This window comes from Danio aesculapii, chromosome 21, assembly GCF_903798145.1.
Source record: "Danio aesculapii chromosome 21, fDanAes4.1, whole genome shotgun sequence".
NCBI lineage: Eukaryota > Metazoa > Chordata > Actinopteri > Cypriniformes > Danionidae > Danio > Danio aesculapii.
Genome location: NC_079455.1, coordinates 12,511,055 through 12,583,143, shown reverse-complemented (window position 1 = coordinate 12,583,143; position 72,089 = coordinate 12,511,055). Strand labels below are relative to the sequence as shown.

Below are 72,089 nucleotides of genomic sequence, written 5' to 3'. Positions count from 1 at the left end.
CACAGATCTTGTGCGCGCTCAAATGAACACCGCTGAAGTGCGATTTAGTGTGTGTATGTAATTAGAATGTCTCCAGCATTTATTAGATTTGCTAGGAATATTTATGAATGCGTCCTGAAATAAAGTAAAACAGCTATGTCATGTTTGCTGGCCTCACGCATCACGCACTTGTCAAAATCAGCCAGTCAGTCAGCACGTAACCTTAAAGGGTTAAACGACGCACAGCACTACTACGGTTACAGAAAAGTTTGCGCTGTTATAATTCACTTACCTTTTAATATATTTTGGTGCGATTATCACCCGCTATTCGAAAAATAGAATGTTTTGAATGAGAAGCTGTAATGTAGCCGTGGCGGGATGAATCTTGGCTTGGCGCCCCACCATGGAAGAATGAATGTAGCCGAAACAATGACATAGTACCTTTTTGTTACACAACCAAAATCAGGTGGAGATGAGACTGTAATATGAGACAAAGATAATTTCAAACAGATCAACATACAGAAATGATTAAACACCATTTATAACACAAAATACAAGGAATGCAATAAACAATTTTATTAAAATTGCATGTAAAATAAAACTCTAATATACATCACTGATGAGAAAAGTGTCATGCAGGGAATTTTGGGGTAGTCAATTTATGGTTATTCGCTGTAAATACTGAGGAAATGTAACCAGGCTACAGATTTTTACTGTATCATAGCTATTTTTTTTTTATGTGTAAATGTTTGTTAAGTTTGACAGTCATTTCCATTATATGGAATAATGTAGCTTTGACATTCTTATAAATATCTTCTATTGGGTTCCTCAGATTAAATTGATTATGCATTTGAGAAGACATAGGCTGAGTAAATAATGTCAGAATAATCTTTTTTTTTTTTGGTAAACTCTTTAAGCTGCGGATGTGAGAACGAAACATTTGAGTCATGCGTTACGTTCGTACGGTTTATCGTGATTGTTTTGTGCATCATAGATGACAGTATGTCTGAATTGTGCTCTGAAGGCTTTACCTTGTCCTGTGGCCTCCACCGCGTGCCTGCTGATTCATGTGTGCGTGTCTGCGCTGGCCTGCAGGATGGGGGAGGGAGAACGAATGAGGGACATGGAGTACTCAGAAAGAAGGGTAGATGATTACCAAATGCTGCACAGCGAGGAAATCAAGACGGAAAGTGCGAGCAGTCTGATCCTGTGTCGTAGAGTTAGCATGATTCAGCATGTGTGATTTATTTTGGGATAAATGGGAAATAGCGATAAAACACAAGCAGGAATGTTCTGGAAGTCTTATAAACATGTCTGAGGTTTAAGGAATGACAGACATTCTTTGGCCTTACTTAAACTCCAATGTCATGACTGACTAAATTGTTTCATTTAATTGAATTTATTTGGTAACAGTTTGCAGATGTGAAACCATTTATGTGTAAAGGATGAATAATTATTCAGATACACATCCAAGAGCTGTTTTCTGAAGTGAATTAGATTTGATGTCCACTGAAATACAAGATATATGAGAATCTTATTTTAGAGAAATAGTGTAGTGAGGAAGAAATGGTTATACATTTCTAAATTATAGTAATACTATTGTAAGTTTAGATTAGAAGAAATATACGCTACCTTCTAGTTTATCATTTGGTATCAGAAGTGGCTTACTTGAGGCAAAGGCCTCTAGATTATGCTTATTTTACCAAAATAAAATATGATCATGCCTTTTTATTTTTTATTTTTATTTTTTATTTAATTCTTTTATGAGGACAGTAAGGTCTGACTTTGCTTCAACATAAGTCTTGTCACTTAACCAAAATGATGTACAGTATAGAATATAAAGTCATGTAGCAATGGAAAAATAATTAATATTGTACAGTTTCCTCTAGGATTTTTTTCAGCTGTGGCGGCAGGCCTTTTTTTACACAGATCTACCAACAACCTGTGGCGTTATTTCAATGACAAATGTCGTTAGTGAGTTATCACAAGATCGCATTCATGTAATAGCCTACAAGAATGAGATCCTCTTTGCTTGCGCGCCAATTTCCTCTGCTCATGCACAAAACTTCTTGCCCCTCAAACATACGCTGCTCAAGTGCAGATCTTCTTGTGCGCTCTTAAATAAACGCTGCTGAAGTGCGATTTAGTGCGTTTATGTAACGAGTATGTCTCTAATATTTATTAGATTTGCTAGGAATATTTATGAATGTCTCCAATAGACCTACAGAGCGGCATTAATACGTCCTGAAGTGAAACGGCTATACGTCTTGTTTGCTGGCCTCATGTACCTGTCAGTCAGTCAGCACGTAACTTTAAAGAGTAAACAAATAACGCACAGCACTACTACTGTTACAGAGAAGTTTGCGCTGTTATAATTCACTTACCTTTTAATAAGCTTTGGTGCGATTATCACCTGCTATTAAAAAAAACACGACTGAATGTGTTGAATGAGAAGCTGTAATGTAGCCGTGACGGGATCAATTTTGGTGTGGGCCCTCCATGGAAGAATGAATGTAGCGGAAACCATGTTGTGTATGACTCCAATGAGCGTGGATGACTGCATCCATACATTTCTACAATGACTCAAAAAACTTTTTAATAAAGTCATCTGGAATGGCAAAGAAAGTGTTCTTGCAGGACTCCCAGAGTTCATCAAGATTCTTTGGATTCATCTTCAATCCCTCCTCCATCTTACCCCAGACAAGCGCAGTAATGTTCATATAGGCAATGTGAAAATGAAATTACAAATATGTAGGGCGTAGACTAAGAATTTTGAAATGTTAAGAGGCTATAAGAAGGTGCTACAAATGTTCGAACATGTAACTGAGTTGGATTGTCTTCAGAAACCATTTTTGTTCTGCTGAATGAATGTCTTTTTATGTCCTGATCGCAACCATTAAGGGGTCCAAATGCATTTATATGTATTTTAATAGTCTGTGGAAGGTGTAGGACTAAGGAAGGTTCATTTAATCAAAACGTTTGGTCCAAACATTATAATAGACTGTCTTTCCTGCCTGTCAAAATATGTAATTTCATACATCACTCCGTGAATCCTGTTCGCCGTGTTCATGGTTGCGGTTCAGGCAAACATCAACAATCACACATCAAAGTTTGGTTTTGTACTTATTTATTGTACTATAAAGTTTTGTTTAAGGTAAATGTTACGTGATGTTGTCTAGTGACCCTTCAGGTGCCTTTAGATAGCAATTTGTAGGGTGGGGCATTGGCTTTCAGGGCTATTTAGCACTTTCCAATATCTCCTATTGCAGTTTTAAAAAAGACATTTGTGGGCTTGAAAAGGTGTTTATGAAGGTCTTTTTGGTTTTCATGGGAATGTTTTTGCATAGAAAATCTGAAGAGCGTAACTGTTACATGCACTTACATTTACATTTAATCATTTAGCCAAAGGCTTTTATCCAAAGAAATTTACAAATGGGGACAGTTGAGGAATTTAAAAGCAACATAAAAGTGACTTTTGCTACTAATCCAGTGACTTTTCAGCTCTATTGCTTGCTGAATGTCAGTAAATAAGGTGTAGTTACTAGTCAATTGTAAAATGAAGAACCTAATCTTGCTGGCACTGTACACTAAAAAATGAAAGTTAAATTTCTACATGCACGTTAGTAGCTCCAGAGCAGGTTATGTACAAATCCTAAGTTACTACTTTGTTACCGTGTTTAAACTACACTCATCAGTCATTTAATTAGGTACACCTGTCCAACTGCTTGTTAATGCAAATTTCTAATCAGCCAATCACATGGCTGCAACTCAATGCATTTAGACATGTAGACAAGACGATTTGCTGCAGTTAAAACTGAGCATCAGAATGGGGAAGAAAGGGGGTTTAAGTGAGTTTGAATGTGGCATGGTTGATGATACCAAATGGGCTGGTCTACTGGGATTTTCACGCACAACCATCTCTAGGGTTTACAGAGAATGGTCCAAAAAAGAGAAAATATCTAGTGAGCAGCAGTTCTGTGGGTGCATATGCCTTGTTGATATCAGAGGAGAATGGTTCAAGCCGACAAGAAAGGCAACAGTAACTCAAATAACCACTCGTTACATCTGAGGTATGCAGAAGAGCATCTCTGAATGTAAACCTTGAGGCGGATGGGCTACAGCAACAGAAGACCACACTGGGTACCTCTCCTATCAGCTAAGAACAGGAAATTGATGCTACAATTCATACAGGCTCATCAAAATTGAACAATGGGAGATTGGAAAAACATTGCCTGGTCTGATGAGTCTCTTTCGGCCGCAACATTCGTATGGTGGGGTTGGAATTTGCCGTCAACAACATGAAAGCATGGATCCATCCTACCTTGTATCAACGGTGGTAGTGTAATGGTGTGGGGGATATTTTCTTGGCACACTTTGGGCCCATAAGTAACAATTGAGCATTGTCAACTCCACACCCTAACTGAGTATTGTTCCTGACCATATCCATCCCTTTATGACCACAGTGTACCCATCTTCTGATGGCTACTTCCAGCAGGATAACATGCCATGTCATAAAGCGAAAATCATCTCAGACTGCTTTCTTGCACATGACAATATGTTTACTGTACTCAAATGACCTCCACAATCACCAGATCTCAGTCCAATAGAGCACCTTTGGGATGTGGTGGAACGGGAGATTTGCATCATGGATGTGCAGCCGACAAATCTGCAGCAACTGCTTGATGCTATCATGTCAATATGAACCAAAATCTCTGAGGAATATTTCCAGTACCTTGTTGAATCTACGCCACGAAGGATTAAGGTAGTTCTAAATGTAAAAGGGAGTCCAACCTGGTACTGATAATAATAAAGTGGCCGATGAGTGTATATTGGCTAACTTGCATTACCTCAGGTTATGTCACATAACCTGTTGTCTGTAATAACCCCAGGCCATTCTTTGGATACATGATGTTTTAAATGTGTTATTTTTTTTTAAAAATTTGTATTTGATGGTTTCAGTTCTGTCTACAGAAATGTAAACATTTGCATATGTAGCAAAATATGGAAAACCTTTGTAATTACTGTGAGAAAATGAAGGGAAGCATCTTCCTGTCAATGTGTTTATACAAGTATTAATGTACCTTTCATTATTTGTGAAAGTAATCTTGTGTCTTGGTTTTTGTCTTCCAGGTTTGTAGTGGATGCTGAAATTGAATATTGGCTGACCTACCGTAGTTCTTCTCTGGCAAACTTTATGACTCTGTCTTTACGCTAAAGCTGCCAGCTGAAGAACTGTTGTGGTCAGCTTTACCCAGCATGCACCATTTTCATTCCAGAGTCCCGTGGATCTCTTTCACACTGGATGATTCTTTGTTGTAGATCTTTAATGACGTGTTAAAGTATATATTTTGTAAAATGTCTCAATGTTACCAGTTTAGCAGGTTTTTAAATTGTTTCTTGAAATTAAATTGTAAATCCTATTCGTGGGGGTTCTCTTTCAAATGCAGGGTACAGATTTATAGTACATTTGAATTGCGTTTTGTAGCATTAAAATATTTTACCTTCCTGCCCTGGCATAAAACTAAAGAGAAAACCATGTCCAGTCAAGTTTATGGCATTAAATTGCCTGTATATCAGCTCAAGTTTTTGAATATGATTGTACATCAAAAAGGGAACAGCACTTCTACATCATTTGAATGATTGATGGATTATACAGCAGTATTAGTAGTGCATTATGAGTACACATCAGTTTAATGTGGTTTGGTAACGAAAAAGTTTTCGATAAGAACTTTTACTTAAAGAGATATCCTTGAAATGAACATTTACAATGGCTTATAGAGATCAAAACTAAACCTTCAATCAACCTCCATCGCTCCTGATGATTCACTAAGGTCTTTTGAAAAAAAGATTGGTCTCTACAAGAAATTGAACATTTATTTACAACATTAGCTGGGCAGACTGTATGGTGCAAGTAAGTAATGTGGATTTATATAGCGCATTTATTGTGTAAGGCCATACACCCAAAGCACTTCAAAATCATGAGGGGGTTTCTCCATAGCACCACCAGTGTGCAGCATCCACTTGGATGGTATAACGGCAGCCACAGGACAACGATGCCAGTGCGCTCAACACACACCAGTTATAGGTGGGGTGTAGAGAAAGTGATAGAACCAATTCAGTGGTGTGGGGATGATTGGGAGGCCAGGACACCAGGGTTACACCCCTACTTTTTACGATCAGTGCAAGGGTATTTTTAATGACCACAGAGAGTAAGGACCTCAGATTAACATCTCATCTGAAAGACGGCACCCACTGACAGTTTTGGTGTCTCCTTCACTTTTACTGGAGTATTAGGACTCACACAGACCACAGGTTGAGCGCCCCCTCCTGGCCTCACTAACAGCACTTCAACAGCAACCTAGTTTTCCCATGTGGTCTCTCATTTAGGTACTGACCAGGCTCAGCCCTGCTTGGCTTTAGTGAGTAACCGGTCTTGGGCTGCAGGGTGATATGGCTGTGGCGCAAGCTTCCAGTCACTTTATGGCCAATGCATGAGTGTGCACTCAGACGCAAGTTCATTATCAGAAAGTCGTCCTGCCTACAAGTGCAATATCTTGGACAATGACCGGAAGTTGCAGAGACTTATCTAAATATGGTGATATACCTCAAAATCTACAAGTCACTGGGTTCCATTCTGAAAAGTTCAAATATATGCCCTAATACAGGGGTGTCAAACTCAGTTTCTGGAGGGCCTCAACACTGCAGCGTTTAGTTCCAACCCTGCTTCAACGCACTTGCCTAAGGTCTTAATTAGTTTGATGAGGTGTATTTAATTAAGGTTAAAGTCTTTTCATTTTTTTTTGGTTTCTTTTTTTCATATTCTAATCCAGAGAATTTGTCATGCACACAAACCTTGCACACACAATTTGAATTAATTTAACCCTGCTGATTCAAAGTTTACTTCAGGATGTCCATGCCTCAGTTTGATACCTTGCTAGTGATACTGGAACCACATGTAAAAAGACCACCAATTTCCTTAAACCAATTGATTCTGAATGTCCTCACTCGTAATTTGGCATTTTGCTTGTACAGCGGCCCTGAATTGTCAAAACACCTCTCAAACATTATGACTGACGAAAGTGTGGAAAGCTGTGTGTCAATACGATTGAAACAACGTGAGGTTGAATTTATTTTTTAATGTGTAAAAATTAGGGACACCAATTTTCTGGTCCACTGTGCAATAACATTTAAATAACATTTGGTGTCAAATAACATTTAAAGGTAAACTGGAGAGTTTGACACCTGTGCCCTAATCCTTTTGGAGGGTCCCTCTGTATGGATTAGAGCAGGGGTCACCAGTCTTGCTCCTAGAAGGCTGGTGTCCTTGCAGAGTTTAGCTCAAACTTGTCTCAACACACCTACCTGGAAGTTTTCAGAAGGGTATAAACAAAGGTCAGAGTCAGTTCCATGTGGGTGGGAATTGAGCTCCAAGTGGGCTGTACAAAACTGAAGTTTTTATTTATTTAATGTCTTGTACATGACACAGAGTCTAATATCATACTTTATGAATTGTGCTTTCTACACCTACCCTGACCCTAATTCCAATCTCATAGTAACCTGTGTTTTAACATCTACACCTACTCCAACCCTAATTCAAACCTCATAGTAACCTGATGTGTTTTATTAATCTCTACTCCATTTTCACCACCTAAACCCAGCCCACCTGTGACGTAAGTCCCTCCAACTTGGAGGTGTTCGGGCTACATAGCTACTTGGAAGTTTCAACTACACCTTGTAAGAGGCTTGTTTCAGGTGTGTTCTATTAGGATTGAGCTAAACTCTGTAGGACACCGGCCTTCCAAGTTTGGTTACCTCTGGATAAGAGCATAGAGATGAGCCCTTCTGGACTGAATGCAGTCAACAATCATGACACAAAGGCTGCATTCCAGTCCAATTATTTATGCCCTACACTCCCTAACTTCCCTCTGTCTTGTTTCCTCGGATGTGTCATTGATTACGCTACACAAGTGTCCATTACTGGCATTACATCTGAATAGGTTTAAAACACAGGTCTCAAACTCAGTTCCTGGAGGAACTCTATTTAAACACAACTGATCAGACTAATTCAGTCTTTAAAGCCAGTTTGAAGCGGATGCATCAGACCAGAAACGCAAGCTCATGGGGGAAGTTTCGCAGTTCGCTGCATTGGAAAGTTCAAGCTTAGTAAACTGACCTGCGAAATCGCATCATGTGATTGCGTGAGACCAATCGAAGATCAAAACATGACCTCTCTGTACAGAAATTTAATCATGGCTGCGGCCCTCCAGAAACTGAGTTTGACACCCCTAGTTTAAATTGAATGCCCTAAACCAGGAGTGCCCAAACTCGGTTCTGAAGGGCCGGTGTCCTGCTAAGTTTAGCTCCAACTCTAATCAGACACACCTGAACCAGGTAAGCAAGCTCTTAGATATTCTAGAAAATTCCAGGCAGGTGTGAATTGAACCAAGTTGAAGCCAAACTTTACAAGACATCGGCCCTCCAGGACCAAGTTTGGGCACCCCTGCCCTAAACCTTTAAGCACTTGAAAACTATGCTGTTACATCATAATTGCATTGCATTTTGGGACATATAGGGGCTTGAGTGGACATATATAGCCGACTCGGTCAAATCCGGTCAAAATTGATGGTATATCCATGTAAGCAACCCTCATTCACTTGATGAAGTGGAACACACTTTAAAATGGTGGCAGGGATTCCCCCAAGGGAAGGGAAGTTTGTGAGTGCATATCTAAAATAGGAGTGGAACGCAGCCAATGTGTCTATTGGTTGTATATTTCAAAACAACTCATTCCAAAGGGCCCTTCATAGTGGAAACAACACTTCACTATGTTTTTACTTCTGAGTGCCCTTCAGAGGGTGTAATGCGCCATTTGGAAGCAGCGCCTACATTGAGTAGTGGGCGGTGCTTTTCAAGGGGGTGTGGTTAAAGCGAGAAACCATTAAGGTGTGGTCACACTTGACTTTTCTCCCTAAAGACTTCCATTCATACGCACGCGAATGCGTCAGACCGGAAACACAGGGTCATGCGTCAAGTTTCGCAGGTTGCTGTGGTGCAAAGTTCAAGCTTGGTGAACTCTGACCTGCAAAATCGCATCACTTGACTGTGTGAGACCAATCGAGGATTAAAACACGAACTCTCTGGATAGAAATTTTAAATATGGAGCAATTGCTGGCTTTTTAAAATCTCTAATTATCTTGTTTAATCCCGCCCCTTTTGGCAGCGCCGTAAGACACAATTTTGCATGCTCAAACTCTAGTGTGACCGCAGCTTAAGAATGAGTGACTTTTGTCCATATGCTACATTTTTTTCCATTGGATTGCGACCTTTGGGGTCCTATTGTGTTAAAGACAGCAATAGGATCAGATGCAGCGGATCATGGCACCAGGTTAAACTTTCTGACACCCTTACGGCAAAATTAAATACAGGCCACACCTGAACATGGAGAATGACCTCTGAGTGGCATTCTCCAAAATAAACAAAGAGAATTGGGCCTATTAGTGTGTGTGTGAGCTGTTTTGCGTTTGCAAGGTTTGTATATTTATAACCAACTCAGAGGATATTGGGGTTCGTGAGTCACTGGCATTATTATTTTGGGGGTCACTGGCTAAAAAGTTTGGGAACCCCTGCCCTAAACAGTAGAGTGAGTGGTCTTCCTGCAATAAACGTTTAAAGTGTGATGCAAAAGTCTGACCAACAGAGGGCGAAAGTGACAAAGTTGATCCACAGCTTGTTAATCAGACAGATATACATTTACTCAGACATTTTCCGCTCTTGGCCTCAGATGTGTGACGAAGATGACGTTGCATTTCATTAATGATATGGATAATGTAATATAAATAAATAAAATATATGTATAAATATATAAAGTATATATTTTGAAGAATGTTAGAAACTTGTAACCATTGACTTTCATAGCAGGAAAAACAAATACTGTGAATGTCAATGGTTATAAGTTTTCATTTTATATTAAATGTCTACTTTTGTGTTTAACAGAAAAAAATGAAAGTTTATCAAGATTAATATACTGCAGTATCCATGTATCAATAATGTTGTAAATCATTTTTAATTTCTTGTACAGATCAATCATTTCACTTCATAAGACCTCAACGTATAATCAAGAGCCACAGGTATTCATTTAGTTTTGCTTTTATGTTTTTATTGACTCAAAATGTCGACAGAAGTTGACTTTCATTTTGTGAAGCACTGCAGTTTTAGCTACAAAAAAAAAATCTTCTACTGAAGATTAAATGTTTTAATGAAGAAAAAAAAAATCACCTGTACCTTTTGTAACAAATTATTTATTTATTTTTGGCCAATCTATCCCTTTAAAGCTACTTCAGAAATTTGAAGATACTGGTATACTAGCAACTGACATTTGATTAACTTTTGCAACTAGCTTGCATTAATGCTGAAGTTCATGTTCCATGCATATTGTCAATTTAAAAAAAGCCATTATGATACCCAAAGGAAAATCTCAAAGGAATCAGTGGTCAATTAGTCTGAAATTTGACATCATGCTTCAACTTTAATTACCACTAAAGGGAACCTAAAATGAAAATCATCTTTCGTAAGCTGTTTGGACAGAACTGTGGGTAGGTATGTGTCCACTGTCATATTGGAGTGATAGAAACAACAAATCTCTTTTTTAAAATTTCCTGACGTTAAAATAGTTCCACCGCAACGTAATGTAGGAGTGCGGTTTTCCCCGCCCACCGAAATGATTGACAGGTGCCATGTTTTTATAATAATATGTACACACATGTCCACAGAATATTATTGCAAGTAAACTGGGATTAAAACATATGTTACAAATCTCTGTGATTTTTATACATTTAAAATGTTTTAAAAACAGAGCATGTTTGTAATAAAGACAGTAAAATCTCTATCTAATTCTTAACCGCTATAATCACCACGGCCGCATGGTGTCAGTAAACGTTTATATGTGTGTGTCTGTGTAATGCAAATAGCATTTGTGTGAAACTCATTGTTCAGAAAGACTTGAATAAACTCCACCACAAATACATGAAATAAAGTTTCTTGGTATTTTTGACTAATGAGCTGTATTTCAGCTTCTTCTGAGTCTGTCTCTATCACTGACTGCTGTTTATCTGGAGAAGCAGACTACAAAACAGCTACACTGTACAACCGTATTGGAAATTATTTACATTTCCTGATGTTAAACTAGCAGTTTAGTTTCCCCTGCCCACCAATAATGACTGACGGGCATGTATTATCATGTCTACGAAGCAGGATTTGCAAAGAAACTGGGATAAAAAATCTGTTTCAGCTCTCTGTGATCAAACTGCCCTTCAAGAAGCAGTAAGTGGTACACTTTGTTTTGTTTATAGCATTTTAAACTAAACTTTTTGAGCTACGTAATTCATAATTTTTGGAAACAGCACAGCTGAATAGTGTACACATCTATAAACGAGGACTCTTAAATCACACAACAAAAGTTCAGGTTAAATCAAGCATATTTTGTACAGCAACTTCGACTCTTTTTCGGATCACTTTACAGCAGCATATATTCACCTGTTGGGTGGGCACCCTGTCACATTTACTGCAAGCAGATGAGCAAAAACAGCAATGTTTGTGTGTGTGTGCATGCACACACACAAAACGATCGGTCAGTGTAAGGAATTGAACATTATTTATAAAATTTTTACCTTTACACAGTCATTAGGAGCCTATTGATTTTGACTAATTTGGGTTTACTTTTAGTCTTAAAACACTGTCACCAACACTAAAGAGCATGGATCCAGTTAAAAATCTTCTTTAATGTTCTGCTAAAGAAAGGCAACTACATCTTGGATGACCTGGTTGAGTAAATTAACAGGACATTTTATTGCATAATTAAGGCAAAAACTGGGTAAAATGTATGTCCCAATTTATCTGTATATTAGAAAGAGAGAGAGAGAGAGAGAGAGAGAGAGAGAGAGAGAGAGAGAGAGAGAGAGAGAGAGAGAGAGAGAGAGAGAGAGAGAGAGAGAGAGAGAGAGAAAAGTTATACAAGAGCAGTGTTGGGCTAACACACAGCAAAACCTAACAGTGAAAATCACTAAATGAAATAAGTTAGTTTAACTTAAATAAGATATTTTTTTAAAAGTTACTTTTTGACTCAATGAAAAAAGTTATGGTAACTCATGAATTAATTATAGAACTCTAATTGAATGAGTTATGAATTAATTAATTATATTTTTGTGTTAACTCAAATGCTAGAAGGAATACCAAACCATTTGAGTAGCTATATACACTGTAAAACCCAACAGTCAACTTTATCAAATGAAATGAGTGTAGTTAACTCAAAATTTACTGAAAGTTAATTCTACTCATTTGAAAAGAGTTTTGAACTCAGAGTTGAAGGTAATGAGTTAATCAAATAGCTCATTACTTCAATTTAAATAAGTTAGTAAGTTCACAGTACTCATATAGATTAGATTTTTTTTAACTCAAATTGTTTGTAGCAATCGGTTTCCTCAAACGGTTTGAGTTGCCTTAACTTTTTTACAGTACTTAGCTGGTTTGAGTTCACTTCATTTATTAGATTTTACTGTGCTCAAATTACCTCATTTACTCAAATGGAGTAAGTTCACAGTACTCATTAGGATTAGTCTTTGAACTTAAATGCTTTGTTGCAATCGGTTTCCTCAGATGGTTTGACCTACCTTAACTTTTTGGGTTTTACAGTGCAGTTGTAGTGATGTAATCAGTAATTAATTGCATTATTGAAGAAGATTCAGGTTTAAAAATATGAACAGTGTTAGAATATATTTATTATAGTGTCCCAACTCTGCGGACTTAACCCTATGGTCAAACTGTTTCTGAAGATAAACTGTGGTTCTGTTCATTAATTCACAAGATTTGCTACACAGTGAAGAAAAACAGCAGGTGTACGCGCGAATCCTCAATTGCGCGTGCGTCTGTAGAGTCTGACAGAAAAGTTTTTTTTCTGAAATTAGTCTTTTATGTCAGAACAAGTTGAGAAAATAATATTTAAACACCACTGATACTGGTTTGCAAAATCAAGCAGTACGACTGACTGTATGATACGTGTTGCTTCATCTAAAAAAATCTGGAAGCAGAGACAACGGGAAACGTCCCCTAGCTCAGCCTAACAGATATAATAGACAAAACATCATATAACCAGATAACGAGTGCGCAGGGAGTAATTTATTCGCGAATGAGATTAATCTGCTCTGCACATTAAGGAATTGAGATTCTTTTCGATTAAACATCTTGATCCACAAATAATGGATGCACGCGCTTGCGTCAATTAACACGCGCGCCTCCGCCAATCAGATGCCTCTTTGGAGCGCCCTCGCGACGCAAACCCATTGATTTTTACACAAAGTATCCTGATCCACTTCTCTGATGTAAGAGGGTGGTAAATATTGATGAAGTGAACGGATGTCCAATAGCTATCCGAATTCCTCGCCAGAGCTGCTCTTGGATAACAAAAAGTCGTTTTATAGTCGCACGCAGAGCGATATAACCGCACAAGAGTGTAAGTTTTATGTTGTTCTCATATAAAGGATTTATTCTGTAAAAAATGGCTATTAACACGGACGCGCCTCACGCGACAGACGCCGCGCTTCAGTCCACCGATTTTGGAGATACACAGAAACTTCTGGACATCTCGGACAAACAGCTGAAGAGAGAATTAAACCACACAGATTCTGACACACACCTCGCCGGTTCTCTGGAAGAGGAGCCCACTGAGCATAGTGTGGTCATATCTGCTTCTGTCCCGCGGTCTCTGTCACGGGCGAGCTTCAGATGCGCGTCGCCGCCCACGCCCGAGCAACGCGAACCCTGCAGCTTCATGTGGGTCGCCGTGATGTCCTGCTTCTGCCCGGCCGTCCCAATCAACCTGTTCGCCCTTTATTTCGCGCATATGGTGAGCAACTCTACAAGTTTGCAATTAAACGTAGAGTCTGATAATTAAAGGGTTCGCCCAAAAGAGGAAATTCACTCTCCCTCAAGTTGCTTCTAATCTTTATTGTTACTTACACTAATGAAGATATTTTGAATAAAGCTGAAAACCTGTTACAATTGACATCCCTTATCATACAACACAAATACTGGAAGTCAATGGTTCCAGGTTTCTGACTTTATTTAGATATCTTCAACAGAAGATAGAAACTCATAAAAGGTTGAAACAAGTGAAGGGTAAGTGATGACAATGTTTATTATTTTAATTTTTTTTTGCGAGAACTATCCCATTAAGTCTAACGAAAAAGAAATGTCATTCATTTTTCATTTCGATATGTTGTTCCTGGGCTGGGCTCCTAATAGTTTATATTGTGACTCAGGGGGGCATAATTTGCAAGGATTCTAACACTATTATTTTATAAAGACTGCTTTAAGCAGTCTAATAGTTCACCTAAAAGTGTAAACTTTGTCAATTTACTCATCCCCCACTTCTACTTTTTTTTGTTCCTGCTGTTAAGGTCAATGTATGCTTTTCCCCCACATTGTTTAGAATGTTTTTTTTTTTCAAAAATATTTTATTTTTGTGTTCAATGGAAGAAAAAAATCATACAAGTTCAGAACCACTTGAGGTTGCGTGAGGTTTTTTGTTTTTGAGTGAACTATACCATTAAAAAAAGATTTTGATGTGTCGGTTCAGTTGCGATCCACAATACAAGCAAAAGTTTGATTTAAATGTTATTTTAATTTGACTAGAGCCTCAGATATAATCACTGTTTTTTGATGTTATTCATGTTTTTATATGAACACAGGATTTCCACAAAATATTTACTTTGAGTTTCTGTACTTCATGCATTGTATATCTATTTTTCATTAATTTTTTTCATTTAACTTCTGTTATAGTTTATTAAAAAGAGATAATTCACCCAAAAGTAAATAAATACTAATCATCCACCCTCAAGTGGTTTCTTTCCTTTGTTGAACATAAAAGAACATATTTGATATTTTGAAGGCTGTTGTAACCCTATAGGCACTAACTTCCATCATAGTAGTAAAAACATCCATATAAGTCAGTGGTTACTGGTTTTCAATCTTCTTCAAAATGTGTACTTTGTGTTCAACAGAGAAACAAAACTCAAAAAGGTGTATAAGTGAAGGGTGAGTAAATGATGACAGAATTTTTAGTTTTGGGTGAATTGTCCCTTTAATTCTCTGAGCGTAGTGTATATACACTCACCAGCCACTTTATTAGGTACACTGTAATAGTACCGGGTTGGACCCCCTTTTGCTTTTAGAGTTTCCTTAATCGTTCTTGACACAGATTCAACAAGGTACTGGAAATATTCCTCAGAGATTTTGGTGCATATTGACATGATAGCATCACGCAGTTGCTGCAGATTTGTCGGCTGCAGATACATGATGTGAATCTCATGTTCCATCACATCCCAAAGGTGCTCTATTGGATTGATATCTGGTGACTGAAGGCCATTAGAGTACAGTGAACTCATTGTCATGTTCAAAAAACCAGTATGAGATAATTCATGCTTTATGATATGGCGCATTATCCTGCTGGAAGTAGCCATCAGAAGTTGGTCATAAAGGAATGGACATGGTCAGCAACAATACTCAGGTAGGCTGAGGAGTTGACCCGATGCACAATTGGTATGGCCCCAAAGTGTGCCAAGAAAATATCCCCCACACCATTACACCACCACCACCAGCCTGACAGGATGGATCTATGCTTTCATGTTGTTAATGTCAAATTCTGACCCTACCATTCGAATGTTGCAGCAGAAATCGAGACTCATCAGACCAGGCAACATTTTTCTAATATTCTATTGTCCAATTTTGGAGCCTGAGCGAATTGCAGCCTCAGTTTCCTGTTCTTAGCTGACAGAAGTGGCACCCGGTGTGGTCTTCTGCTGCTGTAGCCCATCCGCCTTAAGGTTCAATGTGTTGTATGTTCAAAGATGCTCTTCTGCAGACCTCGGTTGTAACGAGTGGTTATTTGAGTTACTGTTGCCTTTCTATCAGCTCCTCTGACCTCTGGCATCAACAAGGCATGAGTTGCTGCCATGTGATTGGCTGATTTGAAATTTGCGTTAACAAGCAGTTGAAAAGGTATACCTATTAAAGTGGCCGGTGAGCGTATATTCCAGATTTGCTGACTTCATCATGTTATCAACTCACAGTGTATTTTTCAAACCCACAGAATGTATTTTCTTCTTGTTCATAAATGACCTAAAGCTTCTTCACTAATGGCTAATGGTGCATTCACATGAGGATAGAATGATAAAAGCATTGATGAGGAAGCATCACATATAAAACCTTATGTCATAACTAACATTTTTTAATGGATTTTATTTATTTTTGACACGGTTTATTGTTTTAATCATAAAAATGATGTACATTCTGCAGGTATTTCTTAGAGTGCTTTTTGTTAAGATTATTCTCAATCTATAAAAATTATCACTCTGTAAAAAAACAGTAAAACAAATCAGAAAGTTTCTAGTATATTTTACATAAAAAATTTAAGTTGATTTAAAGAATGTTCTTGATTGAGTACTTGCTTCAAGGCATAAATATTAAATTTATTAACAGTATGTTAGCACGTGCTTGTAAGCTATTGCTAGCTGGTCAATTGAGAAACATACAGAATAACACTGTCTTTAAAGCAATTAGCCTGGATCACTTTAACAAGTAAATCACATTATTCCTTTATTCAAGTTCTGAATTGCACTAAATGTTTCATTTGTTTGCTCAACTTCTGCTTTTATAATTGATTTACATGTTTTTTTTCAATGATGTTAACCACTTTTTTTGGGCACTATATGTCAACTATAGCTAATTTTACAGCCATTTCCTTTAAACATATACTACATTTAATAATATTTGCTCTCAGAATAGACGTAAACAATTTATTGTGCAATAATGCTGCCATCTCTCTCTCTATTGATATATCTTTTAAAAACCTAATGGGCATAATATGACTCATGGGGTATCTAGCTGTTAGAAATCAACTACCCATAAAGCTGACTTATGCATGATTTCCTTCCTGTTTCACTTCAGTCTCGCTCTATGATACAAGCAAAAGATTATGATGGGGCCAGAAGACTCGGACGTCTAGCTTTGTTGCTCAGTGTGATTGCCATTGTTGTGGGTCTGGCTATAATCATCTATCTTCTAATGACAGGTAAACGCCCCTCTCTATTGTCTTTACATGTTTTTTATTAATCACCATTTTGTATTTACTGTAACATTGAGATACACACATGGTCTTCATGTTGTCAGATTTGGAATTGTGCAACATTAATCAATGTTACTACAATGGCTACAGCATGTTGCCGTCCAAAAATGTGAATATGACCTATGCACAAAACTGGAACATCGTGTTAAGCATTTGCGAATAAAGCTCCATTTCCATCCAAAGTGAATAAAATAGTTACTTCATGATAAACTGCCACCAAATATCAAAATGGAAAATGGAATTTGTTGGTTAGGAGAAGCCACTGTTGGCCTTTTTTCTTATATAATAAATGACTTGAGCCTCAGAAAATGAAGACGAAATTATATGCATGCATGTTTGTATTTGTACGCATGAGACACTCTTTGAAATGCGGTTATTGGAGGTAGAATACTGATACACTTTGATGACAAATTTTGGTGAAGGGATTTTAGAATGACCAAAACAACAGTTCAATCATTTTTATTTCAGCCTGCTGGTTTGTCCATTAACGCCATCAAATCAAGGTTATTTTTATCATCACATGACCTGTTAAATCAAAGATGCCAAAAAAAAAAAAAAAAAAAAAAAGCAACTTTGATGCACATGCTGGAATTTATTTGGTAAATTGTTTCCATTAAAGTTTATACAAATTATTTAGTATTATTTCTTAGTTGTGCGCATACGTTTTTTTAACGCACATTTAAAAAAATTATTAGCATCCTGGCTTTTCCATTAAAGGTGCTATATGTACGTTTTTCACTCTTCTTCACCCAATGCCAGTTTAGCAAATTATATTTCAGCACCCTGGGTTGTCTTAGTGTGATTCATTTAGTCATGAAGGCTCTCAATGCATGTGACTGTGACCAAAAATGTGACCTCACGCCCCATTCACACGGGGCTTCAGCGTCAACGCTTGACAGAGGGCGTGTCTGAAGTTGAGGCTGACGCGATCGTCATAGCAGCGTCAGCCAATGAAATTAGTCAGCAATAGGCTACTGTCTGAGCTGGTGTATTTGTATACAGCGATCTGATTGGCTGATATTTCCGTCGGTGCTTGTTGAGCAAGTCCCAACTTCTGCAGCAAGCAACGCCTCTGAAGCGGTGCCGACGGATCCACAATGCAGTTCGGCAACGCCTGACGTCACCCATTCAAAGTGAATGGGAAGCATTAAAGCTGATGCCCCATGTGAATGGGGCGTAAATGTGGACAGCAGCAGCCTCCGAAATGAGAAGCAGATTCAGAGTTCTACGGAGTCCCGGAAGGGACATGATGGTGGGGTGGAAGAAAAAAAAAAAAAACTGGGTGGAAAAAAAAAAAAAACCTGAGTGATAGGACAGGAAAACATATTTTTAAAGTTTTTGCGTTCCCTCGCAAAAATGTTTTGCGTTCCCTCGCAAGATGTTTTGCATTATCTCGCAAAACTGTTTCTCCACAAACGCTTCCTGTTTACTTGATGTAAACCTCCCGTTTTTGCCAAAATTCTCCCGTATTTTACCATTCTATCCCACTTTCTTCATATTAAAGCTGTGTGTCGATTGTCGCATTTCATATGCAACCTCTTAACCAGTGAATGCATGTATAAGCGCTGACAGATGAGCTCCGTACAATAAACTGATCCCAGATCAGCTTCAGTACATGCCATTTACAGAGAAGCAAAAGTGCAGGACACTTTTGTATTCGGGTGTTTAAACAGACAAATACACTGAATAATATGTAAACATCTCCGTCCTGCATGTTTTATTTTAAACAGCTAGTTTTCTCTTAAATGAGCACAAACAGTTTCTAAAGTAATGGAATGCTTTCATTATAGATCTGTGCATTCTTACAGTGACACCTGTTATCAAACTAAACAAAACGAGAGATTAATTTGCTGCTCACTTGTTTGATAACAGAGGTGTCACTTTAAATGGCATGTACAGAAGCTGATCTGGGATCAGTTTATTGTACAGAGCGCGTCTGTCAGTCAGCGCTTGTACATGCATTCAGTGGTGCAGAGGTTGCATATGAAAGGTGACGATCGATGGAGAAAGGGTTTTGCGAGGGAACACAAAACATCTTCGCGAGATAACAAAATCTTTGTGAGGGAACGCAAAAACCTTAAAAATATGTTTTCCTATCACTCAGTTTTTTTTTCTTCCACTAATTTTTTTCCCCACCACCACGTGCCTTTCGGGTCTCCGTAGAGTTCCACATGAGGTGGTTATTAATTAGCATTAGGTGCAGTGGTGTAGTCCTTGCTATACGCACGTATACTCAGTATGCCTACTTTTTTCTCTCGGTATACTCCCTTGTTTTGGTGATTGGACTTCCCTAATTTTTGTGTATTGAGTATTTGAGTTTTTCGAAGATCACAACAAATCAGCTGAATGATGTCTCGCTGAAACGTTCAAGTAAAATGATAAAACAGCATGGGCGTCGCTTTAGCCCTCCTATATTTCCATTCAGTCCCCCTAACACTTTTGCGATTACCTGTACAACTACTAAATGATCGCCTCAGTCCCCTTTAAATTTGATGTGAAAACGGCGGCAGAACCTCGCTTCTGAATTTGTTTTTTAGTTAGTCAGCAAACCACAGCTGTGCAGTGTGTGTGTGCGCGTGTGTGTGTGTGTATGTGTATGTGTATGTGTATGTGTATGTGTATGTGTGTATGTATGTATGTATATATATATATATATATATATATATATATATATATATATATATATTTAAATCAAATGAATCAAAGATACACTGACTTTCGTCGTTTCTTTACCTACTTTTAAAATTTGGATTGGGTGGATATTAGTACACCACCTATTTTTTTAGGACTACACCACTGATTAGGTGAGCAGGTTACATTGTAACCCTGTGTCCTAACAACATGCTACATGACGATATTTGCAGTGATAAGCAATTGGGCTGTTTGCACCAGACCCAACATGACAGAAATTTAAATACAGCCATTCAGAAGCACAGAATAGTGCACTTACTGCACTCCAATGAAATGGTAAGGTACATACTAAACCTCTTTAACATTATTAAATGTACATGCTGAATCACTGATGTGTATTGGCTTGCATTGAGTCACAGTTCTCAAGTTCAATTTCAAACTATTTATTTTCAAGATCTGAGGTGAACTATCTTTTGTAATGTAATGTGTGTATTTATATAGTGTATTTATCCTGTATGGCCATTCACCCAAAGCACTTCACAACCACACCACCACCAGTGTGCAGCATCCACGGCAGCCACAGGACAATGGCGCCGGTGCGCTCACCACACACCAGCTATTGGTGGAGTGGAGAGACGGTAATACAGCCAATTCAAAGGATAGGGATGACTGGGAGGTAATGATGGGTAAGGGCCAATGGAGGGAATTTGACCAGGACACTCCTACTCTTTTCGAGAAGTGCCATGGGATTTAATGACCACAGAGAGTCAGGACCTCGGTTTAACACCTCATCTAAAAGACAGCACCCACTGACAGTATGATGCTCCCTTCACTATACTGGGGCGTTAGGACTCACACAGACCACAGATTGAGCGCCCCCTGCAGGCCTCACTAACCCCACTGCCAAGAGCCACCTTGTTTTCCCATGTGGTCTCCCATTCAGGTACTGACCAGGCTCAGCTGTGTCTAGCTTCAGTAAGTAACCAGTCTTGGGCTGCAGGGTGATATGGCTGTGGGTATATCTGCTGCTGCTTACAGTAGTATGGCAATAAATATATTGTAAAATGGCATTCAAAAATCACATTATTAGCATTTGACACCGAATAAAGCACACAGGGTGTTCCTGAGGTGATTATTGTCAGTATACTGTTGTTCAGCTGCAAGAAATGAAAGTCATTTCTAAAATATACATTTCAGGTGTTGGTTAGGACATAAACTCCTATTAATAAGAAAATATTCCCTCTATCGTGTACCGTTGCTTTTATTTAGAACAATTTAAATCAGCCTTTGATAGTGTCGTCAATCTAGCAACCTGCTCTTGCGTGTATTTTGAACCAGGGGTGCAATACGTAGTTCAATCACTGGATGTCAAACTGACATACTGCATCTTTAAGCGTTTTTTACATGCTATATTGTAAAACTGACCATGCAATTAGTTGGATGGAAACAGAACTAATGCCTAAATAATTCTAAAAGTTCTTGGAAAATACCTCCACTTTACAAGATGTAATAAAGTTTTTGCTATTTTGACTAGTCTGAATCTTACAATAAGGGTAATTCCAATATATGTCAAAACATCTAAAATACAGAGATGTAGAAATTGATACGTTCTGCATGAATCAACTTTGAAAATGTAAAATTGTTAATATTACACAATCAGTACTATTACAACAACAATAATGATTGTGTTTGCAGTCATTTTAAAGGTCTCTTATTTGCTTTTCTGTCCCCCAGAGTTGAAGTAGTTGTGGATGTCGTACTGAATGCACTGATGTAAATGGGTATCGGAAGTGAAACCAAAGAAGATGGATAATGAATGCCGTGTGAAAACTTCAGAAAATTAATTTAGAATGTCTGTTATTTTGTGTTTTACACTTTTTGACAAGGACTCCTGTTCATCGAAATGTTTTTTTAGCACTGAACTAATTTTGCACAAACTCTTACATTACAATCAGGTGTTCTTAGCTTAGAATTTTGAAGTATATTTGAATTCTTTCAAGGAATTGCATTATATTATGAAGATGTGATGCATGTTGCAATAAGAATATATGACTTCTGTTGATTTTCCAACTTTACTTTACTATTGACCTTATTCTTCACCTACGAGTGGGCGCAGCCATTGGAGTATTTATGGCTTAAGACCTCCGGTCTGATTTACTTCCATTGATTTTTAGACGTTAAAAACAGTCTAAAAATTATTATGCAGCTGCAAACTGTTCTTTTCTAACTATATTCTTCTTTTTAGGCGTAGTCATGAACACACTTGTTTGTTGAACAAGTAGTTTGACTATTTTCTGCCATTTATTATTCCTAGTCACTTCTCCCATAGGCAACTGAATCGGAAGATTTTAAACGATCACAGAAATGAGCGCATTTCCACATTACAGATTAAGGTCAATAGTGCTCAAAATAATGTCAATTATGTAAATCTGGTACATACAGAAAAGCACAGTTTGTATTATTAGTTCTTATTCTTAAATTGTATTTTTAAAGTAATATATCTTGTATTTTGTGTTCCAAGTTAAAAGGATATTTCACCTGAAAAAGAAAATTCAGTCATTGTTTACTCTTGCTTATGCCGTTCCATGACTTCATTTCTTCTGATTAACACAAAAGAAAATATTTTGAATGTGTTCATTTGGTCATATATAATGTGAAATTTAAATGCATAGATTAAATTCTATTGTGAGAAATACAAATTTAAGTACATTGACTTTAAATTTAAGTATGTAAACTAAAGAATTCATTACCATTTTTTTAGTGGGAGGGGGGGGGGGGGGCTCTCAAAACTGAGGGATAATTCTGTAAAAAAATGTAATTGTAAGATGTTAATGTACCATTCTTGTTAATGTACCATTCTTGAGACTTGTTAAAAAGAACACTGCAATTACCATTAATGTTAATGTTTTATTCCATGTTGGACTTCCATATATTGGGTTCAATTTGTGTCATGCAGAAGAAGAAAAAATAAGTTTTGAAGGGAAATGTCCCGAAACAATTATACATTATTTATGTTTATTTCCTGTCATTTTGATGTATATCCTTATGGATTTGTAGAGTGGTCACAAGCTTGCAAGATGGAGGAATGCAGTCAGAGCTTTGTAGCAAACTAATGTATATGAATATGTAATATATAAAACTCTTGAGAGATTGAACAAAGGCGAATCAAGGGCTACATTCAACGAAAAGCACATGCATGTTTGGGAAAAAAAAAAGGCAACAACTGCAGTATTAAATTTCAATTGTGCAAACTTGTCTTTTGCTAAAACTGTGCCATATTTTTGCATGTTCTAAATTAAACATGGTCTAATTTAAGTCTGTTTTTGTTGCGTTTATTAGAGCTTCATTAGCACAAGATGCCTAAATCACTTGCATGTATCTACTAGCATACAAAATAATCCTTTGGTTTTCACAGGAGGATGAAATCAGGTGTGGTTATTTCATTAAAAAGCTGCAGTACATCCTGTTCTGCTCTAAGCCTTCAGAGCAGTGGAGATCAGAGGAAACATGTCCGATAATTGATATCCAGTTCACATAAGTGCATTCCTTTCAGTTTTACACTGAGCCATTACCAGCTCAAATGGAGGCAGAAATCTCATGCATAAAAAAATAGGAGACCACTGCTTTAACTTTGAGCTTTATCTTACTTTGTTTCAGCAGCGCTTCAGACATAATCAATGAGAATCAGTCTTTTGCTTGGCTATTCAGTTTTTGACAGATACAGAATCTGGACCTGCAGATATAGCAGGCATCTATTTTTATTGTGTTCTTCCTGCTCATAAAAAAGCTAAAGCTTTACTAATGGCAGTGTTCACATGAGGATACATAGAATAATTAACAATGATATAGTGTATATTGTGACATTTACTACAGCATTTATTATACTCTCTTCTCCAGTCTATTCAAAATGGAAGAAATGATCAATAACATTCACCCACTGTCTAGTTTTCTGAGTACACCCGTTTAATGGTTTATGCCCACTTGACCAATGTCTTGACAGCAACTCAATGCATTTTGGCAGGTAGATGTGATCAACTTCTGCTGTTCAAATTGAGCATCAGAATGTTCCCCATTTGACTGAAAGATGATTTAGGTGACTCTGAATGAGGTGCTGTTGCCAGACAAGCTGGTCTGAGTATTTCAGAAACTGCTGGTCAAAGAATGGTCAGAAAAAAGAAAAAATATACAGCAGGGAGCACTAATATAAAGACAAAGTAGCTCAAACAACCACGCATTAGGTCAGAGGTCAGCAGAAGAGCATTTTGAACACGACACTGAACCTTGAAGCAGATGAGCTACAACAGCAGTAGACAAAGAGCAACCAGTGAAACTCCTGTCAGATAAACTTGAGGAATAGCTTAATTGGGCTACAATTTACACAGGCTCAACAAAACTGGATGCATTTTTGAAACAAAATGCAGAAAAACTTTATTTAATTCCATCTTAACACAACCCCAATATATGGCTATATTCATGGCGAGAAACAATTAATCCACACATTTCTTTTACACAAAATGACGGACAATTTAGGGTGTATTCGCACTTGTATTCGCATTCATATTCATCGTGTTTGACTTGACCGAAACAATAACAAGTTTGTTTCCCCCTGTGGTGTGGATCTATTGGGAAGGTGTGAATACTGCAATCATGCTCTGGTGCACAAATAGACTTCGTTTTCGTTTTAAAACGCATACGTTTTGCTACAGTTACGCCATCCGTCCACACTACGCCGGAGTTTGAGCGCCGAAAACGGAGCGAGGCCGTTTTCATTCTAAAACACTGCTGCTCCGTCTCAGTGTGGATGGGGGAAAACAGAGACGTCTGAAAACGGAGGCGGGGCTGCAGACATTCGTCTCTCTGATTGGGGCTTTTCCTCAATATTAAGTAGGCTACACACACAGTTCAGTCTTGCATCCTCTCCTTGTAAGTTTAGACTTCACATCTTATTTACATCACCCTGAATACTTTGTTTCACTATCTTAACAATAAAATGAAAACATGATATAAGGAACTGATTATTGATTTAATAATCAATAATGGCCATTATTAAAGTATAACATACAATAAGTTTATACATTATAGGAAATAACGGCAAGCAATCATTCAATATACAGAATGTACGAGGTTACATTAATTATTAACTTATCTTTGCGCTCAACCAAAACACGTTACCTGAGGACAAGTAATAGATTCAAAAGACCAAAGTCGGGGAATATATCGTTAGATATAGACAACAAGATGAATCAAATATCACGTTTAACAAATATAGTGAGATTGGATCCAGCGGTAAATCCTAGATAAACACTCAGACGAGCACAGCTCTCATCTGGCTAGATATGCTGCAGCGCATGCCAGTGTGTGTGTACTGTATGTGTGTGTGTGTGGTCACGTGATGTGCGTTTTCAGTGTTTTGGTGTAGACGGAGAGCTGTTTAGAAACGCTGGGTGAAATGCTAGTGTGGACGCGGATCGTTTTCTTTCTAAAATGCCATTTTAAAACTAAAAACGCACTAGTGTAAACGGGGCCCAAGACCCAGCTGAAGTGGTGTTTTTGGCCTGGATCCAAATGAACTCTGGTACAGTTAGTTTAAGGTGTGAATATGATCTGATCTTGACCACAGATTTGCAGAAATTCCTGCACCTTTTCAGTTATCAGGATACTGTAGTTTGAGTTGTGCACCCATTAAGCAACCATTGCTATACCCAGGCACCTGCAAGGCTTGGGTGCTTGAGCACCTGCCCTTTTTATCTCTTTGAGAGAAAGTGCCCCCTCCTTCGCACAGATTTCCTGGTATGAACGTATGAATCTTCAATTGACTTAACTTGCTTGTCTTTGGGCTGTGGGAAGAAACCGCAGTTCCTACAGTACAGTAAACCCACATTGACAGAAGGAGAACATGCAGACTTCCCATCAAAAGGCCTCCTGGTCCCTTTCAGGGCTTGAACCAGAGACCTTACTTACTGTGAGACAAACTGAGATTTTATTTGGCACATTTTGGGCCTTCGTGCCATTTGGGCACCATTTAAACACCATAGCCTAGCCTAGAGTACTGTTGCTGACGATGTCCATCCCATAAAGACCATGGTTTACTATCTTGTAGAGGCTTCGTCCAGCAGGATAATCCACTCATGTCACAGTTCAGATCTCCTCAAACTGATTTCTTAAACAATGCAGTGAGTTCACCAAACTAAATTTGCCTCCACAGTTACCAGGGCCCTCATGTACGAAGACTTGCATTGAATTCATACTAAAACATTGCGTACGGACAAAGCTGTAAATGTGCGTACGCAGTGAAAAAAAAAATCAGATGTATGAAACGGTGTACGAAACATGCCTCCTCCCCCTAATAGATATGGTAATGACTCTACTTTGGCAAAATCAAACGAAAAAGCAATGGCAAAAGCGAGCAAAAAGAGAAACTTTACAGAATGTGAACTGGAGGTGCTCCTATCGGAGGTAGACTGGAGAAAAACTGTTATTTGCAAGTTTGTCCTCCGGAATTAATAACAAAAGAAAAAAAAATAGAGTGGGAGAGTTTAGCTGACGCGGTTAATACAGTGGGGTCTGAACATTGCACTGAGTGAATTAAAAAAAGCGGAGAACAGCAGCGCACCGTCAAAGTGTGGACCGAACAGGCTGGGGAACAGGGGATGCTGAACTAACACCCTTTGAGGAGAGAGTTGCCTCAATTGTGGGCGACTCTCTCCTCAAGGAGAGGAACACTTTGTTAGGGCGGTATAGCAGCACCCCTCCGCTCTTATCAAGACAGCACCACCGGCATTTCAGCTGCCTAATCTCCTGCTCTACAACTGGACCAAGTGTGAGAATGGGCATCATTGTCTCTGCGCTTTTGGTCAGTTCGTGGGTTGTTGAGGGGGGTTAACAGCCATGTCTTTAATGGAACCGCAGTCTCCTGATATGCAAGTAAATAATTACACTCAATAAATTAAATTAAAATAAAATAAAACTTGGCTGGCATAATATCTTTAAATACATCACTCCATCACACCAAGAAGCCACCCAATCCGCACCCTGCCACCTTGGAGCTTTATCCCAACCATGCTGTTTGTGAGGATAAATGAATCATGGGTTGACCAAGGCCACTTTGCCGCAATATTTGTTAAGCGTATTTGAGCATCACATATTATTTGCACATTTATTGAATGGAAATGTTTCCGATTCACGTATGCAAATTCATCTTCAGATGGCACCTTTATAGCAATGTGTGTGCAGTCGATCACTCTGATTGCATTGGGAAAGCCAGCGATCGCTGCAAATTGCGCTTTAATGTTTGGCTGGTCAACTGCATGGTATGGAAACCTTATATTCCTGCTAGACATGCGGATGATCCCGTCCCATACAGCTGGCATTGCAGGGTTCAAAGATACTTTGTAGTGTGCAATTTAACATAATTGCCTCTAGGAGTAGCCAATGGAAATAAAACAAACACACAAGAAATGCACGTATGCCAGACATGAAGTTGGCATGGACCAACGCACATTCTCACGTTCATTTCATCGTTAGTAAATCCAAATTTGAGCGTGAAATCTGGCGTACACAAAGTTTGCGCGTACGCAGCGTTGATACATGAGGCTCCAGGTCTCCATCCAGTAGAGCACCTCTGGAGTGTGTTGGAAATAAAGGTTTGCATCATGGAAGTGCAGCTGGAAAGTCTGCAGCCACTGCATGATGCTGTCAAGTCAACATGGTGAAAAATCTTCCAGGAATGTTTTCAGTGCTTGGTTGAATCAATGCCACAAAAACTTAAGGTATATATAAAGGTAAAAGTGAGTCCAACCTGGTGCTACAAAGGTGTACTAAGTTTTCAGTTGAGAAGTCTTGATTATATTGATGAAAACAGCAACAATCAAATCGCAGTCAAGAGATCATTCAAACTGTCAATCCCCAAACATTCTTTCCTCTTTAAAAGATTTATATTTTCTTATTTTATACTACTTGAACCAAGTGCCCACAGCATTGAACTCTTCACCCATGGAGAAAGTGTTTAAGCCGATGGTGGGATGCTCAAATGAAGTTTAGAAAATCAATAGCACTTATCTGTCGTCTTCTCTGGCAGACAGACAGGCTCATTTTGCCGAGCGGGAGGAGTAATGCACAAGTTGTAAGATTCACTTAAATATAAATGGAGAGTGGATTCCTCAGCTCACATATCCTGCGAGCAAAAGTATGAAAGCTTTGAGGATTTATTAAAAACAAAAATGTGTTTAATGGAGCCAGAGGAACCCAAAGAGCCAACGAAGAGTTCTGCCATGTTTAAACGAGCTGAAAAAAAGTTTAATGTCAGCGTTGCAGTGACATCTCTGAGCATGTTCCTGCAAATGTTGCTAAAAAGAGACAAGGGTATTGTTGAGGTAAACCACAGCAGTTATGCCAATTCCAGGAAACTTCTAATGGACTTTCCCACTCAGAATCCTCTCTCAGAGGCATCATGGCAATATAGCAAAATGCTGCCAGTGTTATGTTATCTGACATTTTTATCTGGGGGTTGGGGTGGGGGGGCTAGGCTAGGGCCTACATAAATATTACATCTACCTGGCTTCTTCTACACCCTACAAACTCAGGTCACTGAGGAGAGTTTTTTTACACCACATGAATGATTTCATTGTTCCTATACTGTAAATGTTGGCACTTTTTTGACACTTTGTTTTGGAGGAAGTAAATTAACTTCTTCAGAGTAGGATATAACCCAGTACATAATGGCTGTTTTTGTACTAGACAGGTACAGGAATTCAGGGTATACTCAAACTAGGCACAGTTGCCTTCCCAGCCACAGCATGCTTACATCATCGATGATGCGACTGCTCAGTTTTGAAGAGAAGCACTCTCATTCAGTACAATGAAGATTGCTTTAGTTATATTGTTTTAAATTATTTTAAGTTGTTTGGGATGCGATGACAGTCAAATCTTTTGCTGAACAGATTCACCATTTTAACATTAAAAAAAGTTCATTAAAGTCATCATGCTGCACGTATTAGGAAGTTTGCTGTAGGTGCAGCTGTCTTGCAGTGCGGGATTAGCATCTTTGTTAATTATTTGATGAACTATTGCAGTTTGCGTTCATTGAAAAGTAAGAATGATTATTAAATCCATATGAAACACTCCCTTAAAAGTGACGTTGCGTCTTCAGTTTCATGCTCAGGTGTGATTTGCACTCATGCTACAAGCATACCTCGCCAAAACCCAATCAAACTGCGCTCTGGCACACCTTTTCCAACTGGGCCAGGGCGGTGCCTTAAAATGCACCCCTGCCAAATCATGCACCCCCTTGCTGAATTCACTACCTGATTGCCTAATCCCAACCCCACCTTCTAATCCCACCTCCACATCTAATCCCAACCTTACCCTATTAAAATCAATGAGGGGGTGCATAATCTGGCAGGGGTGCACTTTTCGGCACGACATCGGCCAACTCGCGCTCAGACACGATTTGGAGCACTAACACTTGTCAAACAGAGGAAATGTGCCCAGGCACGGTTCAGATAGCCTAGTGTGAGTACACGCTCAGACACCATAGTAGTAATTGGAAGTTCATATCGTTTTACTGATTTGAGTCTCGTTCAGTGGGATGTATGAATCCTTTTGAGTCATTACAATCAATTTGCTAAAATATTATGACTTGCTTTCAAACTCAGCTACAACTAGCCCAAATGTTGATCACACTACAAACAAGACTAAGATACTATAAAAAAAGAGAAAATAGTCATGCACTGTTTACCTGGTCTTTTGTCTATGATTAGCAGTCCCTTTAAGCCTATCCAATGTGGGAGGTGGGACTTCGAGTCAAACGTGGGACTCGAGAGATGAACGGATCAAATCTTTTTTTTCTGGCTCTGACTACATATAATGTCTTTTAGGTTATGAACGAACAACTTAAAGGGCACAGTATGTGTCTATAAATTTCAGCTCAAAACACCCATCAGATTTTTTATTATACCTTTTATAAGTTTCTATTTTATACCTTTTTGCATCGGCTTGCGGTTTTGTTGTACTGCGCCTTTAAGGCTAGTTCTCCCTGCCCACTGTTTCTACATGCCTTAATCTTGTCCCTCGGCTGATTCAGACAACAGACAGACATAAAGGAAGCAGATCTCACATAACGTTTGTGAGAAATACTACAGTAAGAACTTGCTGTTATGAGTAATTGATGCATTTGTTGTGTTGCAACGATGAGTCACACAATGTCGTTACAAAGTTCATGCGCACACACACAGATACACACACACCAATGGAAATAAAAAAAACACACAAGAAATACACGTTTCTACACACACACACACACACACACACACTCGCACACACAGTGCACGCGTTTAGCTTTGAACTCTTTTTGCACACAAATGTGACAGGGTACAGGTTAATATCCACTGCTGTATGGATATCTGTTATGTTAATGTACAAAATAAACCTGATTTAACGCCCACAAACCGGGATTGAAGCGTCTTCTTTTATAATTGTTCTGACACGCGGCTGTGCTGATGAAGTAAATCGCTGTAATTCATTACACACATGCAGCTGTCAATCAATGCGGCAGGCGGGGGGACCTCACTCCTATGTCAAGTTGCAGTCGGTCTGAAACCGCTTTGGTCCACCGTTTTTATGTTATTAAATTGAAAGAAAAAAAGGACCGGGTGTGTTTATATCACCCCAATATGACGGTCTATACACTATACCTACACATATTTCTGTCCAAACAGCTTGAAAAGCAGATTTTTCACCATAGGTGCCCTTTAAACCCAATAGAGGACTCAAAAAAGAAACTAATCTTCTCCCCCACCTTCACAATTGTGCGCATGCACAGATGAATGAATCACTGAGGACTCATCGTTCTCAGGTCACACAAAAGATTTGTTCAACAACAACCCATCACTATACAATAAATAAATAACTAAAACTAAATGAAACCAACAACAGTCACTGAAAACTAACTTATTTATTTCTACCAATTATTATTTTGTTTTCAGAATTCACAAAGCAATCAAATCTGTGCTGAAAAATGGTAGATGTCATTTTACAGCCATTCACATGATTATATACAGAAACATATTTTCTATATAAATATAAAACATGTTCAAACTTTTCTACATTTGCCAAAAATGGCAAACTTGGCAGTTTTAACTACATATAATATGATCTTTATTTTTGAACTAAATTGTCTGAAATCATCATAATCACCGCATACAGCAAAATGAACAACTGGAGCCACACAAAAAGGCAAAACAAGTAAATTCTGCTAACATTAGCTTTCTGTATGCTTTAACATTTAAAATACTGTGCTAGTTAAAGGGCTTCAGAGAGTTAGTTAGCAGTCCTCAGACAAAACAGGCAGGTAGTCGATAAGTTATTGAGCAGAATTTGACAGAGCAAAGCGTGGATTTGCTGTCCTTGAAAGAAGTTCAACTTGAAATTTTAAATGATAGATGTCGTATTTATTTTATTCGCTCTGTGACGCTTTATCCTGTTTTGCTGACAGAGAAATGTTAAAGGTAACTTGGTGTATATAATAAAAATTTAGATAGTTGTCCATCTCATTTTTGACTAGTGGCTAGTGAAAATGTAAATGTGAGGTTGTGAAAACGAGATTGAAATTTAGCAGAAACAATCAGGTCTGGAAAAAAATGCAATTAGACAGCGGGCGCACAAACAGTAAATAAAGGGTGCAGAATAAAACCCAGCAAGATCAGGACTGAAAAAAAAAAACAGTCCCACACAGACCTCTACCTCATGACAGTAATGTTATTTAAATGTGCACCTCAGACTCTCATCAGAAGTATTAGGTCATCCAGGTACTTCATTTAACCCTGTTTGAATTCTGACATACTACTTGGCTCTCATACCTGTATATTCTGGACAAACTGTATGGCTGTCCTCGGTCCACTTCTTAACCTTGTTCATTCCAAGATCCTAATCATTCTAAATGCAAAATAATAGTGTTCACACCACAGCTATAAGATAATGGCTGTGATATTGTTGTAATCACTTTTAGTACTGTTTTTTTCCCCAGCTCAAGGACAATAAAAACATTAACAGCCAATCAGAATCCACTTGTGTTTGAAGAGCTTGAGCATTTGAACGGCTCTGTTCGGTCTCTCACTGTAGCACTTACAGGAAATGAGTGTGATGGGACTCCCAGCATTACTTAGCGTCTCCATCAGCTCTCATTCCCATCTGAATTCTCAGACTGATGCAGCACTCAATATCCACCAATTTGAGGATCTCAACACTTTCTAAAAGAAACTGTGAATGATGCTTTCCAGTGCAAAGGTCTCCATCATACTGTACCTTTTAGCAAGTCCACATTCACAATGAAACAAAAAAAGGATTGTATGTCTTGAACTTAATGATTGTTTCACCTAAAAATATTAATTCTATCATCTTTTACTTACCCTTTACTTCACAAAACCCATTTGATTTGTAAACAACTATTTACCTCCATAGTATTGTTTTACTACTAGTCAATGGTTACAGGTTTTCAGCTTTCTTTAAAATATCTCAAGAAAACTGCGTGAAGCTGAGCAAATAAGGAGTACATTTTCGTTTTTGGGTGAAAACCTGCCTCCACCTGTGGTTTGTAATGTAATGGGAGGCATAAATGTCTTGATACCTCAAGTTAGTGATGTTGCCTTTCACTCTGCAGATCTCTCGCACGCCCCCATACTGAATGTAACCCCAAACCATAATTTTTCCTTTACCAAACTTGACAGAGAATATTGGGTCCATGCGGGTTCCAATAGGTCTTCTGCAGTTATTGTGATGATTGGCATGCAGATGTTTTATCAGAAGAATCTACCTTCTGCCACTTATCCAAATGATCAATTAGAAGTCAAATTATTACTTGTGTCAGGTAGTGTACTTTCCAATCACAAATGCAAAAAATGTCATAAACAAATCTTTAAAAAAGAAAACATAAGTCATTAAGTTGACTAAGCAAAATAAATGACATTTATTCTTGAACACCGTGAGCTTACATTTAACGTCACTCTACAAAGAAAGGGTCGTCTTCGCTCTCACTCTCATCCAGCAACTCCTGACGCAGGGGTGATTTCTCTGAAGCCATCGCCTCCATTCGCAGGTCGTCCCGCTTACGACGCAGCCATCGAACTCCATCACGAATACGGCTCAACTTGGCAGAGCGAAGGTGCCAGATGAGGACAGCACATATCAAAACGCTCATCAAAGTAGCTAAATGAAAATAAAGAATGTTACTATTACTGAATTTTAAAAACAGTGCTTTTAATTTGATTGATTATTGTGCAATGTTGTCATTAGAGCATAAACACCTGTAAAAGAAATTTAAAGCCCATGGCAAATGACTGGTAGGGACTACAATGAACTTTTTCCCAGATTTGTGACTTCATTAAACCTAAAACAGGCATAGCAGTTCCTAGGCAGTCAGCCAATCAGAACACACTGAGCCAGATAACCAATCAGATCAAATTGTGTGCTTCTCAGGGAGGGGCTTAAAAGTATCAGGAAGTCAACTGCCCATTTTCAGGGAAACGGATGCAGCAATGTACAACAAAAGTTAACATGTAAAACAAATATTTATATATGCAATTTAAAAAAATAAAGCAAAGTATGAACACAACTAAACCTGCTAAATGACGCCCCCCACCCCGAGTGGTATATTATTATTATATACACAGCAGTTTAGAACAGGATCTTTCAACCACCGATTGAGATTTGTGAAAATGGAATTTTACATTAAAGATTATATAGTTTTTACCTGCAGCAATTACAAGCACAGCATGGCTGAGGGTAGCACTGTCTGCTGTAAAGTCAATGACGATGGGGCTGCTCAGTCGATCGGAGGAGACAATCACCTAAAACCACATGAAGGAGAAAGAGTTGCAGATCAAGCACAATTTCACCACCTGCTGGACAGAAGCTGTTTGATCAGGTCAGCATTTATGCAGTGTATGTATTAGATTGCAACAATGTAATGCATCTATGTCTATATCGATAATTGCAATGTGTGTATCTGCAATAGTCACAGGATTAGATTGCTTATTAAACATTAAAAGATAAAGATTTGATCAAATATTATTTTTAAATTATTGTATACTATTATTTGTACAATAATGACCATGTTATTTTATGTTTGATTGTTCAATTTTTGTATATGAATACTGTTGGAAAACCATAAAGCACTGTTTATTTAACTTTTTTATTTTTGCTTTGTTATATTCATCTATGCTTGTAATTTATAATTTATGCACATGCACTGTATAGAATAAGACTTGATCAGCCCAGTCGATTTAAATTAATCAAATCTTTTAAAATAGAGCCATTCAAATCATCTGGTGAAATTATATCCATATTGCAATTTATACAACACTTCTCTCTGGTTCTCAAATCTGATTGGCTGATAGCTGTGCGATTTTCTGCAATATCAGCACTTGTACAGCCTCCTCACCCTTGTGTATTACTACGCACACATAGTGACAGCAGATCAATAAACTCACTACAGTTTGACAAATATTGCAGCTTTTGGACAACATTGTACTTTTGAAGCTTTTTTTAGGTGAGAATGCAGTTTATTTATAAGTCATTGAGCATAAGTCATTGAGCAGAGCAAAGAGGGTTAACGTTCCACCACAGTGACAGCATAAGTGCTTAGGGGAGAAAAACTCAAAGCAAATTACAAACTACAGCTGATCAAATCATTTTAAAACGTAGAGGTAAGTGACATTCTGAGTCGATCTCTCTCTTTTGTATGTTGCAGTGCTGTATTTGCACCATAATAATCAGGTAGTGTTTGCTTTGGCATTTTTGGGGTTAATTATAGTGATATCTGAATTGCAACAGAGAAATACTGGGAGAAATCCCTGTAGACTGATGGCATTTCTTGCCGTTCTGCCTTATAATTTTAAAATGTGAGAAAAATCGCCTGTTTTGTTTTTGTTTTAGATATTATGCTAGAGAATCATTTAATTACTAGCTCTAAAGTGACGTTGGTGAATGAGCAACGGTTTCTGCTTTTCTGACGTCAGCTGCAGATGTGAAGGAATGGCGGAAGTAATTCCTCATACAAAAGGATTTTTAGACTCTCCTTGTTTGATTTTCTTTTTTTTTATACATAATTATGCTGTCGAACTGTTGTATAAACGAAATATCAAACGAGTAGCAGTGCGATATGGCTGTATATCATCACAGTTGGGACCCTAAGGCATGCCTCTCACCAGTGCCGATATGTACAGCCATATCACACTGCTCCTCATTTGATATTGCTTAAATAATCGTAGCAAAACAAATTATCGTAATGTCAGATTTTTCCAATATCGTGCAGCTCTACTATGTGGTATTTTATGTTATACAGTATTAAACTACTGTTCAAATATTGGTGCTCAGCAGGATGCTTTACATGTATGAAATATTTTTTTTTTCCAACATACAAGAAAAACAATGAAAAACATCCAAACATTTGGATGATTATATTATAAAGAAATTATGTATTTGATCAAAATACAGTAAACATTGTGGCAGACAGACAGATGGACAAACAGATAATTAATGCGCCCTTGTAATGTTTTTACATTCATACAGTAATGGAACTACTGCCAATTTTAGCTTCATGACTCCAGCCTTCAGTGCCACATTATCCTTCAGAAATCATTATAATTCGATGATTATTAATGTTCTCTGTCCCATGCTGCTTCTTCCAAAAAATATTTTTTTGTGTATTTTCACAGCACAAATTATTGAAACAAATAATGCCTTAAGTTTTGAGAAAAGCTGCCACAAAATCAGCCAATTTAGGCCACAAATATATAATAATAAAAAGTAAAATAATAAATAAAATTGAAATATGAAAAATTTTACATTTATCCTGGAAAGACCTTTTTTTGGAAACCTTGATACATTTTTTTATGCTTATTTGGAGAACATAAGATTCAAAGGAACAACATTTATGAGATATTTAAATAATTTGTCACATTTACCTAATGTATATCACTTTGGATCAAATGTAACATTGTTGCTCAACATAAAAAAATGAATTCCTATTTATCATATGATTTCCCTTCGCTAAAATCATCCATCTTAAATCAACATTTACATTTAAGTACATCAAATACAACATACAGCAGTCTTTTACGGCTGTTAGTGAAGTGCCACCTGCCTGCTGAAGCTCTTGCTGGTATCCGTGGGCCTGAACCTGCAGCTGATGTGTGCCCGGAGCCACGAGGGCGCTGAAGTGACCCTGACTGTCTGCACGAACACTCAGAGAGCCATTCACCACGATAACAGCATCAGGCACCGGCCGGCCTTTACTGTCCCTCACAACACCACTCAGCCTTCTGTGAACCTTCAGGTCAAACACAAGGAAAAACATGCATTTAAATCAGTCTTAAAGATATAGTAGCATATAAGTATGGCTATTCTGAGGAGATGTGCACCTCCAGTAGCATGCGGAAAAGAGGAAGTCTGTTCTCCATCCACATCGCAAACAGTTGAGTGTCAGGTGGAAACACACAGCAGCCCGTGTACACAGTGATCTCTGGACAAACACCCACATCTAAACTGAAGTCCTGAAAATGCAACATTAAGGTTTACTTAAAGGGATAGTTCACATAAAAAATTTTTACTCCTCCTGAAGTGGTTATAAAGCTTTGCATTTCTTTCTTCTGTTGAACACAAAAGAAGATATTTTGAAGAAAGCTGAAAACCTGTACCCATTGACATCCATAGTAGGAAAAACAAAGTCAATGGTTACCAGATTTCTTTATAGAGATAACATATATTTCATTTTTGGGTAAACAATCCCTTTAAAGACCCACTATAATGAAAACCAAGTTTTGGCATTTACAGTACACCTGATATTAAAATGTGTTTTTTGCAAAGCCTATCACTGGTAGACAAAGACAGGTCTAAAAGGTTTTAAAGGGTTAGTTCACCCAAAAAATTAATTTTGTTATTAACTTTTGACCCTCATGTTGTTTCAAAGGTCCGGGACCTTTGATCATCTTCTGAAGACAAATTAAAATATTTCAGATGAAGTCTGACAGCTCCCTCATCCTACATAGATAGCGACAAGTCTGGAGACGTTCAAAGCAGACGTTCAAAGCAGTACTCTTATCTTTCTTTTTTCCCTTTATTTTGAGTGAGCCCTTGCTAACTGATGTTTTCCTAATGGTCAGTGTTTCAACTGGAATATTATCAAGTTACAGGAATACTTTTGTGCACACAAACCAAACTATCATCTTTATTCAACGGTTTCTTCACCTCAGTGTCAGTATAGGGTGCATGTTCATGAGAGCGCTGTGATCTTTATGTGTTTTGTGCTCGTAATTCTCATATGCGCCTGTGATTCAATTCAAATGGAGAAAGATACGTGCAGATATCTGGGGAATACATCAATGCACAGTACACATGAATGTGCACCCAATACTGACACTGAGGAGAAGAAACTGTTGAATAGTTGCTTGTTTTGTTTTATATGCGCACTAGAGTATTATTGTAGCTACATATTCTAACCATTTTAAGGATGTTGTTGGTACCTTTTTGGATTTTGAACAAGTCAAGGTGGTTTCTGATTTTTGTTCTGAAAATGAAGGTTTCAGGAGTTTAGAGTGACATGAGGGTGAGTAATTAATAACAATTATTTGAATCATGCCCACCTGGTGTGTAAATGAATGACCAAAAGGTTTCTGGTCTCATGTTTTCCAAATTTACTTCTTATTTAAATGACCCTGAATAAAATGACTACAATAGCTCTAAGGAGGCAGGGGCTAACTCACATATTCATAAATACACTAAATGAAGTGAATGTGTGTTTGGTGTGTAAAATACATAAATATATGTTCAAATAATAATAATAAAAAGAATTAAGGAATGCTGTGCAGAAATTTAAATTGAGACCATAATATTAAGGGAAATATTTTTTAAGTAAGACCTATTTAACAGAGTAAGATTTTTATGTTTAAGTATTCCTGAAACAACACTAGAGGATTATAAATAACTCTGCCTCATTTAGCACATAAGTTGCAACTTAATGGCCAAATAATATTATTAATATCTTTTATTAATACATACCACATAATCTAAATTGTGTCAAATACTTTGACTGGTCACAAGCAACTAAATCAAAAGCCACAAATAACAAAAAAATAATATCTACTAATATAACAAAAAATTATTTAGTCTTAGGTCATGTGAGTACCTTCATACTGCCAGTGTGAGCGCTGAAATCTGCACCCTTTAGGACTCCTCCTGGGATTTCCACTATTGAGTTAAAACAAGCAGATCACCAAACATATGAGGAGGATTCTATCACGCCATGCAATAAAAGCATTATTATTATAAATAAAGCATTATTATTTGAGTTTTTCAGTGGTACCTGACTTCTCTGAACATCCCACGTTACCCAAGTGCATGAAAGGGTGATTGCCAGCATACAGAGAAGCCAAATATCTCAACGTCTCCTCATTTTTTGCTGTAAAGTCATTATTAACTGATTAAATCATCTGCTTAACATGATATTTCACTAAAAATTATGCAAGTCTAGAAATACAAAAGTTTTGTAACTAAATCTAACTAGGTTCTAACTATAGGTTGCCAGACTGTTCTAGTTTATTTGATCATTTGCTCACAACAGTGTGGAGGGAACGCAAACTACTTGCAAAAAAGGTGCCCAAATTGTATAAATGAAAGTTTCAAGAGAGAATGTAAATAATTAGCAAAGGAACGATTACACAAGTTATTTAAAACTTTAGATAACAGTCTTGATTAAAAAAAAAAAACCTTTAGACAAGTTTGTGGAGTAAACAAAAAAAAAAAAGGAAATTATATAGTATATAATTATATACTAAGGTATGTAAAATTCTTTATACAAGTATAAATATTAAATTATTATTATAGTAATATATAATTTTGTATAATTCCCAGAATTGCACAAAAGAACACCAACATTGTCACAATCATTTTTCACTATGTAAAAATTTTAATCTAACAAAAAAATCCTTCCCTGTTTGTAACAGAGCAATCAGGTTTAATTCTAAGTGTAAATGATCCCTAAAACTATCAGGTGATAAAAAGAAGGCAACACAGATATTGTGATGTTTGTTACCATGCTGGTTAGACTTGTCGTAAGGATACGTGGCCACCAGAGAGCCTCCATCCAGCACTACTGAGAGAGAGAATCCCCCTCCAGAAATCAGATCCATCACTGCACGGGTCTCTGGCTGTACCGATGCATTACCTAAGTAAAAATAAAAGCATCATATACACTCTGATCCCTTCAGAAGCTGAGGTTAATGACATGATTTCACTAGAGACTGACTGGTGAGGAAATTTGTGTCCAGATCGACACCAATAGCATTGGCAAAGCCCACACTGGATGAGCAGAGACCCTCGTGTGCCTGTTCCCGTCCATCAGGGTTCACACACGGTAGAATCAGAATCCGGCTTCTGTCAATCAGCTAAGAGGAAAGAAACAAAAAGCCTTCTTAGTGGCATAAACACACTTTCTTTTGACTCAGTTCCCAGACAACTTGGAACATGCTTACAGTTTAATCAATCATTGTCACCAATTATACAAGGAATTATTGATGATGGGCTGCTGAATTATTAAAGAGCCTACACATTTTGTAAAAACCAACACCTGTGAAGGCTGTATTTATTTGAGAAATTAAATCTTGTTGGTTTTCAATCAGATGCCACATTGTGGAAATGTGGTGTTGGAAAACCTATTGATTTTATGGTGAATAGTTACACATTAATTGTTCCAAGATCCTACAAGATGTAGGATTGTTCTGGACATGTTGACGTAGGGCATACTATTGGGATGCACCTCTATGTTTGGTGCTTTGGTTGGTGAAGCTACAAACAGCCATTGAAATTATTATGGTACAAAGGCATGTTCAGTGCATGACAGTCTCCTTGTACACCCCATATTAAGTGGCCAATCACATACATTTCTACGGGAGATCATGACACATAGGTCAATTAGCAGTGTTTAAGAATCCACCCAACAAGCACTGTCAAAAACAAATGGGAAGTGCTAATGTATCTATTCTTTCCATTACTGAATGGAACTGAAGTCTGTAGTCAAACTTTTGAGTTAAAGGTTTAAGACAAATTGTCTCTGAAGCATCCCCAACACCAGCTGTGTCAAAAAAAAGTGTATGCAGCATGTTTATTGTATTGCTTATAGTCTTCATTCATCCACTGATTGTTGTAGCTTACTTGTTTATCCTGACTGAAGCGTATTTCAGTCTATGTTACAGTTTAAAAATAATGGCGAGTCTGTGAGTTATGTATTTTTTTGAGTGTTTCTTTGTTTATTTCACATTTCTCGCCAGTTTGAAGAATAACAGACAAATAACAGACTTATTGTACTTTGTTTATTTCTAAAATATTATATTGTTTTATAAGAGGAGGCTTGACCAATTCGTTTTTGAGACTTTGTATAGATGAGTTGTTGCTGAATGACATAACACCCCTGTCTTGCAGCAGCTTTATCAGATGGAGGTGGAGTGAATGAGCTCTAGAGGGTGGGGGTGCAGCCAACACTGCCAGACCAGAACTTACACCAGGGCTGTCCAAACTTGTTCCTGGAGGGCTGGTATCCTGCATATTTTAGATCCAACCCCAAATAAACACACCTCAACCAGCTAATCAAGCTCTTTCTAGGTATACTAGAACTTCCAGGGAGGTGTGTTGAAGAAAGTTGGAGCTAAACTATGGAGGAAACCGGCCCTCCAGGACAGAGTTTGAACACCCCTGACTTAGACAGACTTTAAAAAAGTGATGATCATCATGATACTATCTATGAAGCTGTACGAAAAATTTTAAAAGCTATTAAAACAGTAGCATAATAAACCTTACAACACATCTGTAGAACAGCAGATTGCCAGGATGCTGGTTATGTTATTTCTTTACATAAAGTAACATTAGTTAGCTAACCATTTACTGTGGAATTCATGCTAATGTTCATAAAAATTCAATAAACACTTTATAAACCATGTAGAATATAAGTTGACGTTCATCATTCACACTATCTTAATGTTGTTTTTTGAACAGGATTTTCATTTTCTTTTTGTTCACTTGCACTATTTATGTAATCTACCTATAAACATAGCTTGCAACAGCAACATTTCTAGGGGAAACACAAACTTTGCATTTTTTCCATCATCATCGGAAGGGGTGTCTAAGTTGCTATTTACACTTGTGCAGCTTCAAAAATTTCTTACGGTTACACCTGGTATATCAATCCCCAATTTGCTTAGACTCTCTCATATTACCATTACAAAATTGATGGCAAGTCATCGCATTTTCTTTAAAAATCATTACAGAAGACAACAGCTTTGGAAGACTAAATAAAATGAAATAAGATGATTGTGAAGCTTGCCTTGGTAATGGCGGTGTTTCTGCCATAGTTGAGGCAGAGGACAGAAGCAAATTCAAGCAGCAACTCTGGACCTACGGCTGCATTACCATGGACTCCGGCAACAAACCGGATCTTGGGCTCAGAAAGCGGAGGAATATCTACATTTCCAGAGATCTCCAGAGCCCAGAGAGTTCTGAACTCGGAGCTTTGACCCAAACTGATCCCAGGAAGAAAAAAGAAGGAGATTCAAACAATGACTATTGAACCTTCACAATATCACTTACCTTTCAACTCGAACCACAACAAAAGTGTGAGTGAGACTTGTTATGGATGGTAGCTAAAGACCAATTCACAATGCGCTGACAAACAGAAAGGGAAAGAAACTTTTGGGTTTTGTTAGTTAAGTGTAATTTATGCAGAGTTCACATGGCATGATTTTCAAACTCTTTAGAGATCGTTGTTGTTTTCATACTGCATGACTATTCTGGGGTAACAATGAATCTGTGACAGGAGGTTACACTGCATGACTTTACTGTAGAAAGAATCCCAGACAACTCAGGGCTCAATTTTAACGGTCTAGGCACAAAGTCTGAAGTGCAGGGCGCAAGAGCGTGTACAAATCCACTTTTGCTATTTTAAGCACGGTAAAATACGCTCTGCGCTGCAGCACATGGTCTAACAGGGTTGTGCTTATTCTCTTTATAAGTTATAGGTGTGTTTTGAGAATAAGCCAATCAGAGTCTCATCTCCCATTCCCTTTAAGAGTCAGTTGTGTCGCTCCATGGTGCATTTGCTATTTACATGACGGACTCTGGAAAAACTGAACACTTCAAAACAGTTAAGAAAACATTTAAACAGCATCTGCAGTAAGAGGATAATGAGCCTACTCCATTTGGCCTTTACTTTCACTTTCGTTTGTGGATATGGAAACGGTTTTGTACGCTCTCCACTGAAGACATGCAATAGCCTACATAATTAATTTTGTTTGTTCAGTGCAAAGATTTGTTTCAAAACTATTTCTAAATTCAGTTCTAATTTCCAGTAAACGAATAAATGATCAAAAATCACAAAATGTGGTCAAAAAAATTATATCCAAGAGTTATATCCAAAGACACGCCCTATGCCCCATATGATCCAAAACTTGACAGGCGGACAAATCGAAGCTTGTTTATAATAAAACAAATATAAATATGCATATAATAAATTAAACTAATGATAATACTAACATTATACAAAAGCAAGTTGTCATGAATAAACTAAAAAAAAGCCCCCGAGGTAAAGGCGGCATGGAGGTATAGGTTTTATATTTATGTAGAAAATAATAATTTTTGTAACGTTTTAATCCTTTAATTCTTTATTTGTAAAGATATTTGTGTATTGCTGTACATCCTGCATGTTTTAAGCACATGACGGAAAACGCGAAAATTGGGGTTGCATTGGATTGCAACACTTCTTGGGAATACATCTTGCGTCTTATTGCGCCATGTGTATGACAGGGCCCTCAGTCTGGCTTTCAAACTGTTTTAAAATCCAATGCATGCAAAAAGTAATAAGGACAGAACGCACATGTGAGAGTTCTTATGCAAGACTGAAAATGGTAAATTTTTCCCAAACTTTCCTCCATTTCCTGGAACCAAACAGAACCAAAAGTCATCTTCTACATGCAAGTCATTTCCTAATATTGTGGACTATAACTCCTCCCTAAACTTCCCGCTGCATTGTGCACTCTGATTAGCTGTAGGTCATCACAGATGTGTCATTCCGTCAGAACCTATTACAAACAACATGATTTTGAATCAACAACAGATTCAGATTGACATGCCAAATATTTCATGAACATCGATGACACCATCAATTCTTTCAGATCACTTCTTTTGATATTTCACACTGTGTGACAGTCACTTGCATTCGCCTCTGATTTCAGACGTGTGTGTGTGTGATTTCATAAAATCTGTTGCAAAGTGGAAATTGGAGCCATAAATCATGCACTGTGAACTCCGCATTACTCATGTCAGTGTCTGTTAGAGTTGGTTATTGATAACTGATGATGTCAAATATGTATTTGTTTGGTCATAGAAAATGTAAGAAATTACTTATACTGTAAAAAAAATTGTGATGGCAGAAAATTACCAGAACAGTTTCTTTATACATATACACTCACCGGCCACTATATTAGGTACACCTGTCCAACTGCTCGTTAATGCAATTTTCTAATCAGCCAATCACATGGCAGCAACTCGATGCATTTAGGCATGTAGACATGGTCAAGATAATCTGCTGCAGATCAAACCATGCTTCACTTTGAACGTAGCATGCTTGGTGGTGCCAGACATGCTGCTCTGAGTATTTAAAAAAACTGCTGATCTACTGGGATTTTTAAGCACAACCATCTCTAGGGTTTACAGAGAATGGCCTGAAAAAAAAAGAAAATATCCTGTGAGAGGCAGTTCTGTGGGCGCAAATGCCTTGTTGAGGTCAGAGGAGAATGGCTAGCCTAGTTAGAGTTGATAGAAAGGGAACAGTAACTCAACCACGTGTTACAACCGAGGTATGCAGAAGAGCATCTCTGAACACATTACACATCGAACCTTGAGGCAGATGGGCCACAAAAAAGACCACACTGGTTGCCATTCCTGTCAGCTTAGAATAGAAAACTGAAGAGTCTCGACTTCTGCAGCAACATTTGGATGGTAGGGTCAGAATTTGCTGTCAACAACATGAAAATATAGATCCATCCTGTCTTGTATTAATGGTTCAGGCTGGTGGTGGTGATGTAATGGTTTGTGGGATGTTTTCTTGGCACACTTTGGGACCATTAGTACCAACTGAGCATTGGGTCAACTCTGCAGCCTACCTGAGTATTGTTGCTGAACTTGTCCATCCCTTTATAACCCCAGTGTGCCATCTTCTGATGGCTACTTCCAGCTGGTCAACGCATCAATGTCAAAGCGCCAATCATCTCAGACTGGTTTCTCGAACATGACAATGAGTTCACTGTACTCAAATGGCCTCAAAAGTCACCAGAACTCAATCCAATAGAGCACCTATAGGATGTGATGGAACGGGCAATTCGCATCATGGATGTGCAGCAGACAAATCTGCAGCAACTGCGTGATGCTATCATGTCAATATGGACCAAAATCTCTATGAAATATTTCCAGTACCTTTCTGAATCTATGCCATGAAGGATTAATGCAGTTTTGAAGGCAAAAGGGAATCCAACCCATTACTAGTAAGATGTACCTAAAAGTGGCCACCTAAAAGTGGCCAGTAAGTGTGTGTATCCATATATAAAGACAAAGGTTATACAATTTTGAGGGATAACTAACAGAAAGGTCACCACTGCTTCATCACAGCTCCATTCATGTATATGCAACAATATAGAAAGGGCAGTTTTTGTGTGCAAAATTTTATAAATGTGACCGCACCTTAAATATTTGATAAAGTGTTTGTTTACATAAATAATAACATTTTTTTTTTAGATATCCTGGCATTCATTTACATCAAAAAAGGGTGTCTAAAACGCAAGCTTTTCAAATTGTGACTACAGTGACATCTTGCACATGCATATTACATGTTTATAGTTATAGTCTAAAGTCATGCAAGAGTAATTGACCAACAATATAACAATGGGTGGATTACAGGACCAATAGTGCACAGATGAGTAGTATATTACAAAGTAACATTGCCATCTACTTGTCTGGCATACACAATATATCATGTTCTTAATCTTTGTGAATGGGGGACATTTTGATAACATTGAATAAGGACAAACTTTTCAATATGTGATGTGGTGTAAAAGTACTCACAGGCTCATCTTCAGGATTTCATACCTGTGCAGTCGTGTGATGCGAGGGAAGTTGAAGGCCAGTCCTCGTAGAAACTCAGACCGTTCCCTGTAGGTTCGATACTGCAGGGTCTGAGCAGGAAGCAGGCTGCGTACCAACTGATTCAATGCACCAGGGACTAAAAGCAGCTCCACAAGTTTTTCAAAGTCCTTCTGTTCTCCTTCCTCTACAGATGACTGGGATGCATCTCTGGTCAGCTTAATGTCCACCTGCTCCACCCGAGTCCCCAACACCCGGACGGACACAGACACTGGAGCATAACTAGATGCAGAGCACAGGAAATGTAGCAGCTTACCTATTTTATAGCTGGAATTACTTCTCATTTATCAATTATAGCGAAGTGAAAAGGCTAATTTAGCCCATACTTACAGGCACACACAAAGCAACAGTTTGTAAAGATTTGCTAGATCAGTGCCTTTAACTCTGTCTGTGTCTGTGATTTTGTTTTACTTACCGAAGCCATATTCTTACTATGTAGATATCAGAAAACAATTTAACTCATTTTTCATTGTTTGGTGATTTGGTTCACTTGATTCAAACTTCAGAAATTCATTAAGGGAACATATTGAGAATCAATGCTTACTGACCTTCACAGTAAATTGTAGGAATGTTCATTGCACTGGAAGAATTTTACTATTGACAATAGGCCTGTCACAATATCTATTTTTTGTTGTACGATATATTGCACCAAAATATATTGCGATAAACAATATTATTGTCATTTTAAGACCATTTAAGCCACTCATTAAAAAGTATAACACCAGAATGACAATATAATATTATCACAAGGCAAGTGCACTCTTCCAAGAACACATGATATTTTATTCTTAAGAATTTCTAACTTAATAATAGTCATTTTAAGAATTTAATAATTAGGCATTGGAATTAGGCAAGTGAAAACATATATACTAAACAAGTAAATAATAATAAATATTAACAAAAAAGTGCAAGGTAAAAAGTAACAGAGTCTGCGATATCTGCTACCAGGTCTATTTTCAGTTGTCAGGCACCCACAGGAAAATATGCTGAAGTAATTTATAGTAAATACTATGGTGATATTTTAACAATACTGACACTAACCCTCCAATAAAGATAGAGATGTTGCACAATCAGCTAAATTGTTGCTAGAATTGTTTTTTTTTATGTATAGTGATATATACTGCATCACCAGAAATGATTGAGGTCATGTCCATGTGGTGTGCGATAAGTCGATATTTAGATTTTTGTGACAGGCCTAAATGAGACAGACTTTAAATGGCTGAATGCCTGATCAGTGCCCTGACAACTGTTAAAGGGAACTGTTTGAGAAGCTTTATAACCATGTGGTTTTGCGGGTGAGCAGTCTGATTTAAAAATATGTAATTCAATTGCGAGTTCAGCGAGCAGCATTTGAGATTTCAGGATTATTCGATTCATTTAGATAGGACTTTGGTCTTGAATGAACTGCCCAAGGGCATTGCAAATATGGACGGAAAATGAATAGACCTTACTTGAAAAGCACTTTGAAAGCCCCCTCAGTCCTTCCTAAAGAGCCAATGACCAGAGTCAGGTGTGTTAAATAAGGGTGATACTAGGGGGGGGGGGGTTTTCTGATCGGATAACTACATGTGTAAATGCCCTCTGAAATGCATATAGAGACGGATATAAATCCGATTGCTCAAACCAGATGGGGAGGTGGTTTCTAAATGTAATTGCACATGTCTAAACGCATCCGCTTGTTGAAACCACATTAGTACATTTGAATCCTCCCAAAATGTAAAAAGAATTAAGATGTTAAAGTGTGTTATGTGCTATATTAGCCTTTACATAAACCTATAACAGTGCTGATGCAAAACAAAACAAGGTTAAATGACAGTTTGATATATTGTTAAAATTATCCTATTTTTGACCAGTCAATATTTGTTAAATGATCAAATCAGAATGTAAAATAATGATCAATATCAATTACTCGTTATACAATTTGTGTTAAATTAAAGAGCCCTTATTATGCATTATAAAAGGTCATATTTTGGTTTTGGGGTCTCCAACAACAGGCTGATATGGATGCAAAGTCAAAAAAACACTTTCATTGTCTTATATTATGCATTTATTTTTACCCAATTATTCCAGCAACTTCCATATGTATCGTTCGATTCATTTGTTCCCAAACTCCTCCTTTGCGTGAGGCTAATTTGCGCTGATTGGTCCAATAACCCATTGTGTTATGATTGGTCGACTGCATTCAGCGCGACATGAAGAGAAACACCAAAGAAGTAGTCAGGGCACAGAGTATATGTGTGAGCCCAATGCAGGACTGCATTAAAGCAATGCAGTTGAACACCAGCATATTCCTCTATTCTTAACCACAACCCAAATAATAATGACGACACATTCAGTATTAATCCACACAGTGGCAAAACTTGTACGCACCACATGGTTGAAACAGCTGATGGTGGCCATTGCAACATACAGCAGGAGATCGCGAGTTCAGACACGCATTTAAATAGGTAAAGGAAGAAACACACGTCACGTTTACAACATGGTTTTAGATGCTGTATGTGAAATAGCCTGAACAGATTTAACCTGAGAGATACATTACAAGCACTAATCTATAACAGATACGTGATTATAAGCTGAGCAGTGCAATTACAATTTACAACACACAATTAAATACATATTTTGCCAACTACAGAAAACGAGGCAACAATTTTAATCACACTTCATGTTGTGTAGGAAGGAGAAACACTTACAGGATCTGGAGGAAGAAGAAACTGGTCTATACAAACTGACTAAAGTTACTGACAAAGCCCCATACATTAATAGTTTTTGCTGCTCCTTTCTTTAATAACAAACAATCCCACTTTGCAGGGTAGGTTATTGTATCAATCAATAAATCATGAACTTGAACTCTTTATTACCCACAGCAGCATGTCTGGCCATCGTTCAACGATAGTAATCTTCATGTCATGATCAATCCCATAATCCCTCCCACTCTGCTAGTGTCTGAAAGGAAAGGCATGTTCATGTTTTACCGGATCCGGTAGTTCATATTTGGCATTGTTTCGTGTCGATGTCGATAGGAACAGGCAAAAGATCCTGACAAACATCAAATCATTTAAACGACTCTGAGTCTAATCTTTTATTTAAAAATGTACATTTTTAAACCTCAGCTGGATGTTTTCATTCACTTAGAGCTGGTTTACAAACTGCATAGAAGGTAATTTTCAAAACCCGTAATAGGGGCTCTTTAATATCAAATGGCAGAATTAAAAACAGAGAAGCATAACACTCCTGTAGTGCCTCTCTGAATGCAGAGAAAAATAATAGAAAATAGACTATAGAATTTATTCTAAAATTATTTCTTGCAACAAAAATGGATGTAAAATTTTTAGTATTTTTAGATACTTTTAGTCTAATATAAGTAATCACTGAGCCAGCAGTGTTTAGTTTGGGGTGCGTGAAATTGTTGCTGTATAAAATCATTTGTGTGGCAAATAAGATATAGTGCTTATGTTTCTGTAAAAATTAATATTATTTATCTAATATGCAGTGAGTTAAATCAATATTTTAACCTAATTAAATTTGCATAAAGCACATGATTTTAAGATTGGAATCATATCCGTTCAGCAAAGATGGCATTTCAATCGCAATAATCAGATAGCTATAAGATTGAAAAATGCATGAACTGACCCGGTGTAAACAGGCCCAAAATGACGGATCCAGGATCAGGATTGAAAACTACTGCACTAACAGATAATGTGTGTTATAGCCCTCTGTTGCACAAATTAAATGAATGCATTTTCACATAATCTGGTGATTGTCTGTGTGGTGTGAATTTACTGTAAAGTCTCACCCTGGAGCAGAGGCAGTAATATGGTAAGAACCAGGAGCCAGAGGTCTCCAGTATTGCCCTGTGCCACTGGTGCGCACTTGATGCCTTGAGCCTTCTACCATGACTGTAGCATTAGCAATGCCTCTTCCAGAATTACCATCAGTCACCACACCCCGCACAGACAAATGAACCTGACGATCACAATCACACAAATAATATATGTTCAATTGCTCAACCACCAAAGACTTCAAGGACTACATATACACTTCATTGAACATGTACACATAGACATCATCTATATACTGTATAACTGGAGGTTAATTATACTTATTTATAAAATAACTTTAACTGTTAAAAGCTATGAGTTACCAGTCAATTAAGGTTATTAGTAGTGGTGAGCCGACTCTTATTGGGCGATATATCGCCGTTAACCTATTCTCAAAGTTGGGTTGGGAGCTGGGCCTATTCTACGCAAGCTATGATGACCTTAATATAGCCTTAATTTCACCTTGATATTTTAGCACGGATGTATACCTGGCCAAATTGCACTGTAGGTGGCGAGAACGAGTCTTCGAACCTGTGTGTATTCCTACTGTAAATTTACCACATCAAACGTGACGTGCTAACATGTATGCAGTTCACTAGAGTGAATCTGATTAATGATAGCTCCACATTTTAGTATCAGGCACCTGTAGAGTTTATGAGTTTGAGTAAAACATATACAAATAAAATGGACTGGGTGCTTTTTAAAATGAATGACGGTGAAAGTCAAACCGGTGAGCTGTCTGACAAAAAAGTGCCCTTCTGAATCTAATCAGCAGGATGCCCTTCTGGATCTTTCACTTACTTCGACAACGCTACTGACTACGTTTACATGGACATCTGTAATCTAGTTATTTGCCTTAATAGACAATAATACAATTAAGGTGTTTACGTGAAGCGCTTTCATGTAAGAGTTTACTGTAATTTTGGGTGACTTTAACTGCAGTTCGGCTGTTTCACTTTAACTCATGAACATTTCATTCATGCCCCCGTGACAAAGTGGGGTATTAAACACAAATAAGGAGTAAAGACTGGTGAGAGTGTTATGGAATTTAATATGCATGCCAAATGGAAAGAAAAAACTTCCGGATTTTGCGATGTGTGTGTGGTCGTTTACTGACAGCCGCGTGTGTGGATCTTGTCGGAAAATATGGCGAAAGTCCTACATGACGGTAATAGTGTTTACTTCAGTAATGCCACTAATATATGCATACTCCACGACTTTATTCCATTTCGGTTTCGTTCAGTTATGACTTTAGTCGTATTAAGGTAATCAAAAAAAAAAAAGATATATATATATATATATATATATATATCTTATTGAACATGTTCTTGAACAATTTATTTTTATCAACAATTTTCATAGTAGGACAGTTTCTCAAGCAGTTTGTGATGTACTTTGGAAACAGGAGATGAGCCATTGATCTAATGTCCCACATGGCTTGAGAAACCCGTTTTAGTCATTCTTTGGGTTGCACACATATCCTAAATGCCTTCGGCAGAATTCAAATGAGCCATTTTTAATCTAGATTAATTCCAAGATTAAAAAATAATCTATGCCTACCTATAGTTATTAGTAACTAATAATGTTATGGTAACTACCCTGTAAGCTTGACTTTTCTGAATTCGATTGTAATGCAACAATGTGTAGCTTTTTAAAGCTGCTTTGAAACAATAGCTATTGTGAAAAGCGCTATACAAATAAACTTAAATTTAATTGCTCAACCAAAAATAAACAATGTCATGGCCAGGAATTAATCACCTGCTGTATGAACTGTAAGAGCGCTTTATGATTCTTCTCCCAGTATACAGAGAGTGATTCCTCTGGTGGAAGCAGCTCACAACTCAAACCAATGTTCACAGTTAGAGTGTCTGATCCCCGATACGCCCAGGTCAGAATATCAGTTCCTATTAAAGACAAAAAACAACACTTATTTTAGTGTGAAACAGGATGCTCAACATGAAAAAACACTTTTGAAATACATTTAAACAGACAAAGAAATTATTTAAAAAGTACACTACTGTACTGTTCATTTGTTTGGCGATAGTAAGAAAGAAAATATGATATTGAAGGCATGGTTCACCCAAAAATGAAACTGCTCACAAACATTTGCAAAAGTTTTGGATTAGAGATAATTAACATAGTTCTGATTCTCCCACAGATCAATTGCTTTACAAGACCACAATATATAACTAGGAGACACTGGTATTCATTTTGTTTTGACATTTTTCTAAATCACAAGTTCATTTAAAAATGCAAAACAATAAAATAATGTGGTTTCACTGATCCCCCCCCCCCCCCCTTTTTTTTTTTTTTTTTTTTTTAAAGGTTTTACTTTTGATAGGTTTTGATAGATACCTTTGTTTTACTGTGGATAGGGTATACTTTAATTTAGAGAAAGTAAAGTTTTAAAGGCACTACAAAATTTGAATGTATTATTTTTCATTTAATACTAATATCAATAAATAACTCTAATAATCAGTGTTATTACCTCTGACTACAGGATGACGGTGCTTAAGACCTCTTTTCTGTCTGGTTCTTGGCACATCGCAGGTCTGCTGCTCTTGAAAAGCCTGAGATTCCTGGAATCAAGACAATTAAAATGGAATGGACAATTTGACAGACATAAAATACACATTTTACAGTTTCTGCTGATGTTTAGTCAGCTTAAACGTCAAAATAAGTTACATTAATGATGCATAATTTATATAGCATTCAACATACATACCATATAATAGGCCTCTGCAACCGATTTAAACAAGTTTTCATCAACAGAGTCAAGTGAATTTGGAAACACGATTCCCCTGAATCCTAGAAACAACAGCGGGAGTTCAGTTTTATCATCAAAACAACCAAAACTTATTGGTTTGTACTAAAGTTTTTCACTTTCTGTACCTCCACGAATACTAGCAGACAGCACAAAGAAATGGGCCTTGATCCAGTTCATCACTGCTTTAGTTTCTGCTTCAACACTACTTCTTGATCTTGACACTTCAGGAAAATTTGTGTTCAGGTCAACACGATGACTGTTGCCGTGTCCAATATTACTCAGGTCTCCTGACAACTGCTCCTTTTGAGCTACAAGAGGACAATCAATCATGGTAAACGCAAAAAAAAAATCCACTCAACCTCCACCCATCCATACACTTGTACTGCGCACCTGCCAGTGCACTAAAAAGTTCTACCTTTTAGCGCGAGTTCATACCCATCTGGGTTCATTGATGGCATGATGTGAATTCTGGTGCTGTTGACCAGACGTGTGACAAGTGGATCTTTGCCATAATTGCGACACAAGTATTCAATCAGGTTTAGGAGAATCTCACACCCAATAAACTCATTTCCATGCAGGTTTCCCACAAACATGACCTCTGGTTTACCTGGTAGAAGAAAGAAAGTTTACCTGCAGTGTTAATTTTGTCTATAAAAGGGATTGACAAACCAAAACTTGACAGGTCTGTTGTGCCAGTAATGTTGCTGAATGTAATACATTACTGTATCCGATACACTCATCCAATGAAAAATTTGTGCAATACAGAAAATTAACAAAAAGTAATGTTGGGTAGTTTTTATCATTTTGACTACATTTTAGTCTTGTCAGTTTTTTGCCAACAATATAATCATTCATGAGCAGATTAGAGCATGAGCATTTATAGCTTTCAGACATGTTACTAGCACAGAGGACCTGTCAAGTTTTTGTTTGTGTCAAGCTATAGGCAGCAACCAGTTTTCACCCTTATTTTTGTTGATGAAATTAACACTGGTAACAAATACAGGTACATACACTAGTCTGGTTTGGAACAACCAAGGTTTTTTGTATTGTTTTGAAATAGTCACCATTTCAAACAGGGCTTTCACAACGGTTAGTTAGAACAAGAAGTTATAAGAACTAGCCACCAGGGCTGTTTCCCCAAGAAATAATTTCCCCCTGAAAATTTTCATGGTTAAATTTGCACCATTATTAGGACCTCTGAAGTGACTTAAAGGGACAGTTCACCCCCAAAAAATACCATCCTCCACTTGTTTCAAAACTGTCCGAGTTTCGTTCTTCTGTTGAACACAAAGAAACATTTACTGAAGAATGTCTGGAAAAAATATAATTGTCTTTCATGGCATGCTTTGTTCCTACTACAGATGTAAATGGCTGCTTTTTCATAAAAGTTTAATAAAAGTTTAGAATCACTTGAGTGCTAGTAAATGATGAGGAAACCCTTATTTTTTGGTGAACTATCCCTTTTAGCTGACCAACAGCGACATCAAGAACTGCAAAATCAACAATTGGAGAATAAAGGATGCCCTGAACAAAGCTGCTTTTAACCCAACTGATATTCCCAGCACAAAACTTCTTCCTGGTTCCTGCACATAAAATACATACACTTCCACTAGTAGTTCTAGAAACTACAAAGAGCTGTGCAACAGCACTACTAATACAAGTACTACTATTAAAATAACTCTTCTCATTTAGAATTTATTTCCTACTTACAATTTGTAATAATTGTATGTATTCCTATGACAATTGTTTAGCATCATAACTCATGTTCATCATGTGACCCTTTTGAAATCATTCTAAATAGGTGATTTGCTTTCAAGAAACATTTCTTATTATTAGCAATGTTAAGACATATTTATTAATAAATGTATTAATTTAAGCAACTTAAAAGTGAAAGACAAAAATTAAGTGGTTAAAATGTTTTTAGCTTAAGAATCATAAAAATCGTTTTTATCGAACAAATCGTTTTTAAAAACACAAGACACATTTAGCATCAATTCCGCATTTTATGATCATTTGTGAAGGATCATGTGACAATGAAAAGTAGAGTAATGATGCTCAAATAAATAATTAAATAATATTACTGTTTATTTGCACCTTGCTGTTCAACACCAGGACTGGTGGAGATCTCCATCACATAAAGATTCCTGTCCTGCCCTGATCGTCCGGCTGACTTCAGAGAAGTGATGAAAGGATGGACGGCACTAAACAGCTGTAAAAACGTCTCCAGTTCATCATAAGTACGATATCGGAAATCCAGAGTCTGGATTGGAGACTTTGAGATGGGAGGTCCGGGTGTGTTCAGGTCTTGATGGGTTATTATAGGCTGCCCAAAAGTGTCTAGCATTAACATCTCTTCTAAAGGCTCCTCGAGGGTGAAGTTCACCAGTATGACTTTTCCTTCAATCACTGGCACATTCATCACAGTATTTGAAAGGTATCTGAAGCAAACATGAAAAAATTCATGTAAAATCAAATCTTACATTTTTGACATACAGTATTAAGGCAGAACTGTTTATTAAAATATTTTACTTTTAAAAATATTTGATCAGTATGGCAGCATAGCATAGTGCAATGTACAGAAATACAAGAGAGAAATATAAGAGAGATGCCAACAGGATTTTGCATGCAAAACGCTCGTGGCCATTAGAAAACCATTTAAAAAAGGTACTTCTCAATGCAAAAAGCACGTTCAGTTTGATCAAAGATTAAAAGTTAAAAAAAAATACAGTTATATTCAATGTATTTTGATTCGTCCAAATCAATATTGTGCATGTTGATTATCATGATATACTAAATCATTAAATATTGCCATATGCCAAGATTCTCAAAAATCAGTCAAGTTTGGTGAAGGATAAACCATGGTTTGGGGTTACACTCAGTATGGGGGCATGCAAGATTTCTGCAGAGTGGATGACAACAACAACAACAGCCTGAGGTATCAAGACATTTGTGCTGCCCATTACATTACAAACCACAGGAGAGGACAAATTCTTCAGCAGGATAGCGCTGCTCCTCATACTTCAGCCTCCACATCAAAGTTCCTGAAAGCAAAGAAGGTCAAAGTGCTCCAGGATTGGCCAGCCCAGTCACCAGACATGAACATTACTGAGCATGTCTGGGGTGAGATGAAGGAGGAGGCATTGAAGAACAGTATTTCTCCAAAGAATCTTGATGAACTCTGGGAGTCCTGCAAGAACGCTTTCTTTGCCATTCCAGATGACGTTATTAATAAGTTATTTGAGTCATTGCAGAGATGGATGGATGGATGCAGTCCTCCAAGCTCATGGGAGTCATACACAATATTAATTATTTTTCAATGCACTATGACATTATATTCTATACTAGACATTATTTCTTCATTATATTCTTATTTCATTAAGCTAAGTCAGACCTTACTGTCCTAATTAAATAGTTAAAAATCAAGGCATGATCAAATTTTATTTTGGTAAAATAAGTGTAATCTAGAGTCCTTTGTCTTTAATATAAGACACTTCTGATACCAATTGATCAACTAGAAGTCAAGTTACTATTTATTGTTCCTAAATATTGGATGGGCAACAAGACTTTTGTCAGGTAGTGTACTTGTGAGCATCTACACATATTCACCCTGGTGAGCTGGCAGTGATGTCGTATTTTCCAGGCAGCAGCAGGCGGTAATAATCACCAAACTTCCAGGTAGTGATGTTGTGATCAATTCCAGAAACTGAGACCGTTGCACCTGGCAGTCCAAAGCCTGATTTGGTCAGCACAAAACCTCTCACACCAATATGAGCCTTAAAAAGAAGCAAAGCAATGTTTGTAGAGCACTCGTTTGACTACACAATGACATTTTTTTCATTCACTCACTTTCTGTATGAAAGCAAGAAGGGCTTCTCTGTTGTTGCTCCACTCTGTGTAAAGCTGAGAAGCTGGTGGATACTTGCAGCAGCTCAGTTCAAAGGAGACTTCAAAACAGTTTCCTTTTAAGTAGTTGTAATTCTGCATTGATCCTGAATGCACATAAAGGACAGCAATGCTTCATGGAGTTTTGATTAGTTAAAATGTTAATTAGATTGAAATGTCAAATAGGCAGCAATACCATCTCCAGAGCTTTTGAAGGGATCATCGGGACAGTCAGCATTGTCTGTCCCCATAACAGGATGGCTCTCGATGTAGACTTGCGCTAGATTGCGAAACAGAGCATCATCTCCTGATCTGGTGTAAGAACTGTCATCCTCAAAAGGGTAGCTGGCCATCACTGAGCCTCCATGTAGACTGCCAGACAAGACAAACCTTGAATATTAAAAGAAGGGAAGAAAACACTTATTGTGAAACAATATTTGAACTTCACGTTACACCACAGAGTAATTGGTTTCACCATTGAATAATTGTTAGAGATTAATGTTTTCCAGAGAGGAATAAAATGTTGCCAATTTCTCCTTTAAAGAAAAGTCTGGTTAAATTTGATAAACAATTGCACATTTGTTTAATTTTGAATTTGATATTTTGTGGTACATGCAGTAGAGCAAGGCTGGCCGATTAATCAAAAAGTAATCGAAATCGACATTCAGAACCTATAATCAATCTAATTTTTCCAGTTCAAGTTTTTCAATTACTTTCCCGACTTCCCGTGTGGAGTCACATGACCCTGCTTTGTTAAAGGATGATTTATACTGATTTATACTTTTGCCTCAAATGCACGGGTACAGTCCAGCACAGCCTTCGTTACACTGTGACTGCACATTGCACTACATTAACGATGATTAGAAGCTGTGCCAGAGATGCCTTGAGATGGCATGTTTTCCATTACCATAAAATAATTTTTTACATTAAAAATTTTTTTAAGAAGATGCAAGAATTACACCGTTTAAAATTTTATTTACAGGATATATAAAAGTTATTTCATTTAGAAGATTTATTTTGTTTCCAAAAGGGCAAGTTATTTATTTTCACTTTTTTATAAGAAAAATAACGGTTGGTTTTAGGCAATGTGTGTTTTAATTTTAGTTGCTCAGCGTTGATGTTCAATAAATAATCATAGATAGTAGATGGTGTGTGTTTCCTTCAATTATTTTAAAATCAATAATGCACCTTTCATTCAAACATCTCTCACTTGTAATATCTGAGCATATTTACTGTTAATAACCTGTCAGTGAAATGTGAGAGAAAAATAAATTAATTAATTGTAATAGAGTTCAAATTTTCAATTAAATCAAGATTTTGATTTTAGGCCAAATCGCCCAGCCCTAACGTCCAGTGTTTGTTTTATTAATATTTTAGTTTTATTTTATATTTTTAATTTTAGGGATTAAACATGCTTTGGCATTTTCATATTTTTAAATATTACTGTTGGATTTAATCAAGTTTATTTATACATTGTGTTTTAAATGTCAAATTTTCACTTCTAACCATTTGGTTTAGTTTTTCTTGTAATATTTAGATTTATTTTCACTTTCATTTAATTTCAGTTCAAGAGTTCACACTTAGCTGATGATTGATTATAAAGCTTGCTTGGCATGCTGTCCCAGGAGAGAGCTCTGAGCTCATAAGTCCCTCGAGCCCAGGCCTCCCTCCCGTTTGCAGGGAAAGAGGGGAGTTTGAGCTCAGGTAGATCTCGAGAACTCCCCTGCTGTTTATGGCGAAAGATAAATTATGGATTGCTATCAAGAGATACACTGTGCTGGCTAAGGGCTCATCTGTGGTGTCAATTTTGGTTTAGTCAATTCACTTAAGGTGCAGGTGTGTGGACAGTGGGAGAAAACTGGGGGAAACCCACGCGACGGGGTGAACATGCAAACTCCACACAGAGATGTCGACTGGCCTGGTAACCACTAACATTCCTGCTGTGAGGCAACAGTGCGAACCACTGGGCTGCCATGCTGCCCTATTTAGGAAAAGAGTGGTCAAACTTGGGGAGGGTTCATGTGTTTGTCAATTATTTTCTTTTCGGTAGGACTGGCAAGGAGACTCTACAAATGGCCGTGTCTGGTTTCCTCTTGCAACTGCCTGTTTGTGCTGTCTACATTTTTGACAGAACATTTTACGTAATTTACGTTGACTTATTTGGGCAGAGTGAGAGCGTGAGACAGAGCAGAAAAGCATGCCATTGTGTAAAGAAATTACATAAGGCTATTTAGCTTATTAACTTGACTTCAAGGGGGGGCGGGGAAAGCCGTTGGGAGGGTGGGGCGACCCCTAATACAATGGTAGAGCAAACACTGCATGAGACTAGGGGTGGAAGGGGGATTCTTCAAAACGAAGATACCTGAGGTATGAAACTCTGGTTATTTATAGTGAGTTAGGAATGGTCTGATTGGTGAATCATGCGTTAGCTGATGCGGGACCAGTTGTGGTCAATCATAAGCAAAAAAATTCTCTCGAAATTAGTTTATAAATACACTTCACTTGTTTTAATGGTTTTAGTTGAAAGTGAATAATATAAACCCCATTTCAGTCAAAATAACAATTTCAATAAAAAATTTGATTGAAAAAATGGTTTAAAATTTTGCATGAGTTTTCATAACTTTTTAACATTTTTATTGTATAAGTCTAAATTAAGGTCAGTGTGAAAATCAGCTTGCATGCTGGAGATTTACCCTATAGTTGACTCCTGTTTAACCTTGTACTAAATAAGAACACATTTTTAGAATTTTTAAGAAATGTAAACTAAAATTTAATAAATAAATATCTACGTATTTACAAGTTAAAGATAATGCCTACTTATTTTTGTAATATTACTAAACAGAAAAATATAAATCAATAAATAAGTCTTGAAGTTGATTCTGTTACTCTTTTCCTCTCCGAGTGGGCTTGAACATTTGTGTCCTCTACATTTGTACCAGACACTTTCTAATAAACTCCATGTTTATGGAAAACATTGTGCAATTCTGAGTGTGCTTCAGGCCAGTGAGTGGGCTTAGCAAACCACCTGTACTCCTCCCCCCCCCCTCTCTATGTTAACATATATATGCTTGTGTCTGTTTTAAAAACTGCTAATGTACCTTGTGACTGCTAAATTAACTTGAGTCTACTGCATTGCTGCTCTCTGGTGAATTTAGGTGCTTCTATGCTCACTTGTAAGTTGTTTTGAATAAAAGCATCACCAAATGAATAGATGTAAATGCTTTGTTTAAAGAGACAGCTAAAAAATAGAAAGTTCTGTCAACATTTACTCACCACTATTTCAAGCCTTTGTGAGTTTTTTTCTTTTGTTTAACACACGCAAAAAATATTTGGAAGAACGCTAAAAACCTTTTTGACTGCCCCTATTGACTGCCATGTTCCATTTGCATCTGAAAAACAAATACTATGAAAGTCAATGGTTACAGGTTTCTAGCATTCTTCAAAATATCTTATTTTCTGTTCACCAGAAAAAAGAAACTCATAAAAGTGTGTAATTTCTTGAGGGTGAGTACATTTTCATTTGGGGTAAACTATCCCTTTAACAAAGCAGCTTTGACTTACTGGCTGGCTTGAAGTAACGTTGGATAACGGATGAATAACAGAAAACAGGCAATTAAAAACACCCAACATACTTTCTCTCCTGAATCCACCTGATGACAGCCATGACCTCTGGTATGTCTCCTGCAGTCTCACTGGAGGGCTCGTCCTGGACTGGGAAGCTCTTGTTAAGGTCATAGTTTTTGGCATTGTCTCGGGCCTCAGTGGTGCCAGCGCATTCTCCCTCCAGCGCCCTCTCAAAGCCGTCCGGGTTCATACTGGCCAAAACGTAGATGTCAGTCCGGTCTACCAGCTCCGTCACCCTCACATCACGGCCATACCGGGTCAGCAGGTCCTCCACAAGGTACACCAGCACCTGACGGGACAAAGCCTCGTCCCCGTGGATGTTGCCCACGTACTTCACCTTCGGTTTGCCCGGTAAGTCTTTCGTGGGATTGGATGTGATTCTCATGACCCAAAGCTCTCTGCCCTCGACGGACTGGCCGATGCTCGCCAGGCTACAAATACGGGGAAATTTACGAGAAAATCCTTTTAAACGATCAGTCATTTCGGCGTAGTTGTAATACCCGCTGTATGTTTCTTCGTTAACTTTGTTTGTGCGTCTCAAAGCAAGTATATGGAGCGGAAGTGTTAAAATATGCGGCACAATGAGCCACAGAGTATACATTGTGTGTTTACGAACATATAATTTAAAATCTTTTTGTTTGTTTGTCGTTTTATCCCTAGCTGTTCATTTGTTTTGCCTTCACAATTTTGCCATCTCTCGGTCGGTTGTTGGGAAGGTCAAACAATTCAGGTGGAAATTAAGGATAGGCCTACTAATAGATTTCACTTGGCTGGGCATCATCAAAATTGGTCAAACCTACAGGAAGGGTTAAACCACTATCGTTTGAGGGGTGGTTAACAAATGTCACTTTTCAAACAAATGCTAAACAACTAAACGCAACATTTAAAATTAAAATAACATGTTAGGTCAGCTCATTTACACAGCTCTACAATAAAGCTCAAACATCTCAGAAGTCAAAAAATGTAAAACATAACTCACGATATTTTGGGTGAAAGACAGACACCGTGTCAAGGATTCTGTTCGAAATTGTCAACATAACACAGATAAAAAAAATACAATTCCTTGGATTTACTATTTTTAAATTGGCTGTACACAATATATTTGGGCTGACTTTAAACAAACAATTTAAGTTGAACATTACTAAATTTAATTTGTTTGTTTAAATTCAACGCATAAATTGTTTGCAACAATTTTAAAGACATTATTTTTTCAGTGTATCTGGAGGTGTTTTTAAACTTTTGACCCTTGTGCATGCATGCATAAATGAAGACCCAACATCTAAAATATAAAATTATATTTTTAATCTAATGTAGTAAACAAAAGCAGTTAAACTAAAGTAAAAGTTAAGCATGATATTCATTAATTTTCCTTTGGCTTAGTCCCTGATCCATCAGGGGTTGCCACAGCAGAATGAACCGCCAACTACTCTGGCACATGTTAAATGTTATATATAAAAAGTTATTAATTATTGATAAATATATGTAAATATATTTAATTGTAAATAAAATTTATTAGGCTGCTTGGCTTTATAATTATATATTTTATTAATGTTAAATTTGTGAACATTATAAATGTGTTATCCCTTGTCCACTTGACATGATAAAATTTAGTATCTTATTGGAAAAATATTTCAATAAAAATCAAGCAGAACATATTTAGGAAACTTGTCCAGCTGCAATTATTATTATTATTAGTAGTAGTAGTATTTATTAAATCATAAAAATGTATTCATAACTATTTACTATGGAGCAGAAAAATTTGTATTTATTAACACTACTACTACTAATAATAATAGACTACATGGTGGCACAGTGTGTGGCACTGTCGCCTCACAGCAAGAAGGTCGCTGGTACATATCCCGGCTGGTTCAGTTGGCATTTCTGTGTGGAGTTTGTATGTTCTCCCCTTGTTGGTGTGGGTTTTTTCCAGGTGCTTCGGTTTCCCCCACAGTCCAAAGACATGTGGTATAGGTGAATTGGATAAACTTATTGTGTGTGAATGCAAAAGTATCTGTGTTTCCCTAGTGTTAGGGTTTGGCTGGAATGTTCTCTGCTGTGTAACACATGCTGAATAATAATTTTAATAAATTATAGTTTTTATCTTGGCATAAAACTGAAAGAAAAAGTTTGAAAAATGTTGGCTATATTATTTTCAAATGTGAATATGCTAAAATTAAGTTGATGTGGATCGGTTGCTTTGAATTCAACACAGTGGAAACACTGTGGCTATGAGCTGCTCTCATCAACTGAACACAGCGCTGTCTTTATCAGATTACATGTTTATATAAATATATTTAAATTCTAAATAAAACTAGATTAGGCTACGTGGCTTTATAATTTAATAATTTATTAACATTAACGTGAACATTATAAACTTGTTATCCCCTGTCCACTTTACTTGATATGATTAAATTTTAGAATCTTATTGGAAAATTTTTCAATAAAAATCAAGAAGAACATATTGAGGAAACACGTCCAGCTGCAATTATTATTATTATTATTATTATTATTATTATTATTATTAGTAGTAGTAGTAGTAGTAGTAGTAGTAGTAGTAGTAGTAGTAGTATTTATCAAATGATACAAATTTAAATATAACATTAGTAAAAGAATTCCAGTTAAAACAAAAAAAAAAAAAACATGAAATTTTGGCTCGATTTTATTTTTTTGGTTTAGGGTAGGATACCAGATAAACAACTTTAAAATTCATTATACTCATGTAGGCGATGCAGTGGCGCAGTAGGTAGTGCTGTCGCCTCACAGCAAGAAGGTCACTGGTTTGAGCCTCGGCTGGGTCAGTTGGTGTTTCTTTGTGGAGTTTGCATGTTCTCCCTGCGTTCGTGTGGGTTTCCTCCAGGTGCTCCAGTTTCCCCCACAGTCCAAAGACATGTGGTACAGGTGAATTGGGAAGGCTAAATTGTCCATAGTGTATCGGTGTGAATGAGTGCGTGTGGATGTTTCCCCGAGATGGGTTGCAGCTGGAAGGGCATCCACTGCGTAAAACATGTGCTGGATAAGTTGGTGGTTCATTCTGCTGTGGCGACCCCAGATTAATAAAGGGACTAAGCCGAAAAGAAAATGAATGAATATACACATGTAGGCGGTGCTGAAACGCCCATTTTCCTTTGATTGGCCTTTGATTGACCAACCAATCAAAATAATAGTCCTATATATAAAATTAAAATAGGAGGAAGTAAAATAAAAACAAATGGTACCCTTTGTTATAGCCCCAGGGCTCAATGTGTTCTTGTTTTGGTCCTGCAAACAACTATTAAAAAACACTAAACAATAAAAAAAAAACACTTTGTAAACAATAAACAATATAAATTATTATTATAGCCTGTTCTTCTTCTTCTTCTTCTTCCTCCTCTTCTTCTTCTTCTTCTTCTTCTTATCATTCATTCATTCATTCATTCATTTTCTTTTCAGCTTAGTCCCTTTATTAATCTGGAGTCGCCACAGCGGAATGAACCGCCAACTCATCCAGCATTTGTTTTTTTCCAGCTGCAACCCATCACTGGGAAACACATACTCACTTATTCACAGACACATACATACACTACGGACAATTTAGCCCACCCAATTAACCTGTACCACATGTCTTTGGACTGTGGGGGAAACTGGAGCACCCAGAGGAAACCCACTCGAATGCAGGGAGAACATCCAAACTCCACACAGAAACGCCAACTGACTCAGCCGAGGCTTGAACCAGCGACCTTCTTGCTGTGAGGCGACAGCACTAACTACTGCGCCACTGCATTTCCCTATTATTATTATTATTATTATTATTATTATTATTATTATTATTATTATTATTATTAAGGCCTACAGTAGCTCTGAAACAATCATGCAAACTGCAGGTACTGCTCGGAAATGGACTCTTTGCTCAGCATCAGGTGCACAGCAGCAAGTTTTGCGGCGAACTATAGGCTTATTATTATTATTATTATTATTATTATTATTATTATTATTATTATCCTCTTAAGGCCCAAGGTGTTTTTTACATGCATTTTTTATTTCTCTTTGCTATTTGGGATTATTGGAACCTAATTACAATAAAAATCTAAGTATCATCTTTTCATGTGATGTCCATATATGTGGACTCGGGGTCCGAATTTACATAAAACACTTTTTTCCTGAACTTTTTAAATGCATATATAACATAGAATTTTTTTTTGAGCTTGCTTTGACTATCAGAGAGTAAAAACAACATTTTACCCCCATTTTGGACAGATAAAATTGTGTTTGGGACATTTCATATGCTGCAAAACAGTTGCAGAATGACACTGTATGTCTATATCAAAATATAAAACATTCAAAGTATTTTAAATAGCCACTTAAGAGCTAAAATGTGCTGTCCACGTACAGTATGTGGACACTCAACCCCTAGGAGGTTATTATTCATTCATTCATTCATTCATTCATTCATTCATTCATTCATTCATTCATTCATTTTCATTTCGGCTTAGTACCTTTATATTACTACTATTATTATAATATAGGCCTTGCTTGGAAGCAATAATGCAAAAGAGGTTCTGCTCGGAAATGGCTATCTTTGCTCACCATCAGGTGCAAAGCAGCAACACATTTGGCAGTAAACTATGACCTTATTGTAATGACAAATGTGTAATAATACTGCTAACTTACGTTTTTATTTAATTTATGCATACGCAATGAATGTAAACCTGCTAACTGATCAAATGGTAGAATATGTAAGCTTAGTTTATATATATAACTAAACAATAATAATTAAAAGCCTGGGTGCTCATTCGCAGAGGACTATTATTTTGAGGGTGATGTCACGAGCTCAGATTTGGTTGGCCAATCAAAGGAAAATGGACGTTTCAGCACCGCCTACATGTGTATAACAAATTTTAAAGTTGTTTATCTGTTTTCCTACCCTAAAACAAAAAACGAAAATCAAGCCAAAATCTCATGTTTTTAGTTTTCCTTTTTTTTGTTTGAAAACGAATATGGAATGGATGGAAGATACCCTGATTGGGATTGCACCAAGCCATATAACATTCCCAAGCAATGTGTAAAGCAAGTTACTGCCTTTGAATGCGTCTCATATACTGAAATTTTATTTAATTTAATTTTTTTGTCGCTACTTAATATAAAAATTACTATCTAACAATGTTTCATATGCTCACCAACAACAATTTTACACCCATTTGACACTCGGTGAGTCCTAATTTTATATTTTACAGTCTGTAAGTGAATTCTTTTCATAGCATTACTACTGAGGCCTACGTAGTATATAGTTTATAGTAGATAGTAACTAGAGGTGTCGATATAATCAGCACAAAACATGTTAATGTATATATCTCACACATTATTATTGCTTTAAATTCATATTTAATTTTAGGCAATTCATTACACCTCATGATTTTATGTGCGTGAGAGTTTTTTAGGAAAGATCCACAGTCGGCTCATATTCAGTTTTTTTGTTCCTTTAGTTTTTTATGCTCATGTTTTTATTCATCAAATATCATACAGAAGCTGACCATGAAAACTGTAATGGCTACGATCATGATGACCAAGTCATGACGAATGAAGAGCAATGCTCCGGCTTCTCACCGCACCACGTCCCTTCGGCTGTAATCATATAGGACTTGTTCTTCTTCTTCTTCTTCTTCTTCTGCTTTTTCCTGCCGTCAATAGTTAGTCTTTCTTTCCTCGTGTAGTGGGTAAAAAAGTGCTGTGGACTTGTTACATTGCTGTAGCACCAGTAAACCAGCCTGCCATCCTGGTCAACAAAAACCATCTGGCATGGCTGGGAACGGAGGGATGGAGGAGGAGGAGGAGGAGGAGGGAGGGTGGAAGGACTCGGCTGGTTCCTCTCAGTGCTGGATCCTGCGGATAGACTGGATCTGAGGGGTCTGAGCGTGGCAGCCGTATTCCCTGTAGTGCCTGTACTCGCCTCCGTGGCAGTCGCACTCCATCAGGTACTGGTAACCACGGTAACCAGGATACTGGTAGCATACAAAACTAGAGAAAAACAGGAACACAGAGACAGCGGGTCAGCATGGTGGAGCGGATACGCTGACGAATGCGCTGACGAATACACTGACGTCAGCTTGAGTCCAAACACTCTTGCTTGTTTTTTTACACGTTGATCAGAAGCAACACAAAGCCATTTTTAGATCAAAAATTTCCTCAGAATGCCAGTGGTTGACAAAGTACACAAATCAAGCACTGTAATCAGTGACTCATTTACTGGATATTCACTTTGAACAGATCATTTAAATCATTGAGTGGTTTACTGGAGACTCACTCTGAACAGATAATTTGAATCAGTGAATCTTTTACTGGATATTCACTCTGAACAGATTAATTGATTCAGTTATGAATTTACTGGACACTAACTTTGAACAAAATACTTGAATCAGTGAATCCTTTACTGGAGATTTACTCTGAACAGATCATTTTAATCAGTGAATGGTTTACTGGACATTAACTCTCAACAGATCATTTGAATCAGCGAATACTTTACTTGAGATTCACTTTGAACATATAATTTGAATCTGTGAATGGTTTACTGGAGACTCACTTTGAACAGATCATTTGAATCAGTGAATAGTTAACTGGAGATTCACTCTCAAAAGAACATTTGAATCAGCAAATCTTATACTCGAGATTAGCTCTGAACAGATCATCTGAATCAGTGAATCCTTTAATGGAGATTCACTTTGAACAGATCATTTGAATCAGCGAATCCTTTACTTGAGATTCACTCTGAACAGATTAATTAAATCAGTGAATCATTTACTGGATATTCACTCTGAACATATTATTTGAATCCATGAATCAAACAAATCATTTGAATAAGTGAATTCTTTACTGTAGACTCGCTCTGAACAGATTAATTGAATCAGTGAATCATTTACTGGATATTCACTCTGAACATATTATTTGAATCCATATATGGTTTACTGGAGACCCACTCTTAGCAGATTCTCTCAATCAGTTAATAATTTACCAATGATTCACTCTGAACAGATGATTTGAATCAGTGAATCCTTTACTGGAGACTAACTCTGAGCAGATCATCTCAATCAGTTAACCATTTAGTAGTGATTCACTCTGAACAGATGATTTGAACCAGTGAATCCTTTACTAGAGACTCACTCTGAGCAGATCAATCAGTTAATAATTTACTGGTGATTCACTCTGAACAGATGTTTTGAATCAGTAAATCCTTTACTGGAGACTCACTCTGAGCAGATCATTTTAATCTGTGAATCATTTACAAGTGATTCACTCTGAACAGATTATTTCAATCAGTGAATCTTTTACATAAAACTCACTCTGAACAGATTAATTGAATCAGTGAATTCTTTACTGAAGACTCACTCTCAACAGATCATTTCAATCAGTGAATCATTTACTGGAGACTCGCTTTGAACAGATCATTTCAATCAGTAAATCATTTACTGGAGACTCACTCTGAACAGATTAATTGAATCAGTGAATCCTTTACTGGAAACACGCTCTGAGCAGATTAATTGAATCAGTGAATCCTTTACTGGAGACTCACTCTGAACAGATTAATTGAATCAGTGAATCCTTTACTGGAGACTCGCTCTGAACAGATCATTTCAATCAGTGAATCATTTACTGGAGACTCGCTCTGAACAGATCATTTCAATCAGTGAATCATTTACTGGAGACTCACTCTGAACAGATTAATTAAATCAGTGAATCCTTTACTGGAAACTCGCTCTGAGCAGATTAATTGAATCAGTGAATCCTTTACTGGAGATTCACTCTGAACAGATCATTTCAATCAGTGAATCATTTACTGGAGACTCGCTCTGAACAGATTGATTGAACCAGTGAATCATTTACTGGATATTCACTCTGAACAGATCATTTCAATCAGTAAATCATTTACTGGTGAGTAAAAATACTTAGTTAATAATGTCCAGCATTTCAGAATGACATGGTTTCAGTCAAAATCAGGGCAAAACAAAGTTAATCTGGAATTGTTTTTAAGATTATGAAAGACTTTGTCAAAGTTAACATTTTAGCTGGTCAACACTTTTGAACCACTGATGATTACATAAAAAGTGGGTGTGGCTTATTAGCTCTGCCTACTTTTACATGTAAATCATTTGGTAATATTTTTCGAGACCACACATTAGCAAATAAAAACATTAACACTAGAGAACTTTATAGAAAATGTAATTATATCGCTGCGCAAATGCATTCATTCCACCTCAGAGATGGACAGTAGTGTAAACACACATGAATGGCACGTTTGCTGTGTTCATTTGTCTTAAATAAAATGGATATGGGCAATCATACTTACGCGCCACTCATGACCTGGAAGGAGCCGACCTCATTGTTGCACCATCCCATACCCTGCAGGGAAGGGTAGTCATTGCACACCTCCCACTGCTTTCCAGTCATGTTCTCACAGTCGAAAAGCATCATGCGGGAGTCACTGTGCATCTGTTTCAGAAGGAAGACACACAGTCAGCTTGATAAATGCACTGTCGAGCAAAATTAGTTCCCTTTCAGTTTGTGTCCTGGAATTTTTTAAATAATTGAATTTTAGTGTCTGACAAGACTTTGAATTGAAATGAATCAACCTGCACATGAAATAGACAGGATCATGCTTTTACACCAGTCTCTAGAAAATAAAAATTCAAAGAAGGAAAAATAGGCTATTCAGACAATATTTATTTTTTATATACACTTAAATAAATATATATATATATAAATTACCTTTTTATTTTTGCTTTTCTAAATATTTAATACATATTTATAATATATTTAAGTTCTACCTCTTTAAAAAATGTAATTCATTAATATTTTTTAATATATTTAAAATATAATTATTGAGAGTCGATATTTAATATTTGTATATATTGATTGATAGTGGATTGACATTTGCTGGAAATGTAGAGTGCATTTTTAAAAAAGCAATGCAGAGATTATATCTCATTAGGAGGTTACAACAATTTGGTGTGAGTCAAGATATTCTGGAGATGGTATACAAAAACTTGGTTGAAAGTGTTGTGAGTTTTAACATGTATGGTAAGGACTGTTGTCAATTAAGGACAAGCAAAAACTATGTCGAGTAGTCAAAATCGCCAGTGCAATTGTAGATAAAGACAACCACATGAAATTTATTCAATGAGAATTAAACAGCAACCTCAAGTAAAGATAAAATGTGTATCAAATGTCCTTTGTGCCGACGGCCATTAGGATTTTAGATACTGGGTTTTAAATATATATAGGTTTTTAAAATTAGTCTTTAATGTTATTTATGTGATGACATTGAATGTATCTGGGATGTGTGTAATGTGAACGCTAATGTGGTTGTGTGGTGAAGAAGCCAAAGATAAATTTCCACTTGTGAACAATAAAGAAAGTAAAAAAATAATAATTGTATTTATATATATATAATTAATTAATATTATTAATATATTTATAGTGGGCAAAAATATTGATTTTCAAATACTGATCATTTATTTATATATATATATATATATATAATTATTTGTATTTTTACACAAACTTGAATTTTGTAGAAATATTTTAGACATTCATTAATTCATTTATTTATTCATTCATTTTCTTTCGGCTTCATCCCTTTACTAATCTGGGGTCGCCACAGTGGAATGAACCACCAACTTATCTAGCATATGTTTTACACAGCGTATGCTTTTCCGGCCGCAACCCATCATTGGGAAGCATCCATACACACTCTTTCACACACATACACTACGAACAATTTAGCCCACCCAATTCACCTATACACATGTTTTTGGACTTGTAGGGGAAACTGGAGTACCCAGAGGAAACCCACGCCAACACAGGGAGAACATGCAAACTACACACAGAAACGCCAACTGACCCAGCTGAGGCTCGAACCAGCGACCTTCTTCCTATGAAGTGAACATGCTACTCATTGCGCCACTGTGCAGCTGTATTTTAGACATATATACATTATTTCTAAATATATCCCTTGTATAGATATAAAATATAACATCAATATCAAATATTATATAGTATAATATAATATTATGAACAATAATCATTGAGTTATATATATGTTTTAATTTAATAAAATATGTTATTATATTTTTGTATTGTTATATATTATTTTATTTTTGTATTATATTTTGCATTGGTTGATGTATATGATAAACTATATGTAAATAACAAACTTTATTGTGTTTTTACATAAATGTAATTTATATTTTATCATTTATAGCATTTTTATTACACATATATTTGTACAATTTTAAATATATACCCCTTGTGTGATAAATGAAAAAGAATTGCTTATTAATATTTGTATTTAAATTTTAGCAATCATTATTTATATATTTTTACATTTTTGTAACTTATTATTTATTAATTTTTAAACAAATATTTTAGAGTTTCTATGTCTAATATTATGGATAAATACTAAAAAAACTTAAAATATATATTATTAATTTATTCATAAATTCATTCTGCTTCAATTCATTCAGATTTCAGGCTGAATTCATTCTCAGTAGATTCTGAATGGTGCAGAACCCTGATTTTTACAGTATATTCACTATCTTTCTCATAGTTCCAGCTCTGCCCCTTTTCATTGCTGTGTATCAGTAGGAACTCTGACAAGCAGATGTAAACCTGTGTGAAACCCTGATGATAGTGTGTGTGTGTGTGTGTGTGTGTGTGTGTGTGTGTGTGTGTGTGTGTGTGTGTGTGTGTGTGTGTGTTGCAGATGCTTTCACTCACAGCAGAATAAATGGGCCGGAAGGAAATGAGTCTCTCGATGCGATAGGCGTTGCTGCCGCTCCAGGCCTCCCAGCAGGGATAATCTCCCTTCTCCAGGATAAACTGCTGACCGTTGAAGGTGGAGTGCTCAAAACCAACCCAACTACAGCCAAAACAAGAGGTGAGCTCATTAGATTGAGGGATAGTTTACTTAAAATAAAGAATATTCTGTCATAATTTACTCATTTACTTATTACTTCACTTATTTCAAAGCTATTTAAAGAGTTCACCCAAAAATTCTAAATTTATTCACTATTTCCTCATCCTCAGGTGGTTACATATTGAACACATATTGAACGCACAAGAAGATATTTAGAAAAATGTTTTTTGTTTCAAACCTTTATGAGTTTGTTTTTTCTGTTGAACACAAAAGAAGATATTTTGAAAAATGCTGAAACCTGTAACCATCGACTTCCATAGTAGGAAAATCAAATACTATGGAAGTCGATGGTTACAGATTTCAGCATTTTTCAAAATATAATCTTTTGTGTTCAACGGAAGAGAAGAATTCAGAAAAGTTCTACACTTGATTGTGAGGAAATAATAAGGAAATTTTCACTTTTGGGCAAACTAGCTGCTTAAGGACAAAATTTATTTATTTAACCAAATAATGTTACTCACGCGCCACACTCCACTTTCAGGGAGCGAACGGTCTCCATGCCGAACTCCATGATGTTCTGGCAGCAGGCTGTGAATTCACAACGCCTGCCCTGGAAATGCTCTTGGTCATAAACGGTGATCTGGGGAAAAACAGAGACACACAGATAAATAAAGTTATGCAAATATAGCAACCACAAATTATATTTGGGTATAACAGAAGATGACTTTACTTGAGGATATTTACTGGCCAAAATATTTTTTATTTGGTCATGAAATTTAGATTATATTATAATATTATTTATCATAATCATTATTTTTTTAAGCTCTATTTATTGAAAACTAATAAATCAGATAATAATAAACCCTGGTATTTAAAAATCAGTGATTCTGATAAAAAAAAACAACAACATTAAATTAAATAAGTATGATTAAAATATAAAACAAGAGAAGAGGAAATGAATTAACAGAAGTTTCATTTAAAAAACATTTAAACTATAGTAAAAAACAAAATGCAATTTAAGAAATGTACTATCAATATGGTGCATAAAAACATCAAGAAAATTAAACAATACAATTTTTATTATTACGTATATTTTAATATGCTACATTTAGGTTTGATTATGTATTGCTTTTAATTAATATTTTCGATTTATATTCCCAATAATTATATGCACACTGAAAAAACTACTTTTGCTGCTTGTTCAAACTACTCATTTAAAATTAGTTGAAATGACACAAAAGTAAGTTTTTTTGGGGGGACAACTTAATATTTTTATGTTCAGTCCACTTAAATTTGTAAAAATAATTACGTTACCTTAATCGATTTGTGTTTTGACAACAGGAAGGAATTGTGTGGAACCCAACATTTTTTTGCAGTGCATGTTACAGTGCACAATATCCAGGGTTATTCTAAAGCTAAAAGGAAAACCTTAAAACTGAAAAAAATGTTAAATTAAATTAAATAAATGCTAACTAAAAGATAAAAATGTCTTTAAATTAGTAGGAAACAAAACTTAACATTTTAAAATAAAATGAAATATTAAAATATTAAAATATTAAAACTACAATAGTTACCTGATACTAAAACAACAGTGGTTATAATATTTAAAAAAATAAATAGCCACATTAAGTATTCTTACTATATTTATATTGTTTTGTATTGTATTTGTATTGTTTTTATGTTATGTTAACAAAAAAAATATTTATATTTTACAATAAAAAACATTCTAAATAAAAAAATGGGTTAAATAACCATACCTTCCATGGTCCCATGGGCATTGACATAGGGTTTGTCAGAGCCATATTTTTTCAGAAATCTCAGCGCTGACTGACCTGCAGGAAGGACATCATGTCAGAAGAGAGTTCACAAAACTACTGAACATTAGTTTTTATACATCTGAACTTTAACTAACATATTCTCCCCTGAAAAAAAAAAACACTAATGCTTGTAAAAAGGTAATATAACATGTAAACCACTCATCGCATCATGTAAAATACACATCACTGCTGGACCAAGTCAGTCGTTATATTGTTATACTCTCAAATCTCTGGTGGAAACATCAGGAGTGCTGTTGGTGTGTTTGTCGCTGTGTGTGTG

The 72,089-nt window shown here is 36.8% G+C and overlaps 3 protein-coding genes across 3 annotated transcripts; 1 reads left to right on the top strand and 2 right to left on the bottom strand.

Annotated features, from left to right (window-relative positions):
• Window positions 1-13,371: 13,371 nt before the first annotated feature.
• trarg1b (trafficking regulator of GLUT4 (SLC2A4) 1b) lies at window positions 13,372-21,850 on the top strand. The gene is made up of 3 exons (XM_056446741.1): window positions 13,372-13,876; window positions 16,978-17,101; window positions 21,521-21,850. Exons 1-3 carry the CDS (start codon window positions 13,529-13,531, stop codon window positions 21,529-21,531), a joined length of 483 nt encoding a protein of 160 aa, XP_056302716.1. The 5' UTR covers window positions 13,372-13,528; the 3' UTR covers window positions 21,532-21,850.
• Window positions 21,851-32,780: 10,930 nt separating this feature from the next.
• cpdb (carboxypeptidase D, b) lies at window positions 32,781-59,711 on the bottom strand. Its single transcript, XM_056446671.1, has 21 exons — window positions 59,119-59,711; window positions 55,683-55,876; window positions 55,451-55,593; window positions 55,211-55,377; window positions 53,699-54,042; window positions 52,020-52,211; window positions 51,730-51,912; window positions 51,563-51,645; window positions 51,326-51,416; window positions 50,596-50,741; window positions 48,813-48,982; window positions 44,966-45,241; window positions 41,154-41,349; window positions 39,084-39,222; window positions 38,871-39,002; window positions 38,142-38,237; window positions 37,965-38,026; window positions 36,202-36,333; window positions 35,925-36,110; window positions 33,531-33,627; window positions 32,781-32,986 (listed from the first exon to the last, which is right to left on the bottom strand). The coding sequence occupies exons 1-21, from the start codon at window positions 59,709-59,711 to the stop codon at window positions 32,781-32,783; spliced, it is 3,828 nt and encodes a 1,275-aa protein (XP_056302646.1).
• Window positions 59,712-64,953: 5,242 nt separating this feature from the next.
• Window positions 64,954-71,859, bottom strand: cryba1b (crystallin, beta A1b). Its single transcript, XM_056446573.1, has 5 exons — window positions 71,750-71,859; window positions 70,514-70,632; window positions 69,854-69,995; window positions 67,425-67,567; window positions 64,954-65,101 (listed from the first exon to the last, which is right to left on the bottom strand). The coding sequence occupies exons 1-5, from the start codon at window positions 71,792-71,794 to the stop codon at window positions 64,954-64,956; spliced, it is 597 nt and encodes a 198-aa protein (XP_056302548.1). The 5' UTR covers window positions 71,795-71,859.
• Window positions 71,860-72,089: the final 230 nt, after the last annotated feature.

Bases quoted from the DNA above. Each gene is read 5' to 3' on its own strand.
- cpdb (XM_056446671.1), bottom strand. From the start codon at position 59,711: ATGTATACTCTGTGGCTCATTGTGCCGCATATTTTAACACTTCCGCTC. The intron at 51,646-51,729 runs GTACAGAAAGTG...TGTTGTTTCTAG, and splicing joins GTCTGCTAGTATTCGTGGAG to GATTCAGGGGAATCGTGTTT. The intron at 32,987-33,530 runs GTAAAAACTATA...ATTTTCATTTAG, and splicing joins TGTGCTTGTAATTGCTGCAG to CTACTTTGATGAGCGTTTTG.
- cryba1b (XM_056446573.1), bottom strand. From the start codon at position 71,794: ATGGCTCTGACAAACCCTATGTCAATGCCCATGGGACCATGGAAG. The intron at 70,633-71,749 runs GTATGGTTATTT...GTTTTTCCCCAG, and splicing joins TGCCCATGGGACCATGGAAG to ATCACCGTTTATGACCAAGA. The intron at 67,568-69,853 runs GTGAGTGAAAGC...CTTCTGAAACAG, and splicing joins TCCGGCCCATTTATTCTGCT to ATGCACAGTGACTCCCGCAT.
- trarg1b (XM_056446741.1), top strand. From the start codon at position 13,529: ATGGCTATTAACACGGACGCGCCTCACGCGACAGACGCCGCGCTTCAG. The intron at 13,877-16,977 runs GTGAGCAACTCT...GTTTCACTTCAG, and splicing joins CCCTTTATTTCGCGCATATG to TCTCGCTCTATGATACAAGC.